Raw genomic sequence first — 72089 nt, 5'->3', positions numbered from 1 at the left:
CTGCGAGCTGGGAGGGAGAATGAGCTTGAAGCAGCTAAAAAAGAGGCACTTAGATCTTTTGTGCTTTCTCCAGCTTTTGCTAAACTGTTCGTTGATCGTCATGATGAGGGCTGGGAGGCCCCAGCTCGCTGCGTGAGTGGTCTTTATGGTGGGAGTGAGGAGTTGCAAGCTCGTTTCAACGCCTTTTGGGCTAAGGTTGATGCTGCTGGAGAAGCTGGATTTTATGACCTGCCTGCTGATCACCCTCGCGTTGCTAATTGTAAGGTCCCCAATCATGCTGTGCTAAATTTGGAGGTGTCCTTATGCCTTGATATTGATGCTGCCATTGGAGTGGGGACTCTGGCTAACGAGCAATAAAGGTTTTGGCGGCTGTCTCCCCCTTCCTCCAGCGGTTCATCGGAGTTTCCCTCACCTAGGTCTGTAGTTACTAGGTAGCTTGTGTTATTGTCTTTGGGGTTTATAGCCGCCAAAGACTGTATTTTCTGTGTGTTTTCACTTAACACTTTATTTTTCTATCTGCTGGGCTTGTCCAGCTTAACTTGAATCCTTTTGTTTTTCTGACTAACTTGCTGAATGTTTCCTCATCCTGGTGGATGGGGGTTCAGCTTCGTGGACGTTGTAACTTTTTGCTGGATGTTTACTCTGTCTTGCCGGGAAGAGGTTCAGCCTGTTAGTATGTGCATTTGATAACTTCTCTGTTATTTCATTTATTGCTTGTCTTGCTGCCAATATGCTTGCTCTAGCCTGCTGCTGAGTCATGGTATAGTGGAACCTATCCCTTAACTTAGCAACCCCTTTGCGTACTAAGTAAAGCCTCGTAGGTTGGGCTTTCCTGTTGTGTTTGTTTTTACTGCTTCCCAACTTTGTTCCCTGACTTGATTGTATAGGGCTTCATTAGTTCTTTTCCCTTTGGTGCTCTTGGTGGGAACTATCAAATTTTATGCCGTTCATCTCTTTATGATGAAGGCTTGTGCGTTATGTCATCTACTTAGCTTTTGTAGAGACTTATTTATACGTCATTCAACTTATTTGGATGTGAATTATTTGTATGTTACTCAGCTTGTTTGGCTGTGACTTTTCTGTATGTCATTCAGCTTGTTTGGCTATGACTTATCTGTATGTCATTCAGCTTGTTTGGTTGTGACTTATCATTTATGCTCCTTATCTTTTGTAAGGGCTTATTGCTGACCTATCTCTTCTATCCCCACAAAAGAGATGAGCTGGGTGGGACCAGGAGAACCTTGGTGATGCCCACTCAGCCCGCTCCTTTGCTTTCGTTCACTTCTCCCTACTCAAGCTGAATGTGCTAGGCCTCCTCCTTAGGCGTCCCCGAGGTGGCGCCCTGTTTTTCTTTGAGCAGGTAGGTTAAACTTAGGGAGGTGTGACCTTTACTTGCTTAATGATGTCTTGCTCCACCTTATTTTGATGCTTTCTGCTTTGAATTTAATTTTTGTACGGTTTTTTTTCTACATGTTAGTATGCGATGCTAAAGCATAATTTAAGAAATAAACATGTTTAGGCAAGCTCATATAGTGTACTCCTCACGCAGAGGCTCGTATTTCATTGAATTCAAATGGCTTAAATTGCCTTGATTAACACCGCATAATTTTAAACAAAGTTCTTGCATTATGTAAACAAAGTTTTCAGTTTCTACTAAGCCACATGCCTTTTAAACGAAATATTTCTTTAACACATCTGCGTTGAATCTATTCCTTAAGACCTGACCTTTTTTATCTACGAGGAGGAAAGCACCTGGCCCTACTTACTCGTGGATGATGAAAGGGCCTTCCCAATTGGCTGACAGCTTTCCATGCTGATTTCCCCTTCCTACCGCTGTTGTCCTTCTGAGAACCAAGTCTCCAGGCAGTATTTCCCAGTGCTTCACTCTTTTGTTGAAGGCTTTTGAGATTCTGCTCTTCTAGGATGCCAGCTTGAGGGCTGCTTTAAGCCACATCTCTGGAAGGAGATCTAACTCTTCCAACAGACGCTTCTCATTCCCTTGCTGCTCATAGTGCTGGATTCTCAGGCTGGGGATTTAAACCTCCACTGAAACTACTACATCTGCCCCATAAGCCAGGGTGAATGGACTTTTCCCAATAGATTCCTTCTCTGTTGTCTTGTTTTCCCATAATACCTCTAGGACTAGGTCAGCCTAGAGGCCTTTATGCTCTTCTAATTTCCTTTGTAAGGCTGTTAAGATCAGCTTTTTTGCTGCTTCTGCTTGGCCATTGCTCTACGGGTGGCAAACTGAGGTGCTTGCATACTTAGTACCCATCTCTTCCAAGTAATTCTTGATGGTGTCACAGTCGAAGTGACACCCATGGTCAAAGACTATGCACTGTGGGACCCTAAATCTTGTAATGATGTTCTTCCATATGAACGTTCTTACTTGGGTAGCTTTTATGTACTTGGCGGGTTCAGCTTCAACACACTTAGTGAAATAGTCCACTGCTACTATGAGATACTTCCTGCCCGCTGACCTAGTGGTGAAAGGTCCTAATATGTCCATTCCCCACTAGGAGAACGGGATCGGGCTGAGAATTGGGGTTAGATCATTTGCTGGCTGATTTATAACTAGAACATACTTTTGGCACTTTTGACATTTTCTGACGTATGCTAAGGCATCTTGCGTCAGGTTTGGCCAGTATGCTCCTCTTCTAAGCACTTCAACTCCAAGGGCTTTTCCGCCAATATGGTTGGCACAAATTCCTAAGTGTGCTTCTTCCATGATTTTCTCCTGCTCCCACTCTGAGATACATCTCAGCAATGGCTTTGAGAATCCCTTTTTGCTAAGCTCCCCGTTCATCACCACTAGGGATGGCAACGGGTCGGATCTGGACCGGGTTTGGATGGACCCGGATCCAGATCCGTTTTCCTAGCTTGGATCCAGATCCGACCCGGATCCGCCGGGTCTCCGGGTTCGGATCCAGGTCTAAAACGGGTCCAATACGTTTTGCCTAATTTTTTACAATATAAGTAGTGTTTGGGTCAAAAATATTCAACCGGAGGTTTATTAAGTTCAACCTAAATTAAAGTTATACAACTAATCTAAAAATACAAAGCAACCACCTTATACACTTGTCTTTTGAAACAAAAATTATAAACAATGAAAAGGTACGATGTTACAAATGAACAAACAAAAAAATAACGATAATGTATCCGATGTGAGCATCAAAAATCCATCTTTTAAAAGGGCTAATCTTCATCACTAACATCATAAACATGTTTAATAAAGAAACAAATAAGTTTAGTTTTTTTTAATAGGAAAATTATAAAACGGGTAAACGGATCTGGGTCCGGGTCGGGGGTTGGACCCGGATCCAGATCCGTTTTTTTCAACAGGACCCGGATCCGACCCGAATCCATCGAGTCCAAAATTTAAAGACCCATATTCGTGGAAAACGGATCTGGATCCACGGATCTGGGTCGAGTCCAGATCCGCTGCCATCCCTAATCACCACGTACCAATTGGCATCCTTCTTGACTTTCTTGGCTTACGCCTCGTCATCATGTAGTGAGCCATGTACCTTATAAGTCAGTATGTCTGAAAACCATGCCCACTGCTGCTTGGTGCAATTCACCTGTTCGCATTCTGCAATGCTACTTTCTTCCAGGACTTCCACCATGACTGTCCTTGTGAGGCTTTGTAGCGTGGAACTGGCTAACTTTGAGAATGCATCAGCTTGGGAATTTTTCGCTCCGGGGACCAAATCTATCTGAAAATGCATTAGTTGGGCCACTAACTCTTTCACTTTTGTTGTGTATTTTAGCATTGTAGGCTCTCTAGCCTTGTACTCCCCTTTCAGCTGGCTGGCTACCAGTTGAGAGTCAGTCTGCAGGTGCACCTTTTTGGTTCCTGTTGCGATACTTATCCTCAAGCCTGCTAGAGTTGCTTCATACTCTGCCTCATTGTTCGATGCCTTGAACTTGAACTTAATGGCATACTCTAATACATTGCCTTCTAGCGATGTTACTATTATTCCTGTTGTGCTTCCTGTTTGACCTGAAGATTCGTCCACTGCCACCTTCCACACTCCAACCTCATCCTCTTTTTCCTTATAAGAGGCCTCTACTATGAAGTCTGCTAGGGCTTGAGCTTTGATGGATGCCCTAAGCTTAACCTCGAATTCATACTCAGAGAGTTCTATCGCCCACTTCAGGAGTCTGCCTGAAGCGTCCATTTCCTGCATGGCTTTTTCCAGTGGGTGATTTGTAAGGATTTGGATTGTATGCGCATCGAAATAGGGTTTTAGCTTTATTGCTGTCGTTACCATTGTGAAGGCCAGCTTCTCTACCTGTGGGTACCTCCGTTCAGCCTCTGTCAGCACATGGCTTACAAAGTACTCCCTCCGTCCCAAATTACTCGTAACGTTTTGACTTTTTGCACTATTCACACATCTTACTTTGATCATCTTTTTTAGCTATTATGTGAAAGTTAATGTAATCATGTAAGATATTGTTGGGTTTATTTTAATGTATAGTTTCTTAATATAAAGTTTTTGTAGACTTTATAAATATATAATAAAAGATATCGATGGTCAAACATGTGCATCGGCAAGCGTGTCCAGTCAAAATATTGCAAGTAAATTGGGATAGAGGGAGTATACTGGTTTCTGCTGTTTTTTGCCTTTCAACTAGAAGAACTGATCCAATTGTCTGTACTGAGGCAGATATGTACATCTGGAGTCTTTCACTCTACTCCGGGCTGATCATGGTTGGGAGCTTGGTCAAATGCTCCTTGATTCCCTCAAAAGCTTCTTTTTCTGATTCACCCCACTTAAATTCTTTATTTCCCTTCAACAACTGATAGAATGGTAAGGCTTTGTTAGCTGATTTGCTGATGAATCGGGTCAGTGAAATTCTTCCTGTCAACCGCATAAAATCTTTGGTACACTTGGGCTCCGGGAGGCTTAGGATTGCTTCCACATTTTCTAGGTTGGCATCGATCCCCCTTTTGCTCACTAGGAAACCTAAAAACTTCCTAGAGCTCACTCCGAAAACGCATTTCTTTGGGTTGAGCTTGATGTTATATTTGTTCAGTGTGGCAAATATCTCCTCTAGGTCCATGATATGCCCTACCTGCGTGGCGCTCTTAACAATTGAGTCGTCAATGTATACTTCAACATTTCGTCCCTTCTAGTGCATGAACACCCTATCCATTGTCTTTTGAAAAGTAGCCCCCGCGTTCTTCAACTAGAAGGGCATAGCTATGTAATTTTACACTCCCCCTTCAGTGATGAACTCGGTCTTCTGCCTATCTAGCTTGTGCAGGCTGATCTGGTGATACCCTGAGAAGGCATCCATGAAACTCAGCAAGGCATGACCGCTGGTTGAGTCTACCAGCTGATTAATCCGTGGCAAAGGGTAGAAATCTTTTGGACATGCTTTGTTGAGATATGTGAAATCAACGCACATCCTCCACTGGCCATTTGCTTTCTTTACCATGACCACGTTTTGGATAATCACAAGGCTCAATGAACTCAGCTTCTAGCAGCTTTTCCACCTCTTCTTGGATTGCCTGATTTTTCTCCGCGGAGAAACTTTAATTTTTTTTGCCTTATTGGCTTGATGTCTTCTTTCACATTCAGCCTGTAAACCATAACCGCTGGGTCAATTCCTGGCATCTCGTCTGCTGAAAATGAGAAAATGTCCTTATTCGTTCTTAGCAACTCTATGAGGTGCACTCCCACTCCAGGGTCAATGTCTTTCCCAATTTTTACTGTCCTTGAGCTATCGCCCTCTATGAGCTTGACATTTACATGTTCCCCACTTGGTAACGGCCTGGCTACCTCTTCTTTTGCGAGCTCAAAATTCTCCATTGCTAACTTTTGCTTATCTTTCTCTTTGTGATATTCTTCTCGCTTTCTTTTTCTCGATTTCGTTTCAGCATGTTCCTTGGACCTTGGCTCCGAGCCTGGCTGCTGCCTGGTCTTGGCAGCCTGTTTCAAGGCCATGATATAACATTGTTGGGCTATCTTTTGACTTCCCCTGAGCTTTGCATATCTTTCGTCATTAGTTGTGTATGTCATGGCCAGGTGATAAGTGGAGACAACTCTGCCTATTTTTTGGATGAGCGGCCTTCCCATGATCACATTGTAGGATGATGGGGAGTCTATCACCAAGAATTCGGTCCAGACATCGCGCCGCCTTGATCCCTCTTCGACACGGACTAACAGCTCGATTATGCCCTCGGGAATTAGTCCGGACCCATTAAACCCGGTGACTTCGTAGCTCACCCTTTTCAAGTCTCTCTTATCCAGTTTCAGCTCTTTGAACGCGCTGATGTATATGTTGTTGGCTGAGCTGCCACCGTCGATGAGTACTCTATCCACCTCCCAGTTTACAATTCTCATTGTAACTGCCAGAGGGTCGTCATGAGGGTAGATTATGCCTTTCTGGTCATACTCGTCGAATGTAGCTCGTGGCTGCGGAGGAAGTGGCAGCCATCGATGCCTTTCATTGTAATCTATCTGATGAATCGTTGCTCGCAAGTTCTCCCTTGCTCTATTCACAGTTCCTCCATGTACCAGTCCAGCATTGATTACATATACTCTGCCCTTTGGCTTACTATCCCGATCTCTGCCCTCAGCTGGGCCTCTATGACCTCCTCTGCGGTCATTACTAGACCTTTCCTCTTCCCTTCGCCTGGAGGAGTCAGAATGCTGCTTGAACTGGCTCAGATATCCTCTTCGGACTAAGTCCTCTATGTTGTCCTTCAGGTGTGTGCATTCATCGGTGGTATGCTCATGGTCCTTGTGGAAGTCACACCACTTGTTAGGGTCACGGTTTCTATTCACCATCTTAGGTGGTCTCTGCCATTTATCATCAGCTTTGTTCACGCTGAAGATATGGGACTTCGAATGAGTGAGCGGGATATATTGATCAAATCTCTCAGCCCTGACTCCTCGCGCTTTGCCTAGCGCTTCAGCCAGCGTTTTGAGGCTTTTTCGCCCCATGTACGCTCTGAATGGTGAGCCCGGTAATAGGCCGCTCTACATCGCTAGCAGCGTTACTTCCTGGCTAATGTTTGGAATGGTTGTTGCCTCTTCGTTGAATCTGGTAATGAACTCTTGTAGGGGCTCATCTTTCCCTTGAACCATTGACATCAACTCGGTGGTCATCTTTGTACAATCCACCAGGGTGACGAAATACTCCATGAACATTCTCTTCAGCTGATTATAGAAATAAACTGATCCTTTCGGAATGGCTCCGTACCACTCAGCTGCCAACCCCTCCAAGGTTGGTGGAAATGCCTTACACCTGACTGAGTCTGTCATAGTGCATAGTACCATGTGGTTCTCCAATACTGAGACATGGTTCTTAGGTGTTGTGGTACCATTGTACTTACAGCTGGGCATCTTTACTTTCTCCATCGGCTCCTCCAAAATCTTCCTGCAAAACGGGGAATCATCTGGAATCACCTGGATTCGTGCTCACTTCTTCCTGTCCAAACTTAGTCCCCGCTCAGAGGCTGGTGACTTGCTGCGAGCGACTCGTGTCTCCGGGATGCTCTTATCTTAGGCTGCCTCTTCTACACTCCATTATCGATTCAAATTTTGAGCTTCCAGTTCCAGCACCTTATTCCTCAGCTGGACAAGCTCCTTCTGCTCTAGGCTGAGAGTTACTGGTGTCGCCTTCTTTACGGCTGGCTCTGTAGTTATAGCTACTAGTGGGGAGCCTGTCCCTTTACCGAAATTGGTGAGGACTGTTGTCATGGCTGCAGACTGCTCTTTACTGCACTTAGAGAGGTTCTGCAGGATGGCTGTCATATTGACAGACTGCGGTTTCTAGGTTATTGGTGTTGAAATGATGGGTTCATTGTTCGCGCCTGTCAATGGCATTCCAAACTTAAAAGAAGAGGTAGACCCTACCGGATCTACTGGTTTCGCCGCCACTTTTGTTGCAGCAGATGTCAATCTAGGGGGGTTAGATTTCTAAGAGATATTAGATTTGGGTTTTTTAGTTGATCCTTTTGGATCAAGAGTTACTAACGCTGTTTTCCAGCGTTATTTTAGGATCGTCTTGTGTATAATTGTATATAATTGTGTATAACTTTAGATGAATAGTATATTTCCAGCGTTATTTTAGGATTGTGATGCTGCGAATTATCACCTTGCTGCATTCATTCATCCACTTTGATAGTGGAATTATGTTTCTAACATCTTTTCTTTTGGTGGTTGTTTCGTTTTTGTTTTTTTTTTTTTTTTTATCTTTTATCTTATTTTTTTTTATGACTTGTTTATTTCAGTCTAGTTTTTGTATCCTTTCGTCTATTTTGATGAACATTGTCAATAGTAAAATAACGTTACGTTTTTTTTATCCCCGCGGTTAATATTGTATCCAATAAATTTCAATATTGGATCAATTGTATCAATATTTATCTGACGCTAATTGGGAAACCAGGATTTCATACGCATCACAAATTGCATATCACTATTCAAAACACTATTTGACACTATTCAAACACTATTTGACACTATTCAAATAGTATTTTCCATTACGTTAATTTGCGTTGCCGACGTGAATTTGGTCTTCTGTTTTATTTGTTTTTCTGTTGTTTTGATCTAGTTTTGTATCTTTTATCTTTTTTTTTTACGACTATGATAAGTATAAATTTGTGTTTTAGTAGGGTGAGGCAAGATAAGAGTTCATCTTTTTTTTAAAGGTCATTCGGTTAAAGGAATACATTTTACCCTTGACTACCTTAAATTTATGTCGTATGACTTAATATTGTATGATTTTACATGGTGTATTTTAACTTTGACCATGTCAATCTTATGATTTTATATAATTTACCTTACTTTATACTTTTAGTAAGGGTTATTATTTGAAATGCTCGTATTTATAAGGTTTTGTCGTATGTTTAAATGTTCTTGGGTAAATTTATATGTACTATCTAATAAGGGCAGAGGTTATTTTATTTTTTTACTTTTTTTATATAAACTGTGAAATATTATGTCCAACCCTACTAGTATTGTAACCTAATGTGTTTGTGTAACTTTCAGAGCTGACATCTCAGAGCTAATTTTTATTTTATAAGAGTTGTTTTAGTACCTTGGTGAGTATAATAGTCACTAAATAAATTTAGGCACTCTGTTATCGTATACCATGTGAGTATTAGAGTTGATTTTATTACGATTTTCTTTATGTTATCAGTTTAAGTGATGCAAAATAGATTATGTAGTTTGTTACATATAAAACGAAAGAATTTAATATCAAGATTCTTTATTACAAAAATCTTGATATTTACCTTTATAATCCTTGAATTATATTTTATTTACTTTTTTTATTTACAAATTAACCCCTTTATTTTCCTATAAATACCCCCCTAATTTTCTTATTTTAGGACACCAAAAATTTTCTACAAATTCTCTCTCTAAAAATTCTCTCTAAAAAATTCTCCTCTAATATTTTGCTTTAGTTAAAATCTCTCTAATTTAGCTTTATTTTTAAGTTATTAGCTTATAAAAAGTATCATATAATTAAGTTGTTATTTTTATTTAAGTATTGTTATTATCTTCAATTCCTATAAAAAATAAAATTTCAAGTTCAAGTATTGTTGTTATTTTCATCTTTGTTAAAAAATTAGTTAATTATTTAAGTAATCCTATTCTATATTAAAACCAAAAAAAAAGTTTATTTCTTAAGATTTAGTTTTATTTTTTAAGTTTATTTTCTATAAAAAAAAAAAAGTTCATTAGCTTTATTTTGCACTAATTTCTTTTAAATATCTCAAAATTCCAAAAAAAATATCACTTAGTCTCTTTTATTGCATTTTAATTAAGGAGTTATCATCTTTTAATCCTTGATAAACAAAAGAGGTTATCCAAAAAAATTGCTACATCTAGCTCAAGGTTTTATCTTTATTCCTTTCTTAATTTCCTTAATTATTATTATTATGCTAACTAATGTGTTTGTTTCCATGTGATGATACCAATAGGGGTAATGACGATATTAGGTGCTAAATTAGCCCTAAATATTTCATTACTCCAAATTAGAAAGCCAAGCCTATTGGTGAGGTGATAGGTTACAAAGAGGGGGGGTTAATTGCATTTTGCATTGCTTCTCTTTCTAATGCATTTTAAATATGAAAGGTTAATACATTCATGTGTTTGTCTAAGATATATTTTTTAAAAATAATTTCCTTCTTAAAGTGAGCTTAAAAACCTAAGAAATTAAGAGTTTATGTAAAGGATGTTCAAGAGTGAAGAGTTACTTACCACGTCCCAAAAATGGCCTATGAAATAACCCTTACGTCCAGAAGCAGTTCTATTTGTTTAGCTCAAGTGATAGAACTTTTCAAGAGCTTTCCAACCGTATCTCACAATAATTTTTTCGATTTTTCTATGATTTTTATTTATTTTTTTAGTTTAAGCTATCAAAGAGGTGAAATAGGCACCTTTTTCTTTCTTTTTTTTTAAAAAAAAAATTATATTTATTTATTTTCAAGAAACTAATGGTGTCATGGAACCTATATTACACTATATCATGTATTTTCATTTATAGAACTTTAATCATTAAGAGTTTTAAGTAACTTTAATTTTATCTAGAGATGACTTTAGAAATAAGAGTTTTTCACAATCTTTAATTCTAAAAAAACGTTTTAAAATCTTTAATTTTATTTTAAAGATGACTTTAGAAATAAGAGTTATTAATAAAGTTTAATTCAAAACGTTGTTGTTTAAAAAAAAATCTTTAATATTATTTAAAAAATGACTTTTGAAATAAGTGATGTCTTAAGGACTTTAATTTTATTTTAAGACGACTTCAGAAATAAGAGTTTTAACAAATTTTAAAATTTTTTATAATTTTGTGAACCTTCTTATTTCAAACCCTTTTGCGACACAAGAATGAATCGTAACTTTGCTTTTTTTTTAATAATTAATGATAGTTAATATAAGGTTATGGCCTCATTTCCAAACATGAGGTTAAGATTGAAGGATTTATGTCTTCGTCGTGTGCAATTACTAGATATATAAACGGATCAAATTATGGAGATAACTAAGTTCGGACATTTGGGTCGTCGTTTTATCATAGCTAGAGGTACTAACGATCTTTGGGATAGTAAAATAGCCTAAAGCCCAATTGGACGAATCCTATAAGGTCACACAAAGAGTCTAGATCAGGCACGAGAGGACAAGGCCCATGATGGGCCTCATCCTCTAGTATGGCTGGCCACATGGAGTGGATTGAAGGGTTTCGGACTTCCTAACCCTAGTCTAATTATAATGGGATTATAAATAGACTAGGTGCCTAGGGTTTGCTAGTAGTATGCAATTATCTGATCAGTGAGATCAAACCCTAATTAGCAAATACGAGACCAACCCATCTCAAACTCTCCTCTATCTCACGGCTCTCTCCTCCTCCCTTGGCGCCAGTGTGGTGGTTCGTGGTGGTGGTAGATCGTGGTGGTCGGTTAGTCCAATAAAGGTGGTGATCGCGGTTTTCCTCAATCACTCGACCAATCTAGTATTGGTGGACGGCTCGTTCGAAGCTCGTGGACTAAGTAGAGGAGCAACGCTTGGGGCTCTATTCTCTCCCTGATTTGTCAGTCAAATTGCTACGTGGAATTCAACGCTTCAAAGGTATGATTATGTGTCTTGTGTGTTATGCATGTGTTCTTGGGATTAGGTACTTTTATGAATATGATTCATGATTTTCTGCTGTGTAGTACCTATAAACTCCTACAGTGGTATCAGTTAGCCTCTTGCATGAACGCGCTTAATCATATTAATACAATTAATTTGAAGTCTATGTTAATTTTATAATCAATTAAGAGGGAGAAATTAATTTAATTATGGTTCAATTATTATATTTAATGTGATTAAACTTTTGGAATTGATTAAATGTGATTTAATTATGCTCAAAATAGCCATGAAGAGGACCAAATTAAGCCCTAGAGTTTTCGAAATTTTCGAACCCTAGAACCCTAGTTTCGAATTTTCGAAATACCCTAACCCTAATTCGAATTATTTCGAAAATTCATAGCCCTAAAATATGATTTTGTGCTTGATTTTGATTTAATTCGATTTGTTTTATGATTCATAATTTTAATCGAATTGATTTATGCATAAAAATGTTTTGTGTATGATCATTGATTAAATTTTAAGAGTTAGAATTAAATTGGGATTAATTTTATGATGAACCCCAATTTTAATATTGAATGATGATTTAATTTTAATTTTGATGGACTGATTTGATTTAATTTTATAAAATTTATATTAATTAAATTGAAAAACAAAAAAAAATAGTTTTAAGGGCGGCAGCCGCGGCTGGGTGGCGCAGCCATGGCAGCTGCCGACTTGGTGGCAGCCCAAGAGGGAGGGGAAAGGAGGGCGGAGGTCCGTGGTGGTTGTAGGCAGCAACGTGCAAGCGTTGCACGGCTGCTGCCATGGCTGCCAGTGCTGCTGCCCTTGCGACAGTGGCTGCTGTTGGCAGCTAGCCACCGTGGCTAGCTTCGGCTAGCCAACCACGGTGGCCGGCGTGGTGGTGCTCGGGTTTTTCAAAAAAAAAACAAAAACATTTCATTTTGAAAATTATTTCAAGATAAATATGATTTATTTTGGGATAAAATAAAATATTTTGAAAATATGATCTTTCATTTTGGATAAAATCTTTTATTTTAGGATAAAATCAAATCTTGCAAAAGTTGTTATATTTGATATTATCCATATTTAAAGTTGTTAAATTGGTAATTATCCATAATTAAAGTGGTTAATTTTGGATAAGATTGATTAGGATATTTTGAGCATATTCCAAAAGGATAATAATTGATTTAAATAATGTGATTATCCCATAATTAGATTAGGATAATTGATTTTAAAATTTTTTGATTGGCTAATAATTAGGATAGGATCTCCTAAAGTTGTTAGGATAATCATGGAAGATTAATTATGATTTATCTTTCTAGATTAAAATAAGATTTGATTCTATCTCATGCCTAAATTAAAATATATGATATTTTATGATTGGTCATGAATAATATATGATATTATCTAATTATGATTTTTAAAATATATGATATTTTAGGAAATGCGTTGCCTTAATTATGAATCATTCGATGTTGTAGTTTAGACAAGCATGTTGAGTGATTTATTATATGACACTTTTATAATATATGATATTGTGTTGCTGTATATATAGACTAGTATGGCCCATAGATACTAAAATACGATCTGCGCATCGTGATGTATTTTTGTAATCTAAAATACGGTCTGCGTACCGTTAAGTATTTTTGTAACTTTTATTTAAAGTGAATAGATTAGTTATTTAAATAGTGTTAGTCCATAGAAGCTCATGAAGTGAAGGCCCAAAGGAGCAAGGTTGATGGAGATCCATGATAATTCAAGTGGGAGCTTTTCATTTCTAGTTTTCTTAGGACTAAGGGGTCATACTATATCATATGTTATTGCATTAGTAGATTATGCATGTTAGATTTTATTTATGTTGATTGATGATGAGCTAGAGTTCACTAAATAATCACAACATAAATGAATCTAGGTCCCAGTAATATTGAGATTGTTTTTCCAATTAGATACCCAACAATCCTTCGATCGTGAGTGATAGGTCGGCCTCAGCAGAGTGTCACTTGTTATCTTGGGTAATTTGGGGTAGATCACACTCTACATATTTAATTGGTTATGCTCAACAAGGTTACCTAAAAAGTTTAGAACCTTGAAGCAAAGGGTAATAATTAAGCATGTGATGGTTGATTATTCAACCAAGAGTTACAAGAGTTGTAATCAGTAAAGAGTTTACTCACCTTGAAAATGTAATGCTTGATGGTAGGGCCTCAGTTCGGTCAACTATTACACAAATAAAGGATCTTGGAATCACTTAAAATTCAATTGGGATCATTTAATTATTGAATAAAGTGCTTTAAAGTTACCTAATTAATCGTTTATGGTACTTTAATGTTAAATTAAACATAATTATTAAACTTTTCCTTATTTTGACATAGATGGGTAGCTGTAATCACAATGACAACAATATTTACAATCTTCGACCATTCCTTAAGAAGGATCGGTTGACAGGAGAAAACTTTTCCACTTGGGAAAGAATGCTAAGGCTCGTTCTAAAATCTGAAGGTAGAGAGGATGTCATTGACACCCCATTGCCAGGACCTCTACCAAAAACTACAACTACTGCAGAAGTCAAGAGGCACAAGGAAGCTCATGATAGAGCTGTGCCTATCACTTGCTTGATGATTGCTACCATGGAACCTAAACTTCAAAAGCGTTTTGAGGATCAGGATGTGTACACAATCATGCAAGAACTCAAAGCCTTGTTTAAGAAACAAGCAAGAGTTGAAAGGTACGAGCTTCATCGTGAGATTCTGGATTGTAGGATGCAGAAGGGTGCCACAGTTCATGATCATGTTTTCAAAATGTTCAGCCTTATTTAAAGTATGGAGAAACTGGGGCACCCATACAGTGATGAGATGGCAACAGACATCATTCTCCACTCACTCCCAGAAAGTTTTAACCAGTTTATCATGAATTTTAACATGACTGCGACTGCAAAGACTATGAATCAATTGCACGCAATGCTGGTTAATGCTAAAAAACAAATCCCTAAGGAACCTAAGAAGGAAGTTCTTATGATTCAAAAGGGAAAGGGGTTCAAGAAAAGGGGGCAAAAGGCTAATGCCAAGAGCAAGGGCAAGCAAGTTGCCAAGGCTCCTGAGAAGCCTAAGGCAAATCCAAAACCCAAAGCTGCAAGTGAAAGTGAATGCTTTTACTGCAAGAAGAAGGGGCATTGGAAACGTAATTGCCAGAAATACCTTGACTTCCTCAAGAAGAATGGAGCATCAATCTCAGGTATTATGTTATAAACATTTTAACTTTCACTTAGGTATATGATACCAAGTTGCAGTGCTTAACATTATTAATGTTGTGCAGAAGCTGCAAAGAAGTGAGGCTAGCATGGAAATGGAGCTTGAAGGTGCACTGGAAGTGTTTGAGTGGCCAGAGATAGCTTCATAGTTTTAATTTCTGATTTTTTATGATGATTTTAGAACAATTTCCAGTTTTGATGAGACAATATTTCGGTTTTCTTATTTGAATACTGAATTGTTTTTACTTGGCTTGGACAAGTGTTGATCCATGACCAAGGTAATAAATTGTTTTCATTTTGCTAGATATGAGTTATTTTGTTTTATGACATTGATATAAGTAGATCACAAAAGCAAAATTAGATGATTTAAAGTAAACTTACTTATAACAAAGTAAGATTAGGTCACATAAACCATTTTGCACATCCAAAGTTATATTGAGTGGACTCTTATTCTTATATGATTATGAATCACTTGAGAATTGGAAGCCATGCTTGATAAGGTAAGATGACCAAGTTGCCTTTTAGCTGAAAGGGTAAAAGAGCTAATGACCTTTTGGAACACAAACATATGATGTGTGTGGACCATAAGTTCAAGAATTAGCAAAGAGATTTAACTATTTTATTGCTTTTACTAACAATTTAAGTAAATATATCGATAATTACTTAATGAAGTAAAGCATGGAATCATTGAAATGTTCAAAATTCCAAAATGAAATGTAAAATCAGTTTGAGATAAACAATTTAACACCACAATATGATTGTTGTGATAAATATTTAACTCAAAAAAAAAAAAGTAAATGATCATCTAAAAGGGAATTGTTGAATTAGTTCACAATCTAGAAACATTACATTTAAAGTGTATGTTAAAAAGGGAATCAAATTTTGCTTGCCATGGTTCTATCCTAGATTAGCTTTAATGATTTACAAATATTGTTTGAGGATATGCGTTACAACAACAATTGCGAATATACTAAACAGAAAACTTAACCAAAGCAGTAGAAAAGATGTCATAAGAGTTATGATTTGGAAATGTTCCAAAAGTTATCTTTTCTAAACAGGATTAAGGGTTATGAAATCAATATAAAATATTTACAAAGATGACATAATGCACCCTAAATCAGACAAATAGTTCTTCATGGGTTTTCTCATGGAAACTAAGAGGAATTATTCCTATAATGGCATAGAAACAAAGTGTTTGTTGCTCGCGATAATGTCTTTATAGAAAGAAATCTCTTCCTACAAAGCCAAGTGGGAGTAAATTTAGATCTCGATGAGATTCGAGACGAGCAACAAATGGATGTGGATAACACTACATAAGAGACGAAGGCATATGAAATCAGCTAATCTGATAAACCATGTGTCGAAGCAAGCTAATTCCACTAGCGAGGCTTCTATCGTCCCAACTTGAATGAAAGGCTTCAAAGAGTTGAAGAGAATAATTATATTGTTGCTCATACCTATTGTAGGTTACTTAGGATCAAAACAAACAGCTTGTTGAAATTTTGAGAAAAGGTGGATTCTAAAATTTTCCTATTGGATGCCCTGCAAGCAAGCTTTGGATAAGTGCCAACTCAAGAAATGGCTTAAGGCCATTAAATCCAGAATGGACTCCATGTCTGTAAAGATGTGTTAGTCCATGATAGTCTTACAAATAGGGTCAAACCTATTAGATGTGTAAGCCTATTCGGATTCTTCTAGTGATAACTGATTTCGATTACGAAGTTTAGCAATGGAGAAAAAAATCACCTTCATGAAATGTTCTTGATGGATGGTATGTATGTGATACAACCTAAGAATTTTGAAATCCAGAATTCACATAAAGTTTTGCAAACTTCAGAAATTCATTTAATGGATTGAAGTAAGCATAAGGGAGTTGAAACATTCGTTTCGATTAGGCAATCAAACAGTTTGATTTCCTCAAAGAACGAAAAAGGAATATTGTAGAGACAAGAAGTTTAATGGGAGCAATTGGTCTTCTTGGTCATGTATGTAGATGACATACAGTTCATATGAAATGACATATCAATGCTTGAATAAGTCAAGCAGTGGTTAGAGAGTTATTTCTATATGAAAGACTAAGAGAAGGACTAAAGTGAATAAGTTGTCAAAAGGTTATATGGATGCAAGTTTACCAAACAGGCAAGATGACTCTAGATGTTGATTTAGATGCACATTCGTGTATGTATGAAGAAGGACAGTAAGCTTGAAAGAGTTCAAAGCAGAATACTGTTGCATACTCATTGTCAGAATATGTGTTTTAGCTACAGTAAGAGTAGTTAAGGAGGAAGTTTGGATCAAATTGTCTTGTGACTAAAAGGACACCTTTGCCAAAACAAAGGAGTCAGGGTCACATCACAAATCCAGACAAATATATATGAGATATCACCTCATTTATGAGATCAATGACAAGCGGAATGTTGTGATCTGCAAAGTTTTATTATGAGTGAGTAATCACTAAACCCCTTCCATAGACTAAGATATGAGAGTCATATTAAAGACTTGGATTGAAGCAAGTTATGTAATTCAAGTTGTATATGTTTTGAGAAAACATATTACATAAGGAATGCATATACTAGCAGAATTATGTTTAAAATAGAAATTTCATTTCTCTTATTTAATTATGGTTTTGGAAATTAAATAAATTGTCTAAAATAATTATGGATTGATGGGCTCATCAGGTTAATTTATTTAAATGACCTGGTGAATGAAACCCCACAAGTGAACAAAATTCATATATTATTTAAGTTCCTAGTTCGAAATCATTAAAGTGGACATAAATGATTTCAATAAATGGACTAGCATGTAAGATTAATTGGATAGCGCAGTTTCATGGGCTATAGGGGCATAGAGATGCTCGGTCAATCACTTGGATATGCATGAATGATGCATGATCGAACTATTGACCTACTTTGAAGTTCAAGCATAGAGCTTCCGGATATATTAGTGGATTCCTTTGATATGAGTGGAACATTGATTTCATTCAATGATTGATGTAACTGCGTACATTCAAACGTCTTTCCGTAACTGGAGATTATAAAGGGTGTTTCCTGATTACCTCATGATTTGAGTGGGAGCCTTGTTGCCACAAGATTGGATTGAGTCTACCTATTAAATTAGAAAATGTGTCATGGCCGCTTGAAGAAGGAGAATTCAAAAAATACGTGGCCGCGTTCAAATGCATTGCTCAGTAATCATTTGGTTTTGTAATTCTAACTCAGATTTCAAGAAACGATTTATAGATTAATATGATCTCGACATGTGATGCAATCATATTATCAAATCGACACATATTGACTTAAGGAATTTGAATATTGCACACTTGTCTCAGACAAGTGGGAGATTGAAGGATTTATGTCTTCGTCGTGTGCAATTACTAGATATATAAATGGATCAAATTATGGAGATAATTAAGTTCGGAAATTTGGCTCGTCGTTTTATCATAGCTAGAGGTACTAACGATCTTTGGGATAGTAAAATAGCCTAAATCCCAATTGGACGGATCCTATAAGGTCACACAAAGAGTCTAGATCAGGCACGAGAGGACAAGGCCCATGATGGGCCTCATCCTCTAGTATGGCCGGCCACATGGAGTGGATTGAAGGGTTTTGGACTTCCTAACCCTAGAATGGGATTATAAATAGACTAGGTGCCTAGGGTTTGCTAGTAGTATGCAATTATCTGATCAGTGAGATCAAACCCTAATTAGCAAATACGAGACCAACCCATCTCAAACTCTCCTCTATCTCACGGCTCTCTCCTCCTCCCTTGGCGCCAGCGTGGTGGTTCATGGTGGTGGTAGATCGTGGTGGTCGGTTAGTCCAATAAAGGCGGTGATCGCGGTTTTCCTCAATCACTCGACCAATCTAGTATTGGTGGACGGCTCGTTCGAAGCTCATGGATTAAGTAGATGAGCAACGCTTGGGGCTCTATTCTCTCCCTGATTTGTCAGTCAAATTGCTACGTGGAATTCATGCTTCAAAGGTATGATTATGTGTCTTGTGTGTTATGCATGTGTTCTTGGGATTAGGTACTTTTATGAATATGATTCATGATTTTCTGCTGAGTAGTACCTATAAACTCCTATAAAGATTAATTATTTAGTTGTATAAGGTTGTAACAATTATCCATCTCCATAAAAATAAGCTTATATCCTATTATAATTACCCGATGGATTAATTGACAATCGGATATGATTAAATAGTTTGTTGTTCCCTTTTATTTGGAAGTAAGGCCTTGACAAGTGTCATGTTTTACTTACACCACATGCATTTTTACCCTACTCCACGGAAGTAATTTTCGGCCTTTACTTGTGGATTAGCAAGTAAATTAGTATAGCCATTAGGAGGACCACTAGCCCTACAATGTACATGAAGTACACTCTTATCATCCTCATGTCTTCCTTAAAGGTAAAGACAGGCTGACCTTCCTGGTTTTTTTGAAACATGGTGGCCGAGTTTAATGGTGGTTTTTGTTTGGTTTTTTCGGGTAAGGAGGAAGATGGAAGAAGATAAGAATTAAGTGGTGAGTGGAGATTTTGGATAAGGGTAATTTCTTTTTATAGTAAAAAGTAGGTATTTTAGATCATATTTTTATACGTATATGTATAATAATCGTATAGTATAAAGTACAATAATTTTTTGTCTCGCCAGGGGAATATGTCATTTTCTTTATAAACAAGCATTGTTTACTCCTTTAGAGTATAATAAGTATATTCATATGTTCACTTAGATTGTTAGAGGTTTTTTTTTTTTTTTTTAAATTTTATCTAGTGATTTTTGCAATTTGTGCAATACCCTATTATATGACCAGTTTACCTATAAAGTCCGCTACTCTAAAGACTCATGCCCAACCAATGTAGGGAAATGACAAACATCCCCACACCTAAATAGGTACTACATGTTGTAGTGCTAAAGGGACCTCCTTTTCTATACACTTGTTAAAATGTCATTGTCTTTTTATTCCACAGTTAATACTTGTTCCGATAAATACAAGTTCGGATCAAACTCGTCGATATTTATCTAGGTGTTGTATGGACAAGAGTAAAAGAGGGATACGTATGTATAATTGTGTATAACTTTAGATGAATAGTATATTTCCAGCGTTATTTTAGGATCGTGTTGCTGCGAATTATCACCTTGCTGCATTCATTCATCCACTTTGATAGTGGAATTATGTTTCTGACATCTTTTCTTTTGGTGGTTGTTTCGTTTTTTTTTTTTTTTTTATCTTTTATCTGATTTTTTTTATGACTTGTTTATTTCAGTCTAGTTTTTGTATCCTTTCGTCAATTTTGATGAACATTGTCAATAGTGAAATAACATTACCTTTTTTTTATCCCCGCGTTAATATTGTGTCAAATAAATTTCAATATTGTGTCAAATAAATTTCAATATTGTATCAATATTTATCTGACGCTAATTGGGAAACCTGGATTTCATACGCGTCACATATTGCATATCACTATTCAAAACACTATTTGACACTATTCAAACACTATTTGACACTATTCAAATAGTATTTTCCGTTACGTTAATTTGCGTTGCCGACGTGAATTTGGTCTTCTGTTTTATTTGTTTTCTTGTTGTTTTGATCTAGTTTTGTATTTTTTTTTTTACGACTATGATAAGTGTAAATTTGTGTTTTAGTAGAGTGAGACAAGATAAGAGTTCATCTTTTTTTTAAAGGTCATTCGGTTAAGGGAATATATTTTACCCTTGACTACCTTAAATTTATGTCGTATGACTTAATATTGTATGATTTTACATGGTGTATTTTCACTTTGACCATGTCAATCTTATGATTTTATATAATTTACCTTACTTTATACTTTTAGTAAGGGTTATTATTTGAAATGCTCGTATTTATAAGGTTTTGTCGTATGTTTAAATGTTCTTGGGTAAATTTATATGTACTATCTAATAAGGGCAGAGGTTATTTTTTTTTACTTTTTTTATATAAACTCTAAAATATTATGTCCAACCCTACTAGTATTGTAACCTAATGTGTTTGTGTAACTTTCAGAGCTGACATCTCAGAGCTGATTTTTATTTTATAAGAGTTGTTTTAGTACCTTGGTGAGTATAATAGTCACTAAATAAATTTAGGTACTCTGTTATCGTATACCATGTGAGTATTATTTTTGAGTTATGACATGACTTAGTCATATATTTTCTTTTTTGTAATACCATGACATTTTAGTACCTTTTTATTATATTAATATTAGAGTTGATTTTATTACGGTTTTCTTTATGTTATCAGTTTAAGTGACGCAAAACAGATTATGTAGTTTGTTACGTATAAAACGAAAGAATTTAATATCAAGATTCTCATTATTATCAAAATCTTGATATTTACCTTTATAATCTTTGAATTATATTTTATTTACTTTTTTTATTTACAAATTAACCCCTTTATTTTCCTATAAATACCCCCCTAATTTTCTCATTTTAGGACACCAAAAATTTCCTACAAATTCTCTCTCTAAAAATTTTCTCTAAAAAATTCTCCTCTAATATTTTGCTTTATTTAAAATCTCTCTAATTTAGCTTTATTTTTAAGTTATTAGCTTATAAAAAGTATCATATAATTAAGTTGTTATTTTTATTTAAGTATTGTTATTATCTTCAATTCCTATAAAAAATAAAATTTCAAGTTCAAGTATTGTTGTTATTTTCATCTTTGTTAAAAAATTAGTTAATTATTTAAGTAATCCTATTCTATATTAAAACCAAAAAAAAAGTTTATTTCTTAAGATTTAGTTTTATTTTTTAAGTTTATTTTCTATAATCAAAAATAAAAAAAAATAAAAAAAAAGTTCATTAGCTTTATTTTGCACTAATTTCTTTTAAATATCTCAAAATTCCAAAAAAAATTTCACTTAGTCTCTTTTATTGCATTTTAATTAAGGAGTTATCATCTTTTCATCCTTGATAAACAAAAGAGGTTATCCAAAAACATTGCTACATCTAGCTCAAGGTTTTATCTTTATTCCTTTCTTAATTTCCTTAATTATTATTATTATGCTAACTAATGTGTTTGTTTCCATGTGATGATACCAATAGGGGTAATGACGATATTAGGTGCTAAATTAGCCCTAAATATTTCATTACTCCAAATTAGAAAGCCAAGCCTATTGGTGAGGTGATAGGTTACAAAGAGGGGGGGTTAATTGCATTTTGCATTGCTTCTCTTTCTAATGCATTTTAAATATGGAAGGTTAATACATTCATGTGTTTGTCTAAGATATATTTTTTAAAAATAATTTCCTTCTTAAAGTGAGCTTAAAAACCTAAGAAATTAAGAGTTTATGTAAAGGATGTTCAAGAGTGAAGAGTTACTTACCACGTCCCAAAGATGGCCTATGAAATAACCCTTACGTCCATAAGAAGTTCTATTTCTTTAGCTCAAGTGATAGAACTTTTCAAGAGCTTTCCAACAGTATCTCACAATAATTTTTTCGATTTTTCTATGATTTTTAATGATTTTTTTAGTTTAAGCTATCAAAGAGGTGAAATAGGCACCTTTTTCTTTCTTTTTTTTTAAAAAAAAAAAAAAATTGTATTTATTTATTTTCAAGAAACTAATGGTGTCATGGAACCTATATTACACTATATCATGTATTTACATTTATAGAACTTTAATCATTAAGACTTTTAAGTAACTTTAATTTTAGGAAATTTTGATTTTTACCACCTTACAATATCGACTTTGTTGAATTTACCACCTCCATAAAAAAAGGATTTACTTTACCACCACATAAAAAAAAAACATCACTTTTCCCACCTTGTCTGAGCTCAGGTGACGGAAAACGCTTAGAGGACCCACCATAACGGCTACTTTTTGAATTTACCCCTAATTTGTCTCGATTTGGCGTCTATTTAAACCTAGGTCTTCATTTCTTCACCAATTTCTTCAAATTTGGGGTGATTCTTTTGCGTTTTTGTTCACAAATCAGTATTTCTGGGCACTTAACAATCCCAAACCATCAAATTGTGTAGCAATCAGTTGAACCCTTGGAGATCAAACATCAGCTAGGTAAGCAATTGTCGTTAATTATGTTGAATTTTTTTTTGCAAATTTTTGTGCGATTCTGATAATCTTTGTGCGATTTTGATGCATTTTGTTAGAGTAATTGAAATAAAATGCATTGCTATATCAATTGAACCCCAATTTGATGTAAAAAATTAGGGTTCATGCAACATGAAATTAATTTGGGGTTTTTTTATTTCTTAATGGGGTACTGCAATTAGGGTTAGATAATGGTGATTGTTGTTGAAATACAATTAATTTCCTTCCTGTTATCCACGAATGTCAGCAAGTAATGTCTTCATTAAGCTATTCACCCTCAAAAGAGAAAAGATGCCAATGTGGTGTTCCAATGGCTAGGCTTACTGCTTGGACTAGGGAGAACCCTGGAAGGAAGTTTAGGACCTGCAAATTCTATGATCATGTGACTGAAACAAGGGGCTGCAAAGCTTTTGAGTGGGTTGATCAACCAGATGGAACACCTTGGCAAACAGAGGTGATTAACAACTTGTTGCTGGACAAGAAGCTGCTGAAGGGAGAGCTGACTGACTTGAAGAGGGAAGTTGATGATGTTAGTGGACAGAGGAGATGCTTGCTGATGAGATTGACAGCTTGAAGATGAAAGGCAAAGCACTTAGTTCTGACAGGAAGAAGATGAGCAAGGAGGTGAATGGCAGCAATGCAACATCAAAGAACATGATGACTCTACAAGCTGCTGTTGTGTTTTGTTGTTTTGGTTTGGTGTTGGCAATGTATTTTAGATCTTAGGTTCAGTTTGGATTGATTAAAATCCAAAATAAATCCCAAGTTAGGTTGTTTTATTTTATTTTTTTTGTTTTTTTTGGGTTTTTTTTGTTTGTTGGTGAATGACCCCAACTTAAGTTGTCTTTTGTGAAATTGTTATGAGTGATAGTTGGGATGACATTAGTTGTACTACTTTTGACTAAAATCAATGAAAAAAAAAACTTTTGCTACAAACATACAAAATTTCATATTAGTACTTGCAACACAATGCATTCAATTGTTTTACATTGGCTGACTCAAAAATTAGTTAAGGCACCATGGTGCAAAATAATTGTTGTACTAGCAAATACATTAGAAACTGTACACAAGAGTTTTTCAAAAAAAAAGGCTAGATTGGGTTACATGAACCAACTAAGTTCACAGTGCATTGAGGTCCTTGACCTTCTTGCTTCTCATTACATGAAGCTTGGACCTGGTCTGTATTTTGACCTTGGGAGGGCTAGCTGCTTGCACTGGTGGGGGCTGGCTGAGGCTCTTCTTGCTTCTGGTGGTGACAGGCTGACTTGGCTCTGTTCTTGCAGGCTGGCTTGACACAGCTTTCACAGTTGCAGCCTTACTTGTCCCAGCAGTGATTGCAGGCTGAGTATCAATTGTTGTTGTTGTTGTAGGCTGATATTGTGGCAACTTCAGTGCAGCCTGTAATAACACAATGGCAAGAATCAAATACCAAACAAAAAAATTCACAACAGAACAGAGCAAAAGTGCAAGGAACCAGAAACATACCTGTCTTGCTGCTTTCTCTTCACTTTTCTTCCTCAATTCCTTAAGCCAAGGAGTCTGCAACTGTGGCCTACCACCCTTTGGGTTTGTTACAGGTGGGTTGGGCTGTTCTGGTACTGATTCAGCTTTGCATGTTTTGGCATAATGACCAAAACCACCACAGTTTGAGCATTGCTTCTTCACCCTTGGCTTCTTCCCCTCAGGTGCTGCAGAAGTGCCCTCCCCTGGTTCAAGCTTTCTCTTTTTTGCCTTGGGTCTGCCTGGTTGCACTTTGAGCACAGGTGGCAAGGGCTGTCTGAGCTTCAACTTCTCCCAATGCCTAGGGCCAGGCATAGGCTGGATTGGGTTCTCATATGCAGCCTAGTATGTCACCCTATAGTAATGGGGGTGCACATACATCTCAGGATCATCCCTTTTGTCCATTATGCATGCAAATGCATGGACACAAGGTATCCCAGTCAATTCCCACCTAAAACAAGTGCATTTTCTCTCTTGTAAATTCACAATGCACTGATCATCCTTGTACTTGCATTCATATGTGTCATCCCTTGAAGCTGTAACCTCACAGGTCCTGGCATACTTCTCTAGACCATCAAACACTTTGTTGACAAATGGAGTGAGTAACCCTTTCCAAGACCTTGCTGCCTCCCACTTGTCATTACTCCTCTTCATCATATATCTTCTAAGCCATTCCATTTGAGTTAGAATAGGCTTGTCTCTGGCATCTCTAATCACTGCATTAAATGTCTCACACATGTTGTTTAACAACATGTTAGACTTGTAGGTGGTAGAGAATGCATGCCTTGACCAGTGCTGTGGGTCAATGTTTGATAGCCACTGGTATGCTTCCTCATCCAAAAAATGGATGCTTTCCATAGCTACCTCAAACTCAAACTGATACAACAAGGCAGACATGGAAAACATTCAACACACATACCATAGACACTTATGCTTATAACTGACATATATCCATAAAAATATCCACACATACATATATCCAAATCCAGATTAAAATACATACATAATACATTATAAAATACATGCATACAGAATATAATACATACTCATAATACATCCAAATACAGAATATAAGACATTCACCCCAGCCAAACACAAGATCAAATGCAAGTATAAGTAATTCAAGGGCATACCAGAGTGCTTGCCCTTGCAGCAGCCCAGAACAATTCCTTGAAAGTTGCACCATGAAACTTGAGTTTAAAATTTGACCAAATATGCCTCACACAGAATCTGAGCTCAGCTCTGGGGGCCACAGCATCAAATGCTTCCAACAGACCCTACACACAAGCCAAATGCAACAGTTTAGTATCTTAAAAAAAAAAATTAAGCAAACTGAGATAAAAAAAAAACTAAATAACTTACTTTCTGTCTGTCAGACATGAAAGTCAACCCTTCTCCTTGGTTAAACACAGCTAGAGCCTTCAACAAACTCTCCAGAAACCAGCACCAGCTGTCCTTGTTCTCTATCTCTGCAGTAGCCCAAGCTATGGGGAATATGGCATTGTTGCCATCTTTACCAACTGCCACCAATATCTGCCCAGGATAAGCTCCTTTGAGATGGCAGCCATCCACCCCAATAATTGGTCTGCAACCTGAAATGAACCCATCCCTAAGTGCAGCTAAGCACACAAACATTCTCATAACAATTGGCCTCTCAATTTGACCAATATCATCCACCACAACATTGCACTCACTCCCTGGGTTCCATTTCAGAATGGCCTTCCCATAGTCCCATACCCTTGAGTATTGTTCTGCAGAAGACCCATATATTATCAGCTTTGCCCTGCTTCTGGCCAACCAAGCCTTGGAGTATGTAATTTTGATCCCCAAGTCATTCAAAGCCCTGTCTTGAATCTGCCTGATCTTCCATCTGGGGTTTCCCCTAAACTCCTCCAAATACCTGCCAGCTAGGAACTCTGCTGTCACCTTGTTGTTCATCTTAGTCCTAACACACCTATGCTTCAACTTAAGAGTCTTAATTACCCAAGCCTCTGATTTGACTAGCCTAGTTGCATAAAACTTAAACCTACACCTCACAGCCTTACCACATGTACACTGCACTAACCTACAACTTTTCTTGTTATACACACACCTGCATTTTCTTCTACAGTATGTTGTCAGCCTCTTTGAATCATTGTGAAGCAGGTAATACTCATACCTGTTTTCAATTGCATGCTGCCTCAATGCTCTTCTCAAGGTCTGCACATCACTGAACCTTTGTCCAACCTCAAACTTAATAGCCCTATCAAAGTCTGTCTCAGGGTTAAACCAAGACACACTTTGTTGATCATCATCTGAATCACCATCCACACTCCTCAGCTCATCAGAATCACAATCTGGCTCCTCTTCAACCCTCACATCAATTGATTTCAAATTTTTTTCAACCTCAGCACCAGTGCCCTGATCCTCATCATCCCTGTCCTCCCCTCCCTCACCAACTCCCCTCAAACTGCCCTTCACTTCACTGTTAATATGCTCCAAATTTTGCTTCAACCACTCCTCATCATCATCAGAGTATGCATCCTCCTCACCTTCACATTCAAACTCAAAATTACTCAAATCTGAACTAGAAGACTCTGTCTCACCATCCTCATCAGTAAAATCATCAGTCTCATCCCTCAAGCTCCTCACTCTTTCCTTTATTTTTCTCACTAACTCACCAGTTGACTGAAAACCAGGATCACCCCCAACCTTAGCCTTACCCTTGTCTGCAGCAGTGAGCTTACCCTTCCCCTTTTGTGTAGTAGCACTCACTTTCTCAACCCTAGGTAACCTCTCCTCATCCTCTCTGTCATGTATCACAATGCCCTTTAACCTAGGGCTTCTCCTAAAGGGCTCTTCTACATTGGGCTTACTAGGTTTTGGGCTGGTTTCAATTACCTTAGGCCCACCAAACTCCTTTTTCAGTTTCTTCCTTTGTGTAGGGGTAAGCTCATTCCCATTTATACACTTGAAGGGTGTTTTCTCAGTCACCTCAATTGGCTGATGACAGGTTACATACAACTCACATGTCCCCTCTTTGTTCACAGAATCCAAAAACCCTTGCACCTCACCATCAACAAGCTCCCTTTTCCCATTCACCCAAGACTTCCCCTTTTGCTTATACCAGCAACTAAACCCCTTAGGAACCCTCACATTCACATACAGAAATCCATGTATAGCAGCTTGCCTCAAAAAATGAACATCAATCTTTCTTTTATCCACATTTCTCATCCAATAAACCCACCCACCATCCCAAGTTAACACCCTCCTATTTTTACCAGCCAAAGAAGGTATAAAGGCCCCAGCTAATGTAAATTTTAAATTCACAGTCTCCATTCTGTAACAATTCCCACAAAAGCACAAACAACAATAAACAATTTCAGTAATAATACCCTAATTCACCAATTACAGCAACTAAAAGCAATTCACTTTCACTGTGCACTTAATTAACAGTAAACAAGTACATATAACTCTAATTAACTAATTAATTAACACATGCAAAATCTAATTCAGTCAAAGATTCGCATAATTAGGGTTTATAATACTTTATTTCACATACTCCCAAAGAAACCATAATTTACCCCAACTAACAACCACAAATCCAACTACATATACAAAAAAAGGGTTTAAAGTACCTCTTGTGGTCAGGAATCTCCAATTCTGTCAGTAATTACCAAGCTTTTGGTCCCCTCCACCTGATGAAGATGACAAGCAGAGCTGATGTGTAGCAATTTTGTGGATCCAGCGCTATTTCAACCACCCAAAATAGATTAGGGTTCCAGTTTTTACAGAGAGAAAGCGAAAAATCAAAGGAGAAAGAAGTTGTTACAGTGAGAAACAGCAAAAATCAAAGGAGAGAGAGACGAAATTGATGAGGAGGTGAGAAATTTGGTGAGAAATTGATTATGGAAGGTGAGAAAACTAAGAGAGAGAGGGAAATCGTGTTTAATTGAAATAAATTGGAGGGATGTGATAGTTACTGGGCCCCACTGGCGGTTTCCGTCACCGGAGTAAGGGTGGAGGTGGGAAAAGTGATGTTTTTTTTTTTTTATGTGGTGGTAAAGTAAATCCTTTTTTTATGGAGGTGGTAAATTCAACAAAGTCGATATTCTAAGGTGGTAAAAATCAAAATTTCCTTAATTTTATCTAGAGATGACTTTAAAAATAAGAGTTTTTCACAATCTTTAATTCTAAAAAAACGTTTTAAAATCTTTAATCTTATTTTAAAGATGACTTTAGAAATAAGAGTTATTAATAAAGTTTAATTCAAAACGTTGTTGTTTTTTTAAAAAAAAAAACTTTAATATTATTTAAAAAATGACTTTTGAAATAAGTGATGTCTTAAGAACTTTAATTTTATTTTAAGACGACTTCAGAAATAAGAGTTTTAACAAACTTTAAAATTTTTTATAATTTTGTGAACCTTCTTATTTCAAACCCTTTCGCGACACAAGAATGAATCGTAACTTTGCTTGTTTGTTTTAATAATTAATGATAGTTAATATAAGGTTATGGCCTCATTTCCAAACATGAGGTTAAAATTAATTATTTAGTTGTATAAGGTTGTAACAATTATCCATCTCCATAAAAATAAACTTATGTCCTATTATAATTACCCGATGGATTAATTGACAATCGAATATGATTAAATAGTTTATTGTTCCCTTTTATTTGGAAGTAAGGCCTTGACAAGTGTCGTGTTTTACTTGGTCAATTCCATTAAGCCTAAACACATAACCCTTAAAACCTTACAAAAATTATCCTTGAATGTTTTTAAACCCAAAGTGAGATTATACAGTGAACCCTTACAGTTTCACTCCAAAAAATACCTTGACCCACTAAAAAATTCGTCAATTGGGACGCATTTGTTGAATTGTCTTCTTCAAAAGACATTTTTGGTGATCACTAATCGAGGTGATTTTCCTCAACCAAGGTGGTTCATTTTACTTTTATGAGTGAATCCGTCAAAGATCACTAAGATCCCACTTACAAAAAATGACGTTTATGTCAACTACCCAAATTAAAACCCAATGGAATTGGTTATTTAAAACATGGCATCTATCCAAACTACGAAGGTTTTGATCCGCGAGTGAATTCAAAATCTCACTATGATAAGTATGTAGTGAAACTTTGGTGCTCAAACCTACCTTATATTAATTATTATATCATTTTTTTTAATTTTTTTTTATTTTGTGATTAACATGTCTTAAAACTTGATTTTTAACAACGCAATAGTAAGAGCCCGTTCCTTAGAATGAAAGGGAAGACGAGTTCCACACGTTCGATTCTCTTAACCTAAACCTCGAACCCTGTGCCTTATTTATCTTTATGGAGTTAACAATTGATTTTTTTCTTAAAATTGAATGTTTTAAAATCCGTCCTTATTCGAATAAAAATAAGGTGGCGACTCTAAGTTTTGTTTACAAGTCTTATCAGAAACTTAAGTGGAACCTTTATAGACTAATGTTTGTCCACTAAAAACCAGGTACCACAATGATGTGGCATAATGCTATTTTAGGAATGCTGAGGGGAACGACGTGGCACATAAATAATTTTAGGAATGCTTTTTAATATATAAGTATAGATATAATATTGACAGATAATTTTTACTTTGTTATAATTTATATTTAAGGTAATTTTAATGCATTTAATTATACGAGTAATTTTTAAATATATAACAACTCATACTATAATCTTTTTTTAAAAAATTTAGACCTTAATAATTCAAACAAAATTACTTTATGAAATTTAAATCAAATCATTTTTAAAAAGTATGAACGTAAAAGGAATGAGACAATTCAAACTAAACCTTTCGTTTTAAAATAAGAGAGAGCCCCAGTTGATCTCAGAGATCAACAATCTAATTTATCTTCTCTCACAACTTTATGTGTTGAAATATGTGTCACTTTATTATGTTACTTTTATCATTTAAAAAATAAAAGAAAATGAATAAAGTGAGAGGAGATTTATTCACATCATTTATCTCAGAGATCAACCTGAATTTACCCTAAAAATAAGGCGAAAAGAATTAAAAATAAGGCGAAAAGAATTAAAAATAAGGCGAAAAGAAGGAGACGTTATTAGTGCACAAGACGGTCCAAAACATAAATGTAAGGTGTTACAGCTAAGCTTTTGTTTTGTTCGAACTCCCCACCACTCCCTCTATAAATAAACCCCTCCCCTTTCTCTCACACCCTTCTCTATTCATTTTCCATTTATATTAATATCACATTTAAATCCTCCGATTTTGGAGAGAAAAAATCACAACGACCCATTTCATTTTTCCTTATCATTTTTTTTCAAATATAAACTATTAATTTACCAAAGAAACATAATTTCTCAATAAATTTGAATTTCTGGGTCTATAAAATATGGTGGTGGAAAATATGAGGATGTTCAGGTTAATGGAGGAAAACAGAGATACAAAAATGGCGGACGAAGACGACGAAACGAAGACGATAAAGAAAGTGTTAAACGAAGGATTAATTAACCCTGTTAAACTTGTAGTTGGTTTCGCTCTTACGTCTAAAAAGAGGAAGAGTTTTTTACAACCAAAGTTTGAAGGTCTTGCTAGGTAAATATAAATATAATTATAAACTTAATTTTTTATTTTGGTTTGTTTGAAAATTAAGGTACCCCATTTATTAATTTTAATATTTTGTTTGATTTTATAATTCTTGATTTTTGATTTTTGATAGTTGCATGTCTCGTGAGATCCATTTTTTCTGGTGGGTGGTTGAGTCTTCTTTTTTTTTTTTTTTTTTTTTTTTTTTTTCCCTTTTTTGTGCTCACATGTTGTTTTTCATATTTGAAATGGGTTAATTTCTGGAAAATATTTATAGTTTTTGTCTTTTGTGTTGTCGTAGAAAGAGCCACGTATACCATATGATATAGACGGGATTTGATTCTGTAGGTATAGCGAAAGGCTTTAGCCAATTAAGCTAGTTTGTGTTATGGTATTGCTTTCATTTGGGAAAACCGATTGTACAATAGAAATTGCCGATATTTATTGGGTTCCTCGGATTTTAATCCATATAAACTACGAAACAGCTAATTGTCTGATTTTAGTTTGGTTGATTGAGGCTGATATTACAAGATTATTGAGATATTAGTTTTGTCGGATTAAATAATTTTATTCTGTGTTAGTTACAGATCATGAATGAATATTCAGCCGACAAATTGTGCTTGGCTTTTATTCTGTTATCTTTGCGTTTGATTAATTATAAAATGGGTTGGAAAGCATGATTTCCTAGTGTAAATTGTGTCAGTGGAATCTGGGTTGAAGCTGTTACAATCGTTTGATATGTGGTATTCCCTTAATTTAAAATTTTATTATCCTTGGTCGGAATCACAATTGATAGTCATACTTCATAATGACGGTGTAATTTAAACTAGTAATGTCGCAATTAAATCATGACATTGATTGCTGAGTGTAATTTGAGCTAGTAATGTGACAACTGAATCTGTGAATCTGTGATATTGATTGTGGAGTGTAATATGAGCTAGTAACGCGACAACTAATTTCGTGATATTTTGAGTAATGAGGATTGTGGAGAGCCATTTTGGATTCTTAAATTATTCTGGTATCTAATTAGCTATTTATTCTCATCCACTTGCACATTCCCGTGCTTTCGTGGTTTTTTTTTTATAAGAAAAGTCTAATAGTTTCTTGATTTGTTTGAACTTTGTGGGCCAGATTTTGCGATCATATAAAAAGTAATATAAAATCATTAACGACACGACCCTAAGAATCTCCTGTTACAATTTAAAAACGAAGTAATTGTGCGGATTTCCGCCAGATTTGTGGCATGTTTTATTGAAGAGATATGTTTTTGCCAGATAATCAGTAATCAGATCAGTTTTTTACATTATTTTTCCTTATCTTTGAAGGGGGTGTTTGGCTTCATTAGCAAAATATATAGGTGGATTCTCTAATAATCTGCCAACATGCTTTTGGACCTCACTTTTCGTTGTTGATTAGTCCTGTAGCTTGGTGGAGTTTGGGAATTCAAGTAGTGTCCTTTATTTGTCTGTGTTCTCCATACATGTCAATATGTCATTTCAACAGATTAGTCTTGAATAGACTAATTATGTTGTCGAATAATAACCTTGTTCCTGTTAGTGAAAGACAATGTGCCCATTTCTCTGGAGAATGTATGTTTGCCTTTTCTTTTGATTAAGATCTATATGATGAAATGTGTTGCTTGGACTATGCTTGAAACCTAATGCAAAAACGTTATACCCTGTCTACTCTTATTTAAAATTGTTTATACACTACGGAAAAATAGTTTATTTTTCTTTGGTGAGCCCCTTCTAATGCTACTTAAATATCATGCTTTTGATTAGAGTGACATAAGGTCTGAAGAGAGTAGCTAAAGACTTATTTTAATTGCAATATAGAAAGAAGTTATAATTGTGTCTACGTAGCTCCCTTATTTTAATTATTAAGTGTTTGTAAATTTAATATTTCCTTACTTGGCTAACATATGTCATAAGTTAGCTGGTGACATTTCCAAAAGTTTTGATATTGGATTTAATGTTTTTCATCGTTTTATTATATGTTAGAGCATTTTGTTACCTTAGTGGCTGCTAGATATACAATCTCTCGTCATTTTTAATCCAGCTCAAGTTGTAGGATACCAGTGTTGGGTCTTTTTTGTAATATACTGATGTTCATGCCATGCCTAAATGATATATAACATGTTATTACTGATTACTTATGTTTCCTGTAATATAGCATTAATCTATGTCAATTATCAAATGTCTGCAGACTTAAGGGAATTGTATTTGTTGCTATTGATCAAGACAAACCTCTTTCCGAACAAGGTCCATTTGACATTGTATTGCACAAGGTAAGATATATGCATTTTTTCCTGTCTCCAAAAGTTAGCTCTTTCCTCAGCTATATGCCGGAGGATGGACATATTGACAGTATTTACAATACCTAATGCATTTGTCTCCCATTTAATTTTGTTGCAGTTGTCTGGAAAGGATTGGCAGAAAGTTCTTGAGGTTAGTGATATTGTCTGATCTTGTCATCATCTTGATGTTTATATCAAGTTCATTGCCTTATTACATGTTTCATTTATGTGTCCCATGCTATAATTTATTGAAATATTTTAGATGTTTCTTTATGCTACCTCACTCATCAAGAGATGTTCAATTTGTCTGAAGGTGCCTTGTGATAAAATACATCTTTACTTGTTTGAAACTTTTCCCTATGTGATATAAATTGCAGAGTCCCCTTCATCCGCTTCCAACTATGACCTGGTATTGACAGGCTGAAGCCCAAATTTAACTGTGAGTGAGGTCTGAGGATGTTTTCTCTTCCTTGGCCTTTTCTACTTGATATTTTTAGGTTCACAACTTCACTTAAAAATATAAAGCGTGTTTAAACCATGTTAATTTTCTTGAGATTTGAGTCTTGATTTTAGAAAAAAAAAAATTCCTCTATTGGATTCTATTATATAATTATGTGTTTCTGTTTATCAAGGTAACTTGGATATAAGTTGCGTACTTGTGGTTGATATAGTTTTTCACTATCCACTTTTTTGAGTAATTCTGGAGTTGTTTCAAATATTTATTGAACTTCATCCTTCAGAGGCCAGAGCTTCTGGATGATAATCTCATAGTTTAAACATGATTTTGCTATCTACTGCAATTATCGGGTTAAACTTGTGCAACTTTATTGCCCTTCATACCCCTTAATACCTATCTTATGTATATTTGTAGGATTACAGGCAAACACATCCTGAAGTTACTGTCCTAGATCCACCAGATGCCATAAAACATCTACACAATCGGCAGTCGATGCTACAGGTTGTTGCTGACTTGAATCTATCTGACACTTACGGTAAGTCATGTAAATCATGGATTATACTGCACATTGTTCCTTGGGGTAATTATTAGGTCAGGATTTTACAAATTGCCAGCATGAACTAAACTTATGAAAATAAATTGTGCAGGAAATGTTAACGTTCCCCAACAATTGGTTATAAAAAAGGATGCTTCATCCATTGCTCTTAAAGTTGCCAAGGAAAGGCTGAGGCTTCCTCTTGGTATGTTAATCACTCTGTGTATACTTGATAGATACAGTAATATTAACTTGGAATTGGGACTATAATTGTCATTAAGGATATTGCCACTGAAATTTTTGCAGTTATGGCTTTTCTTTTGTTTATTGGGGCATGCATAATTAACAGAATGATTTGTATATCATTCCCCATAATACACTAAAACAAATTAATGGAAAATGAACAAGAAACTCAACACATATTTAAAGTAAAACCTTTTGTATCTTCCCAATGAATGACCATAAATGACATTATTTCAGTTGCAAAGCCCTTAGTTTCGGATGGGAGTGCCAAATCACATGAGCTATCACTCGCATATGATCAGTATTCTCTTCAGAAACTTGAACCACCTCTCGTATTGCAGGAGTTTGTGAATCATGGTAATTTCTTTAATCTTTACTACCTAATTTAATTATATATTTATTCCCTAGTAATTTGTCTAAGTTCTGATAGTTTCCAATGGATTTGATGCATTTAGGTGGTGTTTTATTCAAAATTTTTATAGTTGGAGAAGCTATAAAAGTTGTGAGGCGATTCTCTCTACCTAATGTTAGTAAACGTCAATCGTCTAGAACCAGTGGTGTGTACCGTTTTCCTAGAGTGTCTTGTGCTGTAGCCTCAGCGGATGATGCAGATCTGGATCCTGATGTTGCTGGTAAAAACTCTTAACTTCTTATGCCACTCTGTCAATCCATTGCTACATCCCTAAGAAAATTTCCCTCTTTAATCATAACCTTGTATTTTATTTTTTTAACTTCTTGCAGAACTACCCCCTAGACCTTTACTAGAAAAACTAGCCAGAGAACTACGTCGACGACTGGTAATTAGTGTTCAACAGTGTTCGTACTTCCTAGTTCCTTTACAGAATCTAAGTGACTTATCAGGAACTTACTCTTGCATCATTTTTTGCATTCTTCCAGGGTCTCCAGCTGTTCAATCTAGACATGATACGGGAATATGGGACCCGCAATAACTTTTATGTTATTGATATCAACTACTTTCCTGGTAAGCTGACTCATTTTTGCACTATAAAAATGCATTTCTTATTGACAAATTAAAAATTTTTTGGTACATAGTTTTCTTTACACATCCTGTTGTTCGTCTTATCTTTTGAGAGGTGTGGTTGGATCATATTTCATTTTTATCTATTTGGTACCAATATCACAATATGCCCCACTGCTATCTTTAAATTAAGATACAGAAGTATGGCTAAGAAAAAGTAGAAGAAAAAATTGAATAAAGACAATGCAAAAGATATTAAATGCTGTGGAAAACTTGTTTTCACTTTGTATTTGTATGGTTTATGCAGGTTATGGGAAAATGCCAGAATACGAGCATATATTTACGGACTTCCTACTAAATGTGGTCAAGAGGAATAAATATAATAATCATCTAACAACTGGACGGTTAAGTCCTTGAACTTTAGAACAATCAAATCTCTTCGAAAAAAGCATAGTTGTGTTTTCAGAAGACTCCTGTGAAAGAGGAAGATCAAAGGTCGTGTTTCTGTAGCAAGCATTCACAAGAATTGCTTCGATTTGATAGAGGGGATTTGTACAGCTAACTATTGCGTGGCCCTTTGTCATTGAAGGCGTATAACCAATGACTGGTGTTCCTTGCAGCCTCCAATCACTTGTAATTACAGACTATTATGAGCCTTTGAGCGCAAGCTGAACCAAGCTACCAAAGTACAGCAACCCATCGAATAATGATGAACATCTATCCTTGGTTGTATCCCTTTCTAATTTTTAGTTTTATCCTCCTGCTCTCAAGCTGAGTTCCTTGCCATGTAAAGAACAGGCCGACCCTTGTACAAAATTTTGCTTCATCTCTGATAATGAAATAAAAAGTGAACCTTTTCAACTGTTGATTCGATCCATTTTCATTCTTGTTTTACAAGTACTTATGTTAAAATACACCTTGATCTTGGAGTTGGATGTTCCGTGGAAAAATTCTCGGACTATCTTGCCCTGCACAATCACAGATCATCATATTTTTTGAAATAGCCATTGGAATTCTAGCAGCTGTGTGTCTATACTCAGCTGTTGACCATTGGTGGCTTGTTGTGGAGTCCATTGTCAATTTGTCGAGGACTTTGGAGTTTACACTTGTTTAGGATGCTGGTTATGCTGTATGGTTGGAGTTGTGTCCTTTTTTGTTTAGCTTCCTTTATGTTTTCTGTCTGTGTTCATGTTCTGGTGCTATTACTTCTCTGATAATTTATGTTTGATTATATTCCTATGGGGCGTTTGTCTTCAACATGGACTCCGACTTCAGGGGTTGAGGTCCTTGAGGAGTAACAAAATTCAGCAAATATTTCATTCTTTGAGGCCGTTGTTTGATTATATTCCTATGGGGCGTTTGTCTTCAACATGGACTCTGACTTCAGGGGTTGAGGATTAGCAAAATTCAGCAAAGATTTCAACCAACGAGGTATCTGCCATGAACAAGCCACCTCCACCCACTGTTCTGACCTACAGTAGATGACACAAGGGACACATCAACGGACCAACCACAACAACTAGCCATGGCCTTTGCAAGGAGAAGTAGGGAACCGTTAAAGTACAGGGGACAAGCAGCTTTAGCTAATTGTTGTTACTAGCTTTAAGTAGTAAGAAGACAAAAGTAGTACTTGTAGTAATTAAGGCTTTCTTGCCAATTATATGTATGTAGTGGTAGTATAAATAAGAGTGGTCTAGCAAGTAGGAAGGCATCCAGAAAATTATTTGTATTGACTTGGAGAGTCATGGCCTAAAGCCAAGTTCGTTTTGCGCAAGCTTTGAGCTAATGCGATTACCACCTTTCGACCATTTCTATCTGAATTTGAGTGAAACCACGAGTCCGTTGCAGTTGGTGTCAGAGCAACCATGCCGCCAACTCCATTGACGGTGACGCCGGAGCGGGTGGCCGTACTCGAAGAGCGAGTAGAGGAGATTTTCGAGAAATTAGGAGACGGCGAGAACTCACTCCAGCACACCTTGCTGAAGGAGCAAAGCACTGCCATTAATGATGTCTGGCAGATACTTGAGGGCAGAATCGACCGTTTCCGCAACGACCACAATCAACAGAGTGCTTTAATGGCGAGCAAGCAAGAGAAATTCATGGAGGAGATTAAGGGCGCCATCAAAAATCTCAGTAAACAGCCGATAACCGTGGAAGACGAGGTTGAGCAACCCCGCCAGACGGGAGGGATCCACGGAACGCCGCTCATGGGTGGTGGTTTTAACGAAACACCTCTCGGAACGGGAGGCTTCAATGGGCTCCGTTTCGGAAATTGGGAACCAGGTGGTGGTGGAGGCTACCGCAACCATAAGGACAACCCAGAAATTCGAGGAATTTGGAAATATCGAAAACTTGACCTACCGACGTTTGACGGCTCCGACCCAGATGGATGGATATTGCATGGTGAACAATATTTTCAATTTTACATATTGACGGAGGTGGAGAGGCTTCAAGCTGCCGTGGTGGCGATGAAGGGCGATGCCTTACGGTGGTATCAGTGGGAAAATCGCCACCGCCCCATTGTGAGTTGGGAAGACATGAAGCAGAGGATTCTCACCCACTTCAGATCGGTCAACGCTGGAACTTTGCACGAGCAGTGGCTCACCGTGGAACAGACGACTACTATGGCCGAGTATCGCCGTGTCTTCATCGAGAAAGCCTCACTATTGCCTAACATACCGGAGCGCCTCCTTAAAGGGCAGTTCATTAATGGGCTTAAGGAAGATATACAGGTGGAGATCCGCATGCTGAACCCGCATACCATTGAAGACGCCATGGACCTCGCAATACGGGTCGAAAAACGAAACCGGGTAAATGGGTTGAGAAGGACGGGTGGGGCCTTTGCCAAACCTGGACCCCTACTCTTATTTCAACAAAAGTCTAGCCACAACCTTGTTGGGAGCTAGGCCGGCCCACACCTATAACACTGGTAACCCATCTCATAATCCAACTAAATACAACCCACCATACACTCCGAACAAATCCAACTTCCAAACCAACCAAGCCAGCCAAAGCTCTGTAGCTTCGATATCCCAGCTAAACACCAATTACCAGAACAAAACCCCATCAAATACTTCACGTTTCAACGGTGAAGTCCGGCGACTCACAGAGCGCGAAATACAAGACAAGAGGGCGCGTGGATTGTGCTTCAAGTGTGAAGGGCGGTGGACCGGCCCCACGCACGTGTGCACGGCCAAGATTCTGAGTGTGTTGTTGGTGGACAAAGACGTTGAAGAAGAGCAAGGGGAGTTCTCGGCCATGGAAGAACCATGGGACTTTGAGGAAGAGCTTCCGGCCGCGATTTCTATGAACTCCATCGTGGGTTTAACAAATCGCAAAACCATGAAGTTAATGGGCTCAATCAAGGGGGAATCGGTGGTCGTCATGATCGACTCGGGGGCGACACACAATTTTATTTCGTTGCAAGCCATTGAGAAACTTGAACTCTCAGTGGCAGGAAAAGGGACTTTCGGCGTATCGCTCGGTAACGGCGAAACCATCAAGGGGCAAGGGCTGTGTCAGTGCGTGTGATTGAAGCTCGGGGAAGGAGTGGAGATAGAAGAGGACTTCTTACCTCTTCAATTGGGAAACTCAGATGTTATCCTAGGAGTGCAGTGGCTCGAAAAATTGGGGATGGTGATGACGAATTGGAAACTCCATGAAATTACTTTCACCTTGGGAGGACAGCCAGTTACAATTAAGGGGGAGCCGAGTTTGTCAAGAACAGGGATCACTCTCAAGGCAATGATTCGAACGCTGAGAAAAGAAAGTGGGGGAATGTTTGTCGAATTGAACCGAATGGAAGGGGAAAACAGAGAGCAAGGACAAAGTGAGCTGCCAACTTACTTGGAGGGTGCACTGGCCGAATTTAAGGAAGTGTTCGTTGAGCTAATTGAGCTACCTCTAGTTAGGGGTCACGAGCATGCTGTAGTTCTCAAGGACGGTAGCAATCCCGTTAGTGTAAGGCCTTATCGCTACCCCCAATTTCAAAAGGATGAAATTGAAAGGCTCATCCGGGGAATGTTGCAAGCGGGAATCATAAGTCCCTTCACTAATCCTTTTTTTAGCCCGGTGCTATTAGTCAAGAAGAAAGATGGTTCGTGGCGCTTTTGTGTCGATTACCGGGCCCTCAACAAGGAGACGGTGCCCGATAAATACCCCATTCCGGTAATCGACGAATTGCTCGATGAATTACATGGAGCACAAGTCTTCTCCAAGCTCGACCTTAAAGCCAGTTACCATCAAATCCTTGTGAAGCCGGAAGACACTCATAAGACGGCCTTCCGAACCCACGAAGGGCACTACGAGTTTCTTGTGATGCCGTTCGGATTAACCAACGCCCCGAATACCTTCCAATCACTCATGAATGAGGTATTTCGTCCATATTTACGTAAGTTTGTCCTTGTATTTTTTGATGATATACTCATTTATAGTGTTAGTCGTGAAGAGCATGTTAAGCATTTGAAGATAGTTTTAGCTACATTAAAAGAACATACTTTGTTTGCTAATAAAAAAAAGTGTGAGTTTGGTAAGGAAATTGTAGCCTACTTGGGCCACATCATATCAAAAGAAGGTGTTGCAGTGGATCAAGATAAAATCAACTCAAAGACTTGGGGCTTTCTGGGCTTGACTGGATACTATTGAAAATTCATCAGGCAATATGCTCATATAGCTCATCCTCTCACTGACCAATTAAAGAAGGACAATTTTGGTTGGTCGGCGGCGGCAGAAAAAGGCATTCTAGTGTTTGAAAGAGGCGATGAGCACAGCCCCTGTGCTAACTACGCCTGATTTTTCGAAGACCTTCGTGGTGGAATCGGATGCTTCCGGTTTCGGCCTCGGGGCTGTGTTACTCCAGGAAGGGAGACCGGTGGCGTTCTACAGCAAGGTCTTAGGTCCGGGGGGACGAGGAAAATTGGTTTACGAAAAAGAGCTCATGGCCGTGTGTTTGTCGGTTCAAAAATGGAAACATTACTTGTTAGGGAGAAGATTTATTGTGAGGAGTGATCAACAAAGTCTCAAGTACATCACTCAACAAAGGGAGATTGGAGCCGAATATCAAAAGTGGGTAAGGAAATTGATAGGCTTTGATTTTGATTTGCAATACAAGCCGGGGGTGTCAAACAAGGTTGCCGACGCCTTGTCTCGGAGGGGGGACGATGAGGGATTGGCGAATTTTGGGACTTTAGTCGCCACTCAGGGAATTGATTGGGAAATTATATTAAAGCAAGAAATTGCAGGGGATTCGAGAATTCAGAAATTGAGGTCAGATGTGGAGAGAGAAGGGCCCTTGGGATACACGGTTGACCAGCTGCAGCTATGGTATAAAGGGAGGCTTATAATTCCCAGAAATTCGAAGATGAAGGTGGCTTACTCAAGGCCTACCATGATTCTCCAGAGGGGGGTCATACCAGAGACACAAAAACTTACTTAAGGCTGGGGAGCGAATGGTTTTGAGCCGGAATGCGAAAAAGATGTGGCAGAATATGTTCGGAATTGCACGGTTTTTCAGAGGAACAAGTATTCTCAGCAATCGCTGGCGGGATTACTACAACCATTGCCGATTCCGGAGAGGGTGTGGGAGTTTATAAGCATGGATTTTATCGAGGGGCTGCCTCGTTTGAAAGGGGTGGACACCATCCTTGTGGTGGTCGATCGATTAACTAAGTATGCGCATTTCATCGGCCTAAAACACCCTTTCACCGCTTACACAATGGCTGAGGTATTTGTCAAGGAGGTTGTGAGGTTGCACGGCATGCCTGGCAGCATAGTGACTGATCGTGACCGAGTTTTTGTTAGTATTTTCTAGAAGGAGCTCTTCTGAATGCAAGGGACCGAATTGAAGAAGAGTACCTCGTATCACCCCCAAACCGATGGCCAATACGAGGTGGTGAATAAGAGGTTGGAGACTTACCTACGTTGCTTCGTCGGAGAGCAACCCAAAGCTTGGGCACGCTAGCTGCCATGGGCCGAGTTTCCATACAATACAACTTCGCACTCCTCTACACTGATGACTCCATTTAAGGCAGTGTATGGCAGGGATCCTCCTAAGTTGGTGCGAGTAGGAGTGGGCAATACTACAGTGGACACCGTGGAAGAAGTATTGTGGGAACGGATTTGGTACTCGATGAACTGAAATTAAATTTGGTTTGGGCTCAACAAATTATGAAACAAAATGCTGATGGCAAGCGCAGGGAGGTTGAGTTTTAGGTTAGGGATTTTGTTTTTCTCAAGCTTCAACCTTATCGGTAAAAATCGCTTGCCAAGAGACCCTTTGAGAAACTGGCAGCATAGTTTTATGGACCATTCGAGGTAGTACAGCGCATTGGTAAAGTGGCATACAAGCTGTCCTTACCTAATCACTGCCGTATTCATCCCGTATTTCATGTGTCCCAACTTAAGAAGGCACTTGGGGAATTATCGAGTTCTCCTACCATTCCAGCCCAACTTACCCCAGAGCTGGAGCTCGTGGTTGAGCCGGAGAGTGTCCTAGATGTGAGGCCCAAGACGGGACACAAGGAGGGGTCTGAGGTATTTATTAAGTGGTAGGGTATACCGGAGTTCGAGTCAACATGGGAGGATACCGCAGCTCTCAAGGAAAGGTTCTCGGAGTTCCACCTTGAGGACAAGGTGGCTCTTTTTGGGGAGGGTATTGCCATGAACAAGCCACCTCCACCCACTGTTCTGACCTACAGTAGACGACACAAGGGACAACAGCAACGGACCAACCACAACAACAAGCCATGGCCTTTGCAAGGAGAAGCAGGGAACCGTTAAAGTACAGGGGACAAGCAGCTTTAGCTAATTGTTGTTACTAGCTTTAAGTAGTAAGAAGACAAAAGTAGTACTTGTAGTAATTAAGGCTTCTTGCCGATTATATGTATGTAGTGGTAGTATAAATAGGAGTGGTCTAGCAAGTAGGAAGGCATCCAGAAAATTATTTGTATTGACTTGGAGAGTCATGGCCTAAAGCCATGTTCGTTTTGCGCAAGCTTTGAGTTAATGCGATTACCACCTTCCGACCATTTCTATCTTAAATTTGAAAGAAAACACGAGTCCGTTGCAGTATCTTTGAGGCCTTGATGAAAACAATCCTTCATAGTGTTGTCTGCAAGCTGAACTCTACCATAGCTTAGTTTCGTTTCACATTATCTATTGATTTTGAACTAAAGTTTGCTGTTCATTGATTTCGACAAAAAACATTTTGTTCAAACTTGATTTGATAAGATATTTCGGGTTTCAACTTTGAAACATGCTAAGGAAATACAGAGTACTAAAGCTGTTGATGCTCAGCCACGCAATACAATGATACGAGTATTCTACAATTATACTCGACCAAATCGTGCTACGAGTTTTCTTCTTTTACTAAACGAAATATTCAAGAAATTTAGGATATGAGATAAAAGCATATAACATATTGTTCAAACTTTGTTTGATGATAATCGTTCAAAGATGTCAAACTATTTTATAATGAAAGAAATAAAATAATTAGGGTCTGTTCACATTTACTTAATTTCAATTCAATTCAGTTCAGTTTAGTTCAGCTCAGCTCCAATCAGTTCAGTTCAGTTCAGCTCCAATCAGTTTAGTTCAGTTCAGCTCCTAATTTCCCTCTCTCATAAAATATCCATTTCAGCTCAGTTCAGTTCAGTTTAGCTCCAATCAGTTCAATTCAGTTCAGCTCCAATCAGTTCAGTTCAGTTCAACTTAGTTCAGTAAATGTGAACAGACCTTTAACCATAATTGAATGTTACATTGATATAATTTGGATAGTCCTAAACTAAAATGATATATACAATTAAGTTTATATAGGTTGGTATAATAATAATTCTTGTAAATGGGATTCAGAATAATTGCCTTCTTTAGTCGGGTATATAATGCATATTAGTTTGATTGAAGTCACATCGATTTTGAGTATTATGTTGGTTTTAGTCAAATTAACAAAAACGTATAAATTCAGGTTCAACTTCACTCTCATAATAATTTGAACCAAATCATATATCGAGTTTATACAAGTCAAATCTTATTGAGTACGGTGATATTTTGGTTTGCTTTATATCAAGTCCACGTAGGGTATTTGGCTTCCTTTATTTGGTTACATATTGTGCTCAAAATCTTGAGTTGGCTTTACATCATACGAGTTCAGGTTAGTTTTGAAGCCTCGTTTCTTGATTATAATTTGTCCAGTCGATTATGTGTGTCTATTCTCAAATTGGGTCAACTTTGATGTTTCTACTCATGACAAATTCAGTTATACCCTAAGTAATTAATCCAATTATTTGATCCTATTAATATTGATAAAATAAGTTAAAACAAAACCAAAATATAGAACAATAGTGTCTCATAAATGGCACAACCAAAACCCAAAATAATTGACCCATCAACTAGTGTAACTCTAGTTATTTAGATTAAATCCAAAGAAATTCAAACTAAAACTAATTCAGATTGGGTCATTTTTATTTATTTTGAATTTGCTAAAATGGTGTTTTAGACTAGATTTCAATTCCAAAAACAAAAACATAATTTCGGGTTGAATGTACTTGAACCAAATCCAAACGGAAGTTTCAGCCATTTTGCTTCCTTTGCAACCTTGGCCAGTTTAAGTACGTAATCAACTGATAACACAGTACTAATTAAAGCTTTGAATTGCCGTGATTAACAAATAAAATTCAAATTACAAAATCTCTTTGCATAAAACATAACAATAACAGAGTTTACACAAACATTTCATCAAACAGTTTATAGGCATAATATAAAAACGAAACTCAAAACACAAATTGAATTAAAGGAAGATAATTACTGAGTCTGAGTAGACGTAGTAGCAGTAGAAGACGAAGAATCGACTTCATCAGAAGCAGAAGAAACAATGGTCCACTCAGCAGGAAGAGGAGGGAGAGGAGGATAAACAGCAGGACGACGTCGTAATTCCCAAGCAGCAGTCTTCTTAGGTCGAGTCTTCATGTGGTGAGCAGTTCCCTTCTTCTGTGGCCTTGATGAACATTCTATTATCATTACGCCGCCGTTTGACGGTTGCAATTTCACCGCATTTCCACCATTAACACCAACACCGCCGTTGGATGGGATTGCTGCGATTCTGGTACCAAATATGGCTGACACTGACATTGTTTTGATTGTTTTTGGCTTCCTTTTTTTCTCTTCCAAGCTTCTCTGCTCTTTGATATGGAGTGTGGAAGTAATGTTTTCCACCTCTAGCGATTTCGCCTTATCTTGTTCCGTTGTTGTGCTTAATCTCAGTTTCAGAAAGCCTTTCGCGAAGTTGGGCCGAGAATTATCATATTTGACTCATCTTCAGCGCTGCTCGGCCCAATAAAAATTGTGGAGAACTACATCACATGTTTTTTAAATAAAATAAAAATTTAATCACTCTCTCTATTTCACAACAAACGTAACACTTTGACTTTTTACATTACTTAAATAATTCACTTTGACCGTTGTCAATAATTTATACTTCGTACATAAAGATAAATATAGTCATGTGACTACTTGTTAAAATCATTTCAATATATTGTTTTCAAAGTATAACTTTTTTAACTTATGCTAGTGATAATTTAAACACAAACTATTGGGTGCGGGCACCCGCACCCAACAGTTTGTGCGGGTAATAGTTTCATCGTTCCTAACACCTCCAATAGCAGAAAACACTCTCATCTTCTTCATCACTTTCTCACAAACTCATCTCCACCTCCTTTGTCGCCATCTTTCATGGTGTCAAAATATGCACAAACCCAAAAATCAAAATCAAATCAAACATTCAAAAACCCAAATAAAAACCTAAAAAAAAGAAAAAAAGGGAAAAACCAATTAACTCAAAGGAATCATCGAAATCAACGGTGAATCGAAATGAATTTGATGAACGCAAAGGTGAATCGAAATCAACGGAGTGCGGCATGGCTAGGCAAGGTTCTCGTAGCAGATCTGGCCGTTGCGTTTAAGCACTACTAGAAAACAGGCCATTTTCGATGGAAAAAATCCGTCGAAAACACCCTGAAATCCGTCGGAAAACATGTTTATGACGGAAATTCCGTCGGAAAAGGGTTTGTAGGAAAAACGACCTTTTCCGTCAGAAATTCCGTCGGAAATACTTTTCTGATGGAATCTTCCGTCGAAAGAAATTTTCTGGCACTGGAAAAGTTCGTCGGAAATTTCTGACGAATACAATTCTGTTGGAAAATTTCGACGGAATTTCCATCGGAAAATTCATTTATGAAATTAAAAAAAAAAAATACGCCGCGCCACCACCGGCATGGCATATCACCACCTCCAACCCTAAACCCACCTAAGCCTAGATCTTAACTATCCCCATCCTAACCGTATACCCACCTAAGCCCAGAGCCACCACAAACACAACGCCACCCACCACACACAAAATTAGCGCCACCCACCACCTCCACCACCACCCCACCAAACCCAGATCTAAACCCGAACTACGGCCCACCTAAACCTAGATCTAAACCCACCAACCATGGTCCACCTAAACCTGACCCACCCACCACAGTCCACCTAAACCCGACCCACCCACCATGGTGCACCTAAACCCGACCCACCTAAACCATCCACCACGGCCCACCTAAACCACCCACCACGGCACCAAAACAACCCCAAGCACCGTAAGTATTAAAAAAAATCGAAAAAACAACTAACAAATTTTTTAAAAAAGAGATACATACCTTATTCCACCTCTAAAACCTCGATATTGGGTTTATGAGGCGAAATTCGACCATAAAAACTCTAGATCTAGAGTTTTCATGGTCAAATTTCACCTAAAAACCTTCGTTTTGTGCCGTTGATGTTGATGACTGGGTTGGTGTTGCTGTTCATGTCGATGTTGTTGTTGCGGCGGTGGTTAATTAGTGTTGGTGGTGGTAGTGGCTTCTGGCGGTAGGTGGTAGTTAGAAAGATGGGGGAAAGAAGATGAGAGAAGGAGAACATGAATGAGGAGATAGAAGAGAAATAAACAAGAAGATAGAAGAAAACGAGAATGAGAAGAAGAAGAGGAAATAGAAGAGGAGAGAGAAGGAGAACCAGAAGAAGAAGAAGAGGAGAGAGAATTGAAGGTGAACGACAGAGAAGGAGAGGGGGAAACTGGCAAAGGGTTATAGAAAGAGAAGGGGGAATTGAAAGGAAAGAAAAGAGGCGGAAAAGGAGGGGGGGATTGTTAGGTTTTTTTTTTGTTTGTTTTTTTTTTTTAAAAAAAAAGAAAATTAAATTCCGATGGAAATTCCGTCGGAAATTGTACTTTTTGACGGAAAAATCCGTCAGAAGGTACATAAATACCGAAGGACTTATTTTCCGTCGGAAATTTCCAACAGATTTATTAAATTCGTCGGAAATTTCCGACGAATTAAAATCTGTAGAAATTCCGACTTTTCCGACGGAATTATGTGTCCGTCGGAACCTTTCCGTTGGAAAATCGACCTAATTCTAGTAGTGAAGTGAGAGGTGGTGGCTTGATGGTGTAGCGGTGGTGCCTTGCTGGGGTTGGTTGTTGGTGGTTCGGTGGGTGGGTGGTGGTAGGTGCGGTGATATTGGTGTGGTGCCATGGATTTGTGGCTAATTTGAAGGAAATGAAATGAATACTCTCATTTGAAAAAGAGGAAGAAACAGAGGAATTCCTACAAGTCACCGCACATAGTGACGCTGTTAGGAAAATGAAATAAATTGAAGAAGGGGAAAGAGGAGAGAGAATAAAGTAAAAGTTGTTGGTTGTTAATCTATATAAGCCAATAAAAGTAGCATATTAGTTAATTGTTGTTTGATATCAGTCAACATTAAGGACATATTAAACATCAATAAAAACGTATCAGCTAACAAAATAAATATATAAGCCAACAAGAGGAGTATATCAGCCAGCAAAGGATACATATAAGCCAACAAGAGGAGTATATCAGCCAACAAAAAATATATATAAGCCAACAAAAGGAGTATATCAGCCAACAGAAAAAATATATAAGCCAACAAGAGGAGTATATCAGCCAACAAAAGATACATATAAGCCAACAGAAGGAACATATATAAGCCAATGGAAGGAACATATCAGCCAACAAATGAAGTGTATCAGCCAATAAATGAAGTGTATTAACCAACAAATAAAGTGTATCAGCCAACAAAAGCAACAGGTAAGCCAATAAAATAAACATATCAGCTAACAAAATGAAACTTATAAGCCAATAATTAAAATATACATATCAGCTAACAAAATAAATATATCAGTCAACTAAAAAAACATATAAGCCAAATTATGTCTGATATTAGCCAACAAAAGAAAAAAAAAACATATCAGCCAACAAAATGAATATATTAGCCAACCCAAATACAATATCAGCCAATAAATGAAACATATCAGCCAACACATGAAACATATCAGCCAACGAGTAAAATATATATCAACCAAGCCTTCCGCACCAAACAGTTCATGCGTCCGTACGCACGCAATACTTTTCTAATTAAAAGTATTATAGGTGAATGTTCAGCAATGGTAAATGTGATTGTTTAAACTAGAACATTTATTTTGAAACAAAAGGGATTGTAGAAAATAAGTTTAGTTCGGTATAAAATAAGTTTTTAATCAATAAAATGAATAACATCAAAGAATAAGCATGTTGATGAAATAGATACTCATAACTTGGCCATCAAACTTCAATCCATTGCAAATTAAATTTCAAATATTGTGAAATATTGCATGAGGGTATGTCGTTAATATTAACAATATTGCATAGTTATTGTTTAAATTAAACGCATTATTCATTAATGAACTTGCAATTAGATGTTTAAATATATTGAAATTTTTATCGTGTGCTTTTGCCGTACCAGTAGTTTATGGATTGTTCAATGGAACGAGATTAGTTGAAGTATGACATCACCAAGTACGTATTATCAATCAAACATACATAATCCTAAGAACAGAAAGCTTAAAAATTCAAACAAAAAACTAAACATACATGATAGAATTTTTATGCTTGTTTCAAATAAAAGATCATAGAAACTTCATCACACTCAGACGAGTCTTGCACTTTGCTTTTAAAGGGTTAGATTTCCACATAGAGACTCCTACAGTTTCTTGCATATCAACCTCTTGTTCACCAATTCTTTCCCATTCAAAACATTGTATTAACGACCCTAATGTCAATCCGATTATCCGCATTGCCAAATTCTCCCCTGGACAAGCTCTTCTTCCTGATCCGAAAGGTATATATTCGTATTTGATCCTTTCGCCTTTAACATTCTCAAACCTTTCAGGCTTGAATTTTCTTGGCTCATTCCAAATATTTGGATCATTTTGTATTGCCCATATGTTCAAGGTAAGGAGAGTGCCTCGTGGAACATGCTAACCTCCCACGACACAATCGGATGAGGACTCACGAGGTGGTAGTATTGGAGCAGCAGGGTACATTCGAAGTGTCTCTTTTATGATGCAATGGAGGTATGGAAGATGAACTAAGTCGGATTCCTCGATCAAGCGTTGATCAGTTCCAATATGTTGATCTATCTCAAGTTGTGCCTCGCGTAGAACTTCTGGATTGTTTAGTAGCAATGATAATGCCCATTCCATTGCACTAGCTGATGTTTCAGTTCCCGCTAGCAACAAATCCTACAAGAAATGTTGGATGAGAAATACAAATTTATATTCAGTTTTCATTAAAACAAAACTTCTAGAAAGAATAAAAACTACCTAAGGCATATAGAAATGGGCTAGTAGACGAGAAGAAAAAAAAGTGTTAAGTTTTGTTACTGTATTGTTTCTTTTATTTTAATTTACTCATATGTTTCAAACTAATTGCATTATTGTGACTTTTACAATAACGAGACACTTTTACTTGTATTACAATTACGGAATTACCCTAATTTCTTGCATTTGCCACTTGACTTTTTTTTTTTTTTTTTTTCATAAAGAGTTAAGATTACTCCAACTTTGGTCAATTTCTCACTTTCTTAAATGAATCACGTACTTTGAAGTTAAAATTGCGATATTAGGGTTATATCATGAAGAACAATTGAGAAATTACAAATCCATCTACTGCAACAATAGAATCTAATCTCACTAAAACAAAGTATGGTGTCAATGCATGTGGTAATGTTATTAGTCTCCCATACACCTCAATTCTTTCTTCACAAATTTTCATATATATTCGTTAGTACCATTTTAGAGATGGTATTGTGTGGTTATGAAAACTTTTAAGCAAAAACACATGTTTGTAAGGTGGTGTCATGTCTAATTGACAGGATAGTAAACTAAGATTTTTGTGCAAAATAAATTACATAGAAAACTATTACCAGCCCTATATATAGTTTATGATCGCTTATATTCTATTATGGGCTACAATTTAGAAGACTTGGACATATCAGTTCGTCCCCCCCCCCCCCCCCCCCTCCGAAAAAAAAAAAAACCGGTAGTCCTTCGTTACACAATAGAGAATTAGAGAGCATATAGGTTTAAAAAAAAAAAAAAAAAAAAATAGAGAGCATATAAGCCAAAAATTAACAATTCCCCACTATTAAAAGTGCTCACCCAAACTATTAATAAATTCAGCAGCCCAATTGCAATTCAATACTTATTTTTAAATAGTTAAGTTTGCCCATCTGACAAGTTGTATAATTATGTAACTCCATGCGTAACAGAGAGACATATAGAATTAACATTATAAATTGTGCACCAATGTAGATGGCCTTCATACAACTTACTTTAGAATTGAAAACATATCAATTTATATGTAACAAATTAAGATCTTAAACCACGTCAATTTATGATTAAATTCACTTAATTAACATAAGTTTGTTTTCATCTTACACACAATCTAGTGCATCCTTTGTGCCAATAACTAATTTCCCTATTTTAATGCTACATGTACTTGTATTAAACTTGTAAGGTTGGCCTTAAATATAGATCAAGTATTAATAAAATCTTAAAAAAGGCGAGAGTAATATAATAAGGATAGATACCAGTTGCTCGCCAAACAAGCTATTCAATTTTCTAAAATGAAAAAATAAAATATCTAGTACACATATAATGTAAAGATATATAATAAAAGATTAAAGTAATAATTTACCTGAAACAGACCCTTAATAATGTTATCATCAAAAAATGAAGGATCTGAGTTTTGTAGCTCAATCAAAACCTCAATCAATGTCTTGTTTTTCCCACCACAATCAATCACTCCTTGTTCATGTATTTTACGTCGTTTTTCATCCACCAAATCTTGGAAAAACTTGTCAAATTTCATGAAAATAGCCTTATACTTTTTCTCCTTGCTAACATGGACTCCCAAATACTTCAAAAATGGGAAGAAATCCACAACACTTGATGGTGCACCTATTTCCATCAACTCCTTAACAACTTCTCGAAATCTCTTTGCTTCCTTAGACTCAACCGCCTCGCCGTAGATCCTCTTCCCGGCAATCATCCTCATCATCACATTATTCGTAAGCTCGAAAAGCGCCTCCTTAGTCTCCACCACCACCTCATCACCACCCTTTTGACTTAGTCTCTTTACGAGCGATCTCACTTCATCAGCTCGTATGTTAGCCAATAGTTGAAGGCGCTGAGTAGACAAAATCTCGGTCGCTGCAATCTTACGGTGGTTACGCCATAAAGGGCCGTATGGGGCCCACAATATGGTGGTGTAGTCATATCCTAGGATCTTGCCTGCCACGAGGCGGGGTCTATTGGCAAAGCTGATGTCATTGTGATGTAGACAGTCCTCGGCTGAGGATGGGGAGGAGACGAGGAGGCCACGGCGAGAATCGAACTGAAGCGTGATCACTGGACCGAGTTTATGAGAGAGGTTTGATAAGGTTCGGTGAATGGAGTTTTGGTCTTTGAGAAGGTGGAGATGGCCTAAGATGGGTAATGTGGGGAAAGGGCTTGGTGGGTAGTTTTTGAATTTGTGTAAAAAAGTTTTAGTCAATATATATGAGACTACAAATATTGCAAAGTAGAGTAGTGTTGAATTGTGATCCATTTTGTTTTGTGTATGTACGAAAGCCTAGACATTAGCAAGTGTGTATATATACTTAGAGTTGTTTGATTGATGAAATTATTAAATGTCAATTAGTTGGAAGTTTCATGGAAAATGTATTTCGTTTTGAGCCGTGGGGAACAAGAATAACAAGCAAAAAGTCAATTAAATTCCTCTATTTGTTTAATCCATATTTTTTAGTTCCTCAATTTTGTAATATTCGCAACACTTTCATTTTACTAATACATGTACATTTATTTCATTAATTATAATTGTGATACCATTCTAATTTGCGATACCATCCTAATTTTGTAATAATCGATTAATCACAACACTTTCTTTTTAATAATACATACATTTATTTCATTAATTATAATAGCGATACCATCCTAATTTGATAAGGATCCACTACTATTTTTTTATTTCTCTCTTTCACTAACCCCACTATTATTTGTTTTTTTTTTTTTTTTATTATTTCTCACTCGTCCCTACCAATTAATATATATTTCCTCTACTAACTATACTTTATGTATTGGGTGTTTTTGTCCCTCGGGAGAGTTACGTCACCAAGACTGGTCCGGCGCGATCTGTACCTGCAAAACACGGAGACTCCGGGTGGTTGGAGCTCCGCCTCCGACGATCAAGTTAGAACGAGTTCGGAGAATGTAAAGAGTGCAGAAGAGTAAAGTGAGATCTTCTCGGATTCTGAGATCAGGTGTTTTCTCTAATGAGAGAGAATTAGGGTAGTGTAATAAATGAAGGTGTCCCTAGGGGTGGCAATATCATCCAAACCCGATGGATAACCATCCACCCGATCCAAATATATGGATGAAAACCCGAACTTAAGCGGATGACGGATGGATGATGGATGGGTTGGGTGACGGATCGGGTCGGATACGGATGATGATACATCCAACCCATCACCCGACCCATCCATCCACCCGTTAAATTTATATATAAAAAAATAAAAATAAATATTTTTTTTAATAAATTAATGTCTATTGTAGTGTTAGGAATTGACATTTGTTTTTAATTTAGTAAAAAGGAACGAGTATTAGAAGGATGTATAAAAGTTTTAATTAATTGATCATTTTTTTTTTCAAATCTCAATTTTAATTATTAAAGTGCAAAGTTGTATTTATATATATATATTTCACCCGAATTATCACCCGATCCACCCGATTCATCCGTGGATGACGGATGGATCGGATGTGGATGAAGGAAAATTAGGTGATGGATGGGTCGGGTGATGGATGGATTTTTGGCGGATGGAGGCGGATGAAGCATCACCCGACCCACATCCGATCCATTGCCATCCCTAGGTGTCCCCAAAATGGGGGAAATCTCCCTATTTATAGGGTTAGGGGAATACGTGCTCATTAGGTCGTTCTGACCTAATGGGCTGCGCCGCTTTGCGGCTTTCTCGGGAATTGGGCCTTGAAGGCTGCAATTCTAGCTGATATTTTGAGGCTGACACGTGTCAACTGGTGAGTGGCCCATGTTGGACCTATCCAGGCTTGACACGTGTCCCTCTCTGATTGGGCCACGTGGGCCAGAAGTAACCCTGCTGCTTGGTCCTGACAGTCAGGAATCTGCCGCCTATGTGAGAGGCGCAGTATCCCGCATGTAGCTCTTCGAGAATTTTCTTCCCCTTTTTTGGGGTAACACACCTTGAAGAGTTCTCCGTTTCTTATCTCGAAGTTTGCTGCTCGCTTCTTCAGGACAACTGCTTCTTGCGGTGAATCAGGCAGCGTGCCGTCTTGAAGATATGCCCGGATGCCATCCATCCAGGTAGAGCTTCGGTCAAGTATTCCAATGGGCTCTTCTTCAATTATGCTTCGTTTTTCCATAACTTCCCAAAAAACTGACCGAGGCGTATCACAGGAGGCGGAGGATGCCAGTTTTGACAATGCATCCACTTGATTGTTTTCTGATCCGGGCAGTTGACTCAGATGAAATTCTTCAAGTGTCCCTGTTTCAGCCTTGACCGCCTGAAAATACTTGATCATTTTCGGATGGGTGCCTTCATAGTCACCATGGTATTGGCTTACAACCAACTGTGAATTAGAGAAGGCGTCAATTTTCGTTACCCCTGTCGCCTTACACATGCGGATGCCGGCTAGCAGGGCTTCATATTCTGCCTCGTTGTTTGAGGCCTGGAACTTGAACCGTAGTGCATACTCATATTTGTCCCCTTCAAGAGACTGACAAATTATACCTGAACCACATTCGTTCATAGTAGAGCTCCCATCTACATACACTTTCCAAACCTGATCAGAATTGTCCGGAGCAACCAGTCTTGTCATTTCGACAATGAAGTCGGCAAACGCCTGACCCTTCACTGCTTTTTTTGATTCGTAAGTGATTTCAAGACTTTGCATTTCAATAGCTCACTTGAGCATTCTACCAGATGACTCCAATGTTGACATTGGCCGCTTGAGAGGTTGGTCTGTGTAGATCACCACCAGATGTGCCAAGAAGTAAGGTTTCAACTTCTTAACAGCCATGTAAAGGGCGAGGCTAAATTTTTCAACCATGGGGTATCGTAGTTCAGCGTTTTTGAGTACATGGCTAATGAAATAGACCGGGAGCTGAATGCCATCTCTCTCAGCAAGGAGAACGACACTGAGGGCATGATATGAGACAGCTAAATACATGTAAAGCGCCTCTTTAGGCAGAGGGCTAACAAGCCTTGGTAAAGAGTGTAAGTGTTCTTTCAATTTTTGAAAGGCCGCCTCAGCATCATCTCCCCATTCAAACCTTGTCTTCTTCCTGATTTCTTGGAAGAAATAGAGACACTTGTCACCTAATGACCGGCTGAGAAATCTTCCTAGGGCCGCCAGGCAATCGATGAGCTTCTGAACTTTCTTGACAGTGCGGGTGACTTCATGTCAATCACCGCCTGTATCTTTTCGGGGTCAGCCTTTATCCCCTTTTGATCAATCAGGAATCCGAGAAACTTCCCAGACTCAACACCAAAGACACATTTCTTGGGATTTAACATGACCTTATGTCGCCTAAGTTTGGTTAAGGTTTCTCGGAGATCAGCAAGGTGATTTGTCTGTAGCTTGGATTTGACTATCATGTCATTAGTGTACGCCTCTACATTCCTCCCAATCTGATTAATGAAGACAGTATTAAACATTTATTAGAAAGTAGCAGGCGCATTCTTCAAGCCAAACGGCATCATGGTATAACAGAATAACCCCTGATCAGTGACGAAGGTCGTCTTCTCTTTATCTTTTTTCCACAGGGGTATCTGATGGAAACCCGAGTAGGCATCCATAAAACTCATCAAGGCATGCCCGGCTGTAGAGTCGACCAGGCTATCGATCTTTGGAAGCGGGTAACTATCCTTTGGATATGCCTTGTTTAAGTCAGTGTAATTTACAAACATGCGCCAAGTACCATTCGGCTTCTTTACAAGCACGACGTTTGCAACCCAGTCAGGGAAGTTACATGGCCGAATGAACCCAGCGTCTAACAACTTTTAGACCTCGGCAGCTGCCGCCTAACTTATCTCCTCGCCATGATTTCTTTTCTTTTTCCGGATAGACTTCTTTTCAGGATCCACGGCGAGCTTGTGGACAATGAGATTCGGGCTGATGCCTAGCATCTCTTCCACTTCAAAGGCAAAAATGTCTTTGAATTCTTTCAGCAGAAGGTGCAATTCTGCACCCAACCTTTGAAGGGCAGCTTTCCCCACCTTAACAGTTCGCTCTGGACGGCTTTCGTCCAGAGGAATATCAATGTGATCACCAGCCGGCTGGGGACGGAGTTCATCTGACCGTTCCCCGGTCAGTGATTGCTATTTCTTCTCTTTCTTCACCTCCACCAGCTGATCAACTTTCCTTTTCTTTCCGGCTGCTGGTGGGGCTGGGTTAGAGTCCTTGACGTCGTCAAGGTCCATTGGCTCCTTCACATGACCGGCTGCAGTAGCCGTTGGTTTGACGTCTGAGAGGTAGCACTCCCTTGCCGTCTTCTGATCCCCATTCAGGGAGCCAACAGAGCCATCATCCTTTTCATATTTTAACAACATGAGAGTTGGGATGATGACGGCCTTGCACTCGTTTAGAGTGGGACAACCCAGAATAATGTTATAGGCGGTTAGCTCTTCAACCACCAAAAAGCGGACGATCATAAGCCGCCCTTTTCCCTTCTGCCCCAACCGGATGGGTAAGTCAATTTGTCCGACTGGGTGCACGACCCCTCCCCCGAAACCAACAAGAGGGTGAGAGACGTCGCGCAGATTATCCAGCTTGTAATTCATCTTGGACAGACACTTGTAGCTGATGAGGTCAGAGGTGCTACCAGTGTCTATAAGGATCCGACCAACCAGCCAGTTGGCGACCTTACATTCAATGACGACCGGGTCGTCATGCGGTCGGCGGACTTTCTTCGATCCTTCTTAGTGATGAGGACGTCTGGGAAAGTACCACTAGCAAACGCCTGTCCATCATCAACAGAATGGATCATCTTCTTTAGATGATCCTTGGTGCCCCGGATGGTCGGGCCACCACTTGCAAATCCGCCTGCTATGGTGTAGACCGGTCCTTGTCAGTGACAGTCGCTTTGGACTTCAAGACATAAGATTTCAGCAGGGTGGAAAGTCTTGGACGACTGTCCCGGATTCGTCTTGACAGTCGCTTTGGACTTCAAGACATAAGATTTCAGCACCCCCTTGGCAGCTAGACGGTTCAACGTTCGCTTGAGGCTATAGCAGTCGTTGGTGTCATGGCCGACTTCCTCATGGAAGTGACAGTATCTATTAAACTAGACGGAACTCTTCATCGGATTCGGCTTCTGAATGGTCATCCGGTCCTTTATCTCCATGAGGATGGAGTAGCAGTCTTTATTAAACTCGTACCTCGGAACGTACGGTTTGAATTCTTTCGTTTTCTTTTTTGACGGGTGATCAGGCTCATCAACCGCCCAGACTTCTTTTCTCCTTTTGCTTTCTTCAGCTTTCTGAGCCGACTGAGCAGACCAAATCTCTTTTTGTTTGTCACACTTCTTGGAGTCTGACTGATGGCTAGACGAGAAGAGGTCGGTAGCTTGAATAAAGCTCTCTGCCTCTATCAACGCCTCTTGGAGGGTGAAGACCCTCTTCCGGACAAGGTCAAACTTAAATGTTGACCCATCCTTCAGACCCTTGAAGAAGTCTGTATAAGCTACCTTGTTAGATAGCCCTTGTATTTAGATTCTCACCATATTGAACCGCCTAACATAGGAGCTGAGTCCTTCTCTCTCTCCTTGCTGTATGGTGCTCAAGTCGAGACTTGTTTTCTTGGCAGGAATGTTCATCGATAAGTTGGAGGCAAATAGGAAGGCAAAACTCCTGAAGCTATCAATGCATCCGGCTTGCAGGTTACCAAACCATTTTTGGGCTATGCCCTTCAAGGTAGCCGGGAAGCATCGACACCACATAACATCCTCCAACCCCAACATGTGCATAAGGTTGGTGTAGGCCATGAGGTGGTTCTCAGGGTTAGTGGTATCATCATAGGCACCAACCAAGACATTCTTAACCTTGGCCGGCTGTGCCGCCTCGGTTATTTCCTTGGTGAACGCAGAAGTTTGTTCACCTAGTCTGAGAAGACGGAGCTGCCAGTCCAGGGGCTAGACATGGTGTGTCACCTGACCTCCGAAGAGGGCCGGCTGCATAAATGATGGAACATACTGCCCGTATGGCGTCTAAGGCACATACGGGACTGTCCCAATCATCTGAGGGCCAGTATGGACGGACTTGCCGCCTGTGTGGATCTCATGCAAGGATTGGGAATTCCTTGCGGATGTATTTTTAAAGCTGTTTGGAAAGCTCGATGTAGAGGCTGACTTAGACAGCTGCTGGCTCCGGTTGTGCTCAATGATGTGTCGAGCATCGGAGAAGATTTTCTTGCTGCCATCCGGCTGAACAGCTCGGATGACCTTCTTTTTGCTCGTCTAGGGCAAAAGGATCTTGGTCCAGTCAATGGCAGGCGTAGTCTTCTCTTTTGGATGTGGAGTAGGCTGCCTGTCTCTAACTAACTTTCTCCTCTCAGCTTGAGGAGTCTTCTTGGCCGACTGACCCTTGCTTGGGCCAGCCGTCCTTTTGTTGATCAGGTCCTTGATTTCACCCTTAAAACTTTTCATGAATTTCATGAGTTCATCTCGGGTTACTGGAGCCTGACCCCCTACCGTCTGGGTGTTACCAGGCGGTGGTCCAACAGTCTTGCTGGTACCAACTTCATTGTTAGGTCGTTCCAGCTTATCTCTGGAACGGATGTGCTTAGAGATGAGTAACCCATCAGGGCCCACTCGGGTTTCGACTTCACAGTCGTTGTCTATATCATGGTCTGAATAGACCACCCCATCAGCTCCAGGTCGGTTGGGTTCAGGTGGCGGTACACACTTGAACCATTTTAGAGGTACTTTCCCCACAGACGGCGCCAAATGTTTTGGGTGTTTTTGTCCCTCGGGAGAGTTACGTCACCAAGACTGGTCCGGCACGATCTGTACTTGCAAAACATGGAGACTCCGGGTGGTTAGAGGTTCGCCTCCAACGATCAAGTTAGAACGAGTTCGGAGAATATAAAGAGTGCGAAAGAGTAAAGTGAGATCTTCTCGGATTATGAGATCAGGTGTTTTCTTTGATGAGAGAGAATGTAGGGTAGTGTAATAAATGAAGGTGTCCCCAAAATGGGGGGAATCTTCCTATTTATAGGGTTAGGGGAATACGTGCTCATTAGGTCGTTCTAACCTAATGGGCTGCGCCGCTTTGCGGCTTTCTCGGGAATTGGGCCTTGAAGGCTGCAATTCTAGCTGATATCCGAGGCTGACACGTGTCAGCTGGTGAGTGGCCCATGTTAGACCTATCCAGGCTTGACACGTGTCCCTCTCTGATTAGGCCATGTGTCTAGGGTAATTTTACCCTAAACACTTTATATTATAAAATTTACCACATGACCCTTACCTTATAAATTTTCTAAAATTTTGCACAAGGTTCAGCTACCATCGCAATTATTACAAAATACAGGAAGTATTATTATTAGAATGATCGAGGATTGTCTTAGGCGAGGTTTGTTATGTTCTCTTTATTTTAACTTATCATATAAGTTTAGTTTAGGAAAAGTAAGTTTAGATAAGGGTCACCAATTTCAAATTAAAGCTAAAATAAGTTTTAATAAGGTTTATTAAGTTTAGATAACTTCATAAATGTTAAGATAAGTTTTGATTAGTGAAATTTAGGGGAATAGATAGAATACACCCTAAATCTTTTTGGGACCCTATCCCATTTAAAATATTATATAAACTCCTACCTTCTTTTTTTTTATCTCAAACTATACATACAAATAAAAAGGTAAAACTTATTAAAAGGTATATAAAAAAAATTTTAAAAATAAAAAAAAAATATAAAAACACTAAAAGGTGAAATTTATGAAAGGATATAAACAAAATAAAAATAAATAAAAAAGTAAGGGAAAAAAAATAAAATGTAGGGGAAGCCGAGAGTGAGGGATAACTCAGGTGGTTAAAGCTTTTTTTTTTTTTTTTTTTTTTCTGGTTTCAAGCCACTGGGATCGATTCTCATCACCTGCCTGTTGCTCTTAAAAAACCAACAAAAAAACGCAGGAGAAGCCAGGAATGTATTCGAACACATAACCTGAATTGCGTTCAATGAATTGGAGCAAGGCGGTGGCTCAGGCGATACCGACTTACATGATGAGTATCTTTAGAATTCTGGATAGTCTTATTAACGAAATTCAGTCGATTTTAGCTCGGTTTTGGTGGGGGTCTAATGGCTCGTCAAGAAAGATACATTGGCATCTATGGGAGGATTTATGTCTTCCAAAATCGATGGGAGGGATGGGCTTTAGGGACTTAAAATGCTTCAATCATGCTCTTCTCGCAAAAGAAGGATGGCATTTATGTGACGAGAACAACACTCTTTTACACAAAATTTTGAAGGTAAAGTACTTTAAATACTCTGATTTTTGTGGTGCGAGGAGAGGATTTGATCCAAGTTATTCTTGGGGAAGCGTTTGGGGGCAAAAGCTTTGCTCCTTGAAGGATTGAGGTGGAGAATATTTAATGGCTCCTTAATTAAGGTGTGGGAAGATTCATGGTTTCCTAGCAGCTGTAATAATGCTACCCCAACACCTCAATTAAACTGTGATGTTGATTTACGGGTTTGCGAGCTAATTGACTTTGATAATATGTGCTAGGATTCTGTTAAAGTGGCTACCACTTTTGAGGACGCAGATTATAGGGTGATTGCTGATATTCCCCTGCCGAAGGTGTGGTCGAGAGATAGGAGGTATTGGTGGCCGACAACAAATGGGCTCTTCTCTGTCAAATCAGCGTATTAGTTGGGAAGATTAGGCAACTTGCAGTCTTGGGAATTATTTCATGGTGACCGTGAACGCGCTCTGGAAAGATGTGCGGGATTTAAAGGGACCTCCAAAACTTTGTCACTTCGTATGGATTGGAGGGCATGCAAAGGATCTCTTGGGGTGATGGGTGTATTATTTGCTCGTTACATTTGACCATCAAGTTCGTGATCTATTTGTAGAGCTGCGAGAAAGACAATAATCTATGTGTTGTTCCATTGCATTCATGCTAAGAGTATATGGAAACATAATGAATTCCTTAACCTGATAAACAAAGGCATTTCTTCATCTTTTCAAGATTTCTTTAGCTGGATGCTGCGGTGAATGCAGTTAAGGTGGCTATTGGTTTCATGAAATGGTGTGAGGAGTATGATATATACAATGCAAGGGTTAGGGGTTGTGTGATTGCTTTGCCTAGCTACTCAAACGTGTGCTGGTCTCGTCCTAATCATCATTGGGTCAAGGTGAACGTCGATGCTTATGTAACTAGAAATACGGGTGTGTGCTTAGGGGTTGTGGTTAGGGATGAGCAGGGGAGTCTTCTGCTAGCGGCAGCCAAGAAAACGAAGTGTAATTGGACCTTTGAATGTGCAGAAGCAGTAGCAGCAAGGTTTGGGGTCGAGCTTGCCTGCAAGATGGGTTATGACAGATCGAGTGATGTTAGAGTGCGATTCCTTTAGCGTCGTGAAGACAATCAGATTGAAGCAGGAGGGTGCGGCACCTATTTTTCATTTCTATGAGGATACATCTCATATAAGTAGTGCTTTTATTTCTTTTGAATGTGTTCATGTATGTCGGGCGGGAAACACCGTTGCTCATCTAATTGCTAGGGGGATACGGGTGATTGTGATGAATTTATTTGTACAAACTCTTTTCCCCAAAGTTTATAAGCTTTGGCGGGCCTTGATTTAATATAAGTTTTCTGCGGCGGTCTTTAAAAAAAAAAAAAATGGATTAGTATGACTTATCAACATATGCAACTTGTTCTATACATAATTTCAAATTTTGAGACCCCAAATTATGTGAAGCCCTATGTTGTTGGGCTATTTGCAAAGCCTAACAATACCCGGCCCTGATTAAAACTATAATGTTAAATGCTTTGCAAACAAAATGCAGCGTGTCTTTTTACACTAGTTTCTTATGGTTTCCTTCATTATTTTTGTTAGGTTTATGAATTTTGTAGTGAAAACTTATTTTTATTAAAGATATAAAGATTGAGAAGTATAATTAAGAAATAGGAAAATTGCTCCCATTAATCTGAACTTTGCCTCGTCCGCCGAAATTTATCCCGACTTTGGATTATTCCCCATCACTCCCAACTTTAGGGGGTATTAATTTCTATTGCACCCAACCGGTTATCCAACCTGATGTAGTAGGTCACCTAGCATGTGTCAGCGTATCATTGGCTTAAATTTTTTTTTTTAAAAAAACCCACAAACCACCCATGCCCAGAAGCTGCCACTACACCCCCATCCCCACCCCGCCGGAAAACACCACACCCCCACCCCTACCCTGTCGGGAAATCAGCCCCATCCCCGAAAACCCCTCATGCATTGCCGGAAACCGTCGCCTAGCCCTCCCCCTCCCTCGAAACCCACCTTTTCCCTTCCCCCACCCCCGAAAACCCCTCCCCCTCCCCCGCTCCCGGAAACTGCCGCCCAGCCCTCCCCCTTCCCTCGAAACTTACCCCTTCCCTTCCCCCATCCCCGAAAACCCCTCCCTCGCTACCGAAAAACGACGCCCTTCTCCTTCCTCCTCCTTCTCCTCCGTTTTTGGCCTCTTCCCCTTCGTTTCCGCCCCCTTCCTCCTCGATTTTCGCCCTCTCATCCCATTCCCGACGAGTTCTGACCACCTCCCTCGCGTCCCTGCCGATTTTCGCCCCTTCCCGTCCAATTTCCGGCTACTGCTTTGGTGGCCGGTGCTCCGGGGGAAAAAGGATGGCTGGCAGTGGGTGGCTGCGGGGCTGGGTGGTTTTTTTTTATTTTATTTTTTTTAATTTTTATGTTTTGGTTTTTTTTTTTACTTTTGAACCAATCCAATATTTAGGAGTGATGAGGAACAATCCAAAGTAGGGTGGCAACTAATCACAAGTCAGCAAAATTTACCTCTTCAACCGGTTCCAAGTCATTTGGGTGCAATAGAAATTAATACCCCCTAAAGTTAGGAGTGATGAGGAACAATCCAAAGTAGGGATTAATTTCGGTGGACGAGGCAAAGTTCAGATTAATGGAGCAATTTTTCCTAAGAAATACTAGATGAAGACAATAACAATATATAGTAAAAGCTATGAACACACAATATTTGATGTGGTAAAAATCCTCAATAGATGTCAGAAAACCCACGGACAACGAGCCTAGCACCTGAAAATCTGCTTATAAAAATTAGAGTAGTATAAGGAGCCAACCCAAATTTTGGGCGAATTACAAATACTAAAAGAGTTTACTAGAGGGTGAAACCTCCGTGGAGCATTATATTGAAGGATGTAAATGGATTGCATACTCCCAAATTCTCTACAACTTCTACTATAATGTCTATCAAAAAGTGAAGGATCCACACTCACTTTCATCCAATTTTAAAAACATTTCACTATCTATCTCCTTTTAATTCTACTTTTGCAATAACATTACAATTGAGATAACAAAATAACATATCATCTAAAACTACGTATCAAGGTAAGTGTCAAAACTACACTTTTTTTTTTAAAGTAAAATACAGGGGAAGTTAGGAACGTCTTCTCACAAGTCCATAACCTAATTTGTCAAAAAGTAAAAAATAAGAAAACTAGCTATCTATATACGGGTCAATATCTTGATGTGTCAGAGTAAAATTGATGATCGTCATTTATGGCGCTCAATAGAGTAGTTTTCGATTCCTTTTTCTATAATTTCTCGTTTTATTTTCTTATAATCTTTCTAGTTTTCTCTTATTTTCCGTCTTTATAGCTCATTGTGGTTTTCTGTTCACTTTTATGAGTTTTCCATGATTTTTGTTCTTAATTAGCTATTTTAGTTTAATTTCTGTTCTTTTTGCTTTCTCTCTTACTTTTACTTGATTTCTTGCAAGTGAAGTTTGAAATGTTGTTTGCCGCTCTCTTACGGATGCTTTCTCATTGATTTTAGGTCCGGAGTGCGCAAAAATTTGAAGATTAAAAGGCTGCCCTCCTCGCGGGCATCATTCAAGAGCGTCGATGAGGAGCATGCTTGTGAGCGCTAGAACTAAAGCAAGTGGCCGAGTGCACGACCAAAATATGGTGCGTGAGCGCAGCAGTGTGCATGACTGGCACACCATATGGTGCACGCGCACACCCTCCTGTGCGTGCGCACCATAGGTTGGTGCGCGCACGCACACCCTCTTGTGCGTGCGCACCGTGGCTCTCCGTCCCTTTTGTTTTACTTTGCTATATATACTTGTGACCTTTCTATTTTTTGAACAAATTTAGACTAGCTTAGAATTTCTCTCTCATATGTTAGCTTAGATTGAGAGTTTCTCTCTCTAGTTTTAGGGATAGTTTAGGAGTAGTTTAGAGAGAGAAAGTGAGGGATTTCAATGGTTATTTGAGTGATTGAAGATTCAAGGTGACAATTGTATTGAATATCTCCATTATCAATCAATGAAGATTTCTCACTCTCTCTCCTCTTTATTGCTTTGTTTAATTTCATGTTTGTTTGGTTTGATTTTGATGTTTGATTCTTGATTAGTGTAATTGTTCTTGATATTTTGTAGATTCTTGATTTCTTTAGTTGTTTGTTGATAGATGATGATTCTTGAGTAGTTGTTTGGCTAGGAATTGGGTGAAACTTGTATGATTGATTGATTGTGATTAATTTGGGAATTGTGTTGATTGATTGTTGAGATTAAAGTGATTAATGAAGGTTTGCATGTGTGTAATTCGATTAGGCCTTGAGAATTATGCTAGATTGCATTGTAATTGCTAATGACACGACCAATTGATTTAGGAATTGCAATTATCGATTGGTTTGGATTGTGATTCTCTTAGTTTGTTATTCATAGTGAACCCTAGCTTAACGATTAGGAGATAGCTCTTTGATTCCAATTGATAGCTCTTATCATTAGTCTTCACAACTTTTGATTGGCATGATCTTCCCAAGTTGTTGCAATTATCTTGATTACTTGTTGATCCCCATTCCTAGTGTTTTATTTGTTTGATTGTTAGTTTGTTAGTTGTTACTATTCCTTCTTCACCTTCGACTTCGACCTAGCTTAGGCGCATAATTGAGAGTGCTTGAACATTACCGTTCCTTTGGGTTCGACCCTTGACTGACCTCTATACTCGTATTTAGGTTTGTTAAGTGTTTATAAATTAGTTTGGCTCTAGGGAAGATTAGATAACGACCTACATTTTCCCTACGTCAAAATGGCGCCGTTACCGGGGAACGGTGTCTATGTTTGAGTGTTTTTTATTGCTTGAGTCTAGGTCTTTGTATATACCTTTCTTTTATTTGAGTTTTGTAAAAAAAATGGCATGTTATTCTTTTCCTCAATATGATGATGAGTCTTTTCATTTCTACTTCCATAGACTTATAGGGTTTTTGATCTATAATTGTTGTAGTCTTTGGGAGGCTTGTGAGATTTGTTATTTTGGTTTGAATGAGCAAACAAGGAATGAAGTTGAAAGCATGCATAATGGTGAATTTAGGGCATTGTCAATAAACGATGCTTGGGATTTCTTTGTTTGGTTTGCTAGGGATGTCTATAATAGGGGTAATCATGATTCTAATGTTGATGTGTAATGTGTTGATTCTTCTAATATTAGTATGAATCCCCATGATTTGTCACATGATCCTATTAGTGAACCTAGAACAAATGATTTCAACACTATTCCCTCTTTTGCTCATGATGATGAGGTACATACTCAAGTTGATGCTAATGGTGTGTTTCAATATTCTTCATTATTTACCATGCGTTCTTGTGATGTGCTTTGTTCCCTTGATAATGAATCTCATATGCTTGATTGTGCCCCCACTCCCCAATGTGATATATATGCTCATGATTTTCATGTTGATTCTTCCAATCTTGGTTGTACATCTTCTTCTTTTGTTGAACCTCAACCTTCTACACCTTTTAAAACTCTTGTTGATATATTTGAGTCTCAAATTAGGCACATTGAGCTTGATAATGATCTTGGGCCTAGTAAGGAGATGATTCTTACATCTATGAGAGGTCAATTAGAGATAATGAAAAAGAATGAGGAGCGTATTGAGGAGGAAAGAAGGAGAGGTGATGAGTTAGAAAGCCAATTGTCATACTTCATGCTTGTATGTGAAAAACACCAATATAATGTGTGTGTTGAGGATGATGATGATGATTTTGAGCAACTAAGAGAGTGTGAGGATCCCTTTGGTGAGAATTTGAGTGATGGTGAAGGAGTTGAGAATGAAGAGAGTGTTGAGTTTGATAACCTCAACCCTTGTTCCCATCTTGATGAGTCTCAAGTGCATGATTGTGATTCTTCTATCCATGAATATTTGGATTCATTTGAGGTTATGACCAATGTGTTCTTTGAGTGTCAAATGAAAACTCATAGCCTTTTGAGTGAGTTCATTAAGAATGCTTCATGGGAGAGAGATGAGTTTGAAATGAATTTGCATCCATTCATGCATGGTTTTGAGACTTTAGGCTTTGAGGATATCGAGGGAGTTGTTGTTCATAGTTGTGATGGAGGGGATTATGTAGTTCCTCTTGGAAGTTGGATGTTTGAGGGAGATGGAGATCATGAGTGTTCTTCTTTTGAGGATTCTATGATTGATTTTCATGCTCTTATTGGTGATTTGAGGCATGGTGATGAGGAAGAGTTCATTTGTGAGATAACGTGGGGAAAACTATGTCGTTGAACTAATCCTCCCTACGGTCAAACAAATTAATAATCACCCAACTACCTAAATACAAGTATAGAGGTAAGTCAAGGGTCGAACGACTAGGAACGGTTATGTTCAAGTATTTCTAATTAACGCCTAAGCTAGGTCGAAGTCTAAGGTGAAAGGTGACACTATTCTACTTCCTAAATCAAGAACCAAACAAATGAAACACTAGGGAATGGGGATCAACATGCATTCATGATAACCAAGCTAATTAGGGAGTCAAGCAATCCAAGCAATGCAAAGACAAATAGTAGGAGCAATTAGGGGCATTCAACTAATCATCCTCACACTCTCTAACATAGATTTCTCTAGTGCTAAACAATATGAAGAAACATAATCAAATACTCAACTAATTATGATCAAATCGATATCAAGTGGTCATGTCAATCAATTCAATCATGCAATCATGGTTAGCTACTCCAATCAAACTTATGCAACTTGCAAACCTCTATGAATCAATTTAATCACAACACAAGAACTACTCAAATTCCCAAATCAACCTCAATCCATCAACCACACATGTTTACCCACACCCTATCAAGTAAACTACTCAAGACACATCATCATCAAATCTACTATCAACTATAGAGAACAAGAATCAACAAAATATCAAGAACAATTACTCTAATCAAACATCAACTATCAAAATCAAACCAAACAAACATCAAATTAAACAAAGCAATTGAATGAGATAGAGTTTAGAAATGCTCATTGATAATTAGGAAGATCTCCAACACAATTGTCACACTTGCATCTTCAATCTCTCAATCACCATTGAAATTCTTCACTTTCTCTCTGTAAAACTACTCCTAAACTAGCCTAATCTAGAGAGAGAAGCTCTCAACCTAAGAGAGAGAAAACTATTCTAAAACTAAAGAATTACATGAATGAAGAATAAAGGAAACCAAAAACTATATAAACAAAAGGAGAAAAGAAGCTTAAAAATCGTAAAAGACCCGGAAACCCGCGCCCGCGGAGAAATCGGCCGCGCCCGCGGAGGGGAACGGAAACCCCGATAGCCGCGCCCGGGGGGCCAAGGCCTGCGCCCTCGGGGAGCCCTCGGGACAACCGCGGGTGCTTACTGCCCAAATACGGCAGTTTTGGAGCAGCAGCAACCCCGCGCCCGCGGGTACTGTAGCCTGCGCCCGCGGCAGTTTTCCTAGGCCAACTTTAGAAGGCTGTAACTTCCGATCTAAGAATTGTATGAAGGCGTGCGACCTATCATTGGAAAGCTCTCTTCAAGTATAGTTTACAACCCAACTTGAATCACTCTAATCCGATCTGTAGAACTTGAGATATGACTAAAACAATGCACAAAGGTCCTATTTGATACTTTGCAATCCTTCGTTTTCCTTTGTTTCAAACTCAAATTCAATTCCGTAAAGTGCATATTGATCCTAGTGGGTGCTATTTTCAATTCCCATGCATATAGCCCGCGACGTACCTACAAAACAAGACAAAGAAACGGAGAAGCAAGAGAAATAGCCGAGAAATGAATAAAATGATAAGAAAACCATTAAAAGCATGCATTTCTCTCAACTAACACAAAAACACGCGAATCGAACATTATTCTCTAAAAACACGACATAAATGACTACAAAGGAGCATGGAAATATAAAGAAAATATAGCCTAAAGGTGACATAAATGGCACGGATCATGAGACCATTGCCCCTATTCTCAAATCCCTTTTTTAAGGAAATTTAGCCATATCCCTTACGCTCCTATATCCCTCCCTTCTTTTGTCAATAAGCCTATTGGGGACCCCCTTGTCTATGATGATTTACATGTCCCTCATTCGTTTTCTATTGAGGAAAAGGGTGATTTTGCCACCCAAAAACATTTTAAGGACAGTTTGCCTTATTCTTCTTTTTCTTTTTCTTCTTCTTCTTCTTCTTCTTCTTCTTCTTCATCTTCTTCTTCTTCTTCTTCTTCTTCTTCTTCTTCTTATTTTGTTGAATTTGCTTTTGATTTCTCTTCCTTTTCTTGGCATCTCTCTCCTCATGGGTGTGCACTAAGATTGTTGCACATCCTCTTCCCATCATTTTCCTACCTTCTATCTTACGAAATGTGTAGTAGTGCATTTGACAAGCTCTTGCGTTCGTTGCAATATTATGTTCTAGAGCGGTCAAGCTTGGACCTTAAGCAAGCCTTTCTCCGGAAGTAACCCGTGTTTTATTGCTTTCATTTTCTTTTCTTTTTAGAATAGATTTTCTCTCATGGAAATGTTTATGTGCCTTTCGCTAGGTACATGACTCGATATACTTTGGTGCATTGGTTTGGATCAAGAATCAAGGAAGATTGAATGGAAAGAAAGATTCAATTCTAGATGAACTTAGCTTTGAAAGGTTTCATTGGGTCATTTGCGGGTATTTACACCCACCTAACATACGGTAATATCTTTCTTTGCTCTTTCTCTAATGGTTGATGCCGTGTTGGACATGTGTTGGTATTGTTGGATTGATATCTTTGTTTTCCGCTCCCATGTTATCTATGATTTATGTTTGAGCATGTTGTCTCATTCAAGCTTGGGGGAGGGTATTCTATCATGTTTGGTGGGATGTTGATTCATATATGCCATGCACATTTGTATATGCATTTTCATGCTCTTTATTTTGAAAAACTCCAAAAAGATTTTTGTTTCTATCAAGGCAAATTTGCAATGTGTTTTGTTTTGTTCTTACTTTGAACATAATACTTTTGGACTTGTATAGTTTAATGCTTTTCTTCTTAAATGGTAACGGTGTGCACGGTTTGAGAGTATGTTTGGTTGACTCTAGGATAGAGTATGCCAAGGTAGTCCTTTAGAACTTTTGGGACCTTGAAGTCGAATTCTATTGTTTTTGAAAATTTGCAATTGCTCCCTTTTGGTGAATTTGAAACTATTAGTGAGTTTTTGCTACAACCATGTGAGGTTCCATTCTTTTCAAGCCTTCTACATATTTTGCATGAGCGGCACATAGATCCTTGACTATTGTATGCTTTATCTAGAGTTTGACTTTCATCTCCCGAGGTCGCGACCGAGCCATTTAGGAAGGACAAAGGCATCTTTTCGGGGTGGTAATTTTCCATTTCTAGGATAGTTTTTCTTTTTCTTTATTTTGAGTTTTCATTTGCCTACTTGCTAACCATTTGAGCCATAACCCTTTTTTTTCAAGCCACATCTTTAGCTTTTGAGCCTTTTGTTTCATTCTTGTTCCCATCATTGGTTTTTGTGAAGCATTTGGTCTCTATTATTGGAGTTTTGGTGGATGAGAATGGATTTTTTGGTTCTTATAATGAAAGCAAGCTTGTTTTGTACATATTTTGTGAATAAAAAGCAAATGCAAAAGTTAAAAAAGCCGTCCATAGTTAAAAAAGGCGAGGATAATTAAATAATGTGAAAAAATGAAAAAAAAATGAGAAAAAGCAAAGCAAATTCAAATGCTTTGGCAAAAGTGATAAAAATGTGAAAAATGAAAAGCTCAAAAATATTTTGATGTAAGTATCTTTCTCCCTATTTTAAGCATTGAGGACAATGCTTTGTTCAAGCTTGGGGGGAAGGTTCTTACGCTTTTTGTATATATGTTTGTGATTTTTGCTTTGAATAAGCTTGGGGGTGTTGGTTTTTTTTTTGTTTGGTGATTACTTGGTTTTGGTGTTAAGATTTGGCCAATCTTTGCTTCACAATTTAGGTATACCACCAAATTTCAAATTTTAGCCTACCTTCACCGTTTTCGCCCTTACATTACAACCCTTTCCAAGACCTTTTGACCTTTGTGGTTGAGTCACAAGTCGGTGGAGGGAGATGTAGGTCAAACTTATAGAGCGGTGTGCAATAGTCGAGATGTCGAGTAGCCTCAAACTTCTTTCTTTTTCCGGTTCCTTTGAGGAACCATTGAGATGCTTATTAAAGGTAGATTTGAAGCTAATTGGGAGAATGTGCTAAAAAAATGTTTTGAGATGAAAGTGAATCATGTCTTGATAGTTCTCTATGCTTAGCACATCCTATGTTTCAATCAACCTTAGATATCTTGAAACGTGTACTCCCTTACTTATTTAGGAAGAATTGCATCCATTTATGCTTGTTCATTTGCAAAAGTCCTTTCAAGAACATTTGTTTTCTTTCCTTTTCTTTTTGCTTCTTTTTTGTGCTTTGCCTTGTTTGTTTGGTTTGTGAGAGTTATGGGTTAATCTCTTAGGAAACCCTTACGAGAGCATTACTCGTCCTCTAGGGCGATCTAGGGGTTTGAATGGCTTGTCTTTGGTTGCTAAAATTGACCGTGATTCCTACGAAAGTGAGTTAGTGTATGTTCTCATCCTCTTTAGTTTTCTTGTTTCCTTGTTTGCTTGAATAATGTCATCATTTTCCCTTGGGGTGGATTTTGTTTTGCTCGATGACGAGCAAAAGTTTAGCTTGGGGGAATTTGATGAGTGTCATTTATGGCGCTCAATAGAGTAGTTTTCGATTCCTTTTTCTATAATTTCTTGTTTTATTTTCTTATAATTCTAGTTTTCTCTTATTTTCCGTCTTTATAGCTCATTGTGGTTTTTCGTTCACTTTTATGAGTTTTCCATGATTTTTGTTTTTAATTAGCTATTTTAGTTTAATTTCTTTTATTTTTGCTTTCTCTCTTACTTTTACTTGCTTTCTTGCAAGTGAAGTTTTGAAATCTTGTTTGCCGCTCTCTTACGGATGTTTTCTCATTAATTTTAGGTCCGGAGTGCGGAAATATTTGAAGATTAAAAGGCTGCCCTCCTCGCGGGCATCACCTCGAGAGCGTCGATGAGGAGCATGCTTGTGAGCGCTAGAACTAAAGCAAGAGGCCAAGTGCACGACCATCACTATGGTGCGTGAGCGTAGCAGTGTGCATGACTAGAACACCATATGGTGCGTGAGCACACACCCTCCTATGCGTGCGCACAATAGGTTGGTACGAGCGCGCGCACCCTCTTGTGCGTGCGCACCGTAGCTCTCCGTCCCTTTTGTTTTTCTTTGCTATATATACTTGCGACCTTTGTATTTTTTGAACAACTTTAGACTAGCTTAGAATTTCTCTCTCATATGTTAGCTTAGATTGGGAGTTTCTCCCTCTAGTTTTAGGGATAGTTTAGGAGTAGTTTTATAGAGAAAGTGAGGGATTTCAATGGTTATTTGAGTGATTGAAGATTCAAGATGACAATTGTATTGAAGATCTCCATTATCAATCAATGAGGATTTCTCACTCTCTCTCCTCTTTATTGCTTTGTTTAATTTCATGTTTGTTTGGTTTGATTTTGATGTTTGATTCTTGATTAGTGTAATTTGTTATTGATATTTTGTAGATTCTTGATTTCTTTAGTTGTTTGTTGATAGATGATGATTCTTGAGTAGTTGTTTGGTTAGGAATTGGGTGAAACTTGTATGATTGATTGATTGTGATTAATTTGGGAATTGTGTTGATTGATTGTTGAGATTAAAGTGATTAATGAAGGTTTGCATGCGTGTAATTCGATTAGGCCTTGAGAATTATGCTAGATTGCATTGTAATTGCTAATGACACGACCAATTGATTTAGGAATTGCAATTATCGATTGGTTTGGATTGTGATTCTCTTAGTTTGTTATTCATAGTGAACCCTAGCTTAACGATTAGGAGATAGCTCTTTGAATCCAATTGATAGCTCTTATCATTAGTCTTCACAACCTTTGATTGGCATGATCTTCCCAAGTTGTTGCAATTATCATGATTACTTTTTTATCCCCATTCCTAGTGTTTTATTTGTTTGTTTGTTAGTTGTTACTATTCCTTCTTCACCTTCGACTTCGACCTAACTTAGGCGCATAATTGAGAGTGCTTGAACATTACCGTTTCTTTGGGTTCGATCCTTGACTGACCTTTATAATCGTATTTAGGTTTGTTAAGTGTTTATAAATTAGTTTGGCTTTAGGGAAGATTAGATAACGACCTACATTTTCCCGACGTCAAAAATATCCCATAGAAGCAACATAATCTGCTGCTTGATTTCCTTCATGGTAAATGTGGTGGGAGTCAAAAGCCGCAAATGTCTCAAGAATCTTGGTGACGTCGGCCATGAGCAGCTGCAGTATCCAGGGGCAATTGAAATTTCCTTGCAAAATATGAATAACAGTTAGATTATCACCTTCAATTAAAATATGAGAGATGTTATGATCCCGGGCTAGAAGAAGGCCATTACAAAGAGCAATTGCCTCTGCCAAAAAAGCTGGGCAAGAGCCCAAATTATAAGTGCGACTAGCTATGTGATTTCCCAAGTGATCACGAAGAACCACACCAGCAGTTGCCGAATTGGTGGAAGCAGACCCATTAAAATTTAGTTTACAAATCTCGGAGGGGGAGGAGCCTGCAAAATGAAAGAAGGGGAAAAATGGGTATGTGAGGGGTGAACAAGAAAAGAAGGAGACTGGAGATT

General features: G+C 38.1%; 3 protein-coding genes and 1 pseudogene across 3 annotated transcripts; 1 reads left to right on the top strand and 3 right to left on the bottom strand.

Moving 5' to 3' along the window:
• Positions 1 to 3494: 3494 nt before the first annotated feature.
• LOC145592123 (uncharacterized) lies at positions 3495 to 4274 on the bottom strand. Its single transcript, XM_081648588.1, has one exon. It carries the CDS (start codon positions 4272 to 4274, stop codon positions 3495 to 3497), a length of 780 nt encoding a protein of 259 aa, XP_081504714.1.
• Positions 4275 to 30582: 26308 nt separating this feature from the next.
• Positions 30583 to 36336, top strand: LOC145590856 (inositol-tetrakisphosphate 1-kinase 3-like). The gene is made up of 10 exons (XM_081647245.1): positions 30583 to 30958; positions 33155 to 33236; positions 33364 to 33396; positions 34117 to 34237; positions 34350 to 34442; positions 34718 to 34837; positions 34936 to 35112; positions 35222 to 35277; positions 35378 to 35462; positions 35767 to 36336. Exons 1-10 carry the CDS (start codon positions 30756 to 30758, stop codon positions 35874 to 35876), a joined length of 1080 nt encoding a protein of 359 aa, XP_081503371.1. The 5' UTR covers positions 30583 to 30755; the 3' UTR covers positions 35877 to 36336.
• A 7756-nt stretch (positions 36337 to 44092) lies between these two features.
• LOC145590855 (large ribosomal subunit protein cL38-like) lies at positions 44093 to 44677 on the bottom strand. The gene has a single exon (XM_081647244.1). The coding sequence runs from the start codon at positions 44580 to 44582 to the stop codon at positions 44256 to 44258; it is 327 nt and encodes a 108-aa protein (XP_081503370.1). The 5' UTR covers positions 44583 to 44677; the 3' UTR covers positions 44093 to 44255.
• A 3776-nt stretch (positions 44678 to 48453) lies between these two features.
• On the bottom strand, positions 48454 to 51436 carry LOC145592122 (cytochrome P450 81Q32 pseudogene; annotated as a pseudogene).
• Positions 51437 to 72089: the final 20653 nt, after the last annotated feature.

The sequence above is a fragment of the Chenopodium album genome, chromosome 18 (genome assembly GCF_948465745.1).
Source record: "Chenopodium album chromosome 18, dcCheAlbu1.1, whole genome shotgun sequence".
NCBI classification, from domain to species: Eukaryota; Viridiplantae; Streptophyta; class Magnoliopsida; order Caryophyllales; family Amaranthaceae; genus Chenopodium; species Chenopodium album.
The sequence above is the reverse complement of the archived record's forward strand: the minus strand, read 5'-3'. Positions and strand labels throughout refer to the sequence as shown.

Coding starts and splice junctions, on each gene's coding strand:
- LOC145590855 (XM_081647244.1), bottom strand. CDS start 44,582: ATGTCAGTGTCAGCCATATTTGGTACCAGAATCGCAGCAATCCCATCC.
- LOC145590856 (XM_081647245.1), top strand. CDS start 30,756: ATGGTGGTGGAAAATATGAGGATGTTCAGGTTAATGGAGGAAAACAGA. Junction 33,237..33,363: donor TTGACATTGTATTGCACAAG/GTAAGATATATG, acceptor ATTTTGTTGCAG/TTGTCTGGAAAGGATTGGCA. Junction 34,238..34,349: donor GAATCTATCTGACACTTACG/GTAAGTCATGTA, acceptor TAAATTGTGCAG/GAAATGTTAACGTTCCCCAA.
- LOC145592123 (XM_081648588.1), bottom strand. CDS start 4,274: ATGGTAACGACAGCAATAAAGCTAAAACCCTATTTCGATGCGCATACA.